Raw genomic sequence first — 72,089 nt, 5'->3', positions numbered from 1 at the left:
GAGGCAATGTGAATCTTAAACAGGACAAGAAACAAACAGGAAAGACACAAAATCTTCCTGCTAAAGTGTCCATGGGTGGAGGAAAGGCAAGGAGGTTCTTGTCCAAGCACAATGCTGATAAAGAAAAACATACATTGGCTCAAAACACCCTAGGTTGGGAGTACTGGAAAGATTTGTGTGAGTGCACCACAAATCAAGCTTCACATCCACGAATTGCTAACTTTGAGAGCAAAACTGTGGACAAAGCTTGATGCATTTATAAAGTTGCTTAGACAAGGTCAAACAGATGAGCTTTATTATGAGAGATTCAGGACAGCATTGGGAGAATTCATATCATTGATGGTAGAAGCATGGGGGGAGTCACATATTACACATTACATGGTAATCCTCCTTAGGTTAAAATTTTGTGCTTTAAACTTGAGTCAGTTTATGTTTCTAATATAATGTTTTTCTTTACAACATATTCTTTACACACATGCACCATGGTTTGTGGAGCAATGTAGCACTCTGTCCATTTGGAATACTCAAGGAATGGAGAAATCACACTACAGAGCAAAGGTAGCATACTTCAAGATTACAAAGGAATGGGGGTGGTATCGCAGGAAGCAATGCGCTACATGAAATGTTCGATTGGTTTTATATATGTCTAGAGGCCAGGACTCTCAAGCACGATAAGGTAGAGGTCTCAAGTCTCGCAAAAGTGGTTCAACATGTTAAGAAGACAAGGAAATGTGTTGCTTGGAAGTCCTCAACAGGGAGCCAAGGGGTTGCGCTTTGGTTGCAACGTAGAGTCAAACAGGGGAGGCGTTGGGTCCTAAGAGAGCCCCAAATGTAAAATGTTTGATGAATAAAGTTCACTATTTTGAGTCAATTATAGATTCCAAAGTTCACAAATTTGTTTGGAAATTGCAGAATTGCATGTGCGACATGGCAAGGCAGAGGGGTGAGTGGGTTGGGAGGGAGGGTGGTGAAGATTCAGTGTTACCGAACTGGCGACAAAAGATTTGGGGGGGAGGAGGTGCACTCAAAAAACCCTAATTTAAAAGAAAAACCCTAAAGTGCTTTAAAAAAGACTATATAAAGCACTTCAAAACCCTAAAATCCCTTATTTCTATGGCACGAGTTAAACAAACTACTAGATCCACTGAACATCGTTTAGACGCTACCCGTTGTCCTCCTCACAACGCCATGGCCTCCGAACACACTACAAGCACTAGTGGCCAAGAGGGAAATGGTCACCAAGGATCTGAAGGCGGTTCTCATCATTAAGATTTCAAGCATCGCGAGCCCAAAAATGGCAAAACCTACTATGGCGCATATGGGGCATGTTTGACCAGGGCGCGTATGGGGCCTGTTGACTTGGTCAAACAGGCCCCATACGCACCATAGCGGGTTTTACCATTTTTGGGCTCCTCGGGCGATGTCGAACACATTTGCCTTTTGCCGCGCGGTGAGATTCTTACTGGATTGCTCAGAAAATGACCATTATAGCGCAAATATTTATCTGATCGCATGCTTTTGAACAGAATAGTGAAAGAATTAATGCCAACAACAATTAAAGTTACAAAATACAATGACAGTATAAAATAAATTTTGTAAAAGAACACAAAATGGGGCACTATATAAAAAGTATATCTGTATTCATATAAAATAAATTTTCTATACAATAAGGCTTCAGAGCCTTTCTCTCTTCTCTAAAACACTAAGAACATTGGGCTTTGAATTCCCAAATACACTCCTAGCTCTAAACCTATTCGATAGACAGTCATTGCTATTGTCATTGTTGGCCAAGGATACGGCTGCTGCCATCAATGCCATACCTTGAAAATTGGTTCCAAAGGCATTGAGGGCAGCCATGCGGTTCACCAAAATGACCTTGTCAGCATTGCGATTGATGTCAGCATGACCAATCACTCTTGACAAGGCCTTGCACTTCAGGAGGTCATCAGTGCCATGTGGAGAAAACTTTTTGTGAATAACCACAAAGTGCCCTTTTGCTTGGCCAAGGTAATGTGCCAGTGAGTGATCTCGGCCGAAGCTACTACGAACAAGGCGTTGCCAAGATGAGAATAGGTCGACCTCAAATGCCTCCTACAACAGTCCAACATTACATTAGAATTCCATTAAAGCAAAAGTATACCAAGAGAGAAGAAATTCAAAGCTCATAGTTTCTTACCACTATGGAGTCATCATGCTCAATCCCTTCCTCTTTGTCAATGAGGATGGATCCAAAAGCCTCCTGCTGTCTGGAGTGAGATGTGGAGGCTTCTTCTGGAACATCAGGTAGGTCAGAGTAGATTGATGTCTCTGCATCTTTGATTTGGGCCAGTGTTAAAGCAAGAACCTCTTCTATTGAATCATCTGCTCCCAAAAACCCAGGTTCTTGCATAGTCATGTCCACCTCATATCCACATAGGATACCAAGAGCTTCATCCTCCCAGAGACCAAACATAACCTCTATGTCATGGAGAAAGAGGTATTGTTCTCCATCGACAAGAAGGGGAGCAAGAAACCATATCATTGTTGCGGGGTCAACAGAGGTGGTGCCTGAGGTGGATGGAATTTGAGAAGTAGAATGGGTTTCAGGAGGTCGCTGGAGCACTTCCAGGGCCAATGCAGCTTCCCGCTCCTCAGCTTCTTCATCTATGGGCTCTTCATTGTAGATGTTGGGCTCATCTATAGAAATAAGAGGATCGAAAAGGGCAAGGGCAGGGTCAGGGCTTGAGGTCGAGGCCTCCTCTTCCATTTGTCCCTACTGGAGAAGGAAAATAAAGGTCATTTCCCAGGATAGGAACCTATTTCCTGTGTTTTCGATGACTCCACATGCTAGGAGGTCATCAGTGTCCACCTACCTAAACCCTAGGGGTGTGGCTCAAAAGCGATCTAAATGCTTCACGAACCTGGGTTTTTGATTGAACAAGTACTTCAAATAATCAATTGGGACCCATCTTTTTGTAGACTCATCAAGTTGATATTCAAAACTCACGATGTAGTCTTGCATGTACTTGATGAGGTCTTCAAAATCATCTCGGACTCCCAAGTAGGTGCCTAGGACATCTATGCTCTTATCAAAGACTGGAAATAACTCCTCCTCTCTATCAATTAATGGAGTATGGGAGATGAAATTGTGGAAGGCAGACCTAGCAGAATCCATGGTAGTTTGGTAGCTAGGAGAACTATGGCTATGATAATGAAACTTTGAAACTAAAGTAACTTTATAACCTATATATACCCAAATGTTCTAAATATAAAAAATAAAAAGAATTATAAAATTTTTGGGAAAAACTTGACATTGACATGAAACAAAACCATTCAAAACATCAAAATTAATTGCACCACTATTAATTGGAAAATGTCAAAATCCACAATTATTCCACCACACATTTTCTAGACAATCTTCAATATTACAGGAGGGATGAAAGTGGCACTATGCATGAGCTTCTCTGCACACTTTCCTACCTTTTCATCATTTAAGGTAAAGTGAAAGGACTCAGACATGCCATCCTCCATGACCAATAGGTGTTCCCGCACATCCTTGAGAGTCCACTATGACGTGATAGTCACATTCTTAACATCTCCTAAATGAGAACCAATACATAAACTTACCCCTGTATTATCATCATCGTTAGAGTCAAGGGGGAGCCAATTGTCACCTATTTTCTTCCAGCACCTATATTGGAAAGCAAAATATAACATTTGGCGGGAGATGTGGTACTTGACAACCACATTGTCCTTACATGGCATTGAAACAGATCACCCTTTTGTTCTCCTGACCTGCTTCCCCAATTCACCCCAAGCAATTCCTCAAGGGCATTCTCATGTAGGCACTTGCATGACCACATGGTTTTTGTTCTGTGCAGCTGGATATTATGAAAACAAGAAGCAAAAATGTGCAGAGGCATAAACCAAGACAACCTTACCCATTTAGAGCCAAATGTAAACTTCATGGCCATGCCCACATCCTTTGCAATCTTTTCCTTGTATGATTGCATTGTTCTTGTGTCCACCATGCTGTAATCCATGTCTTCAAGTTGTGGTGTTGCAATGCATTGAAGATGGCCATAGCCTGATGCCATCCTTGGAGTAATGTACTTGGCATTATACCAATAGATATTTCTCTATTTCAAAGCAGAGGACTTCTCTCCAGCATGCATTTGCCTTCCTAAATCCTCATGAATGGTAGTAAACTTACCTAAAAAGCACTCGACTGGTTCCCACTCAAAGTCTGAAGGAAATACATCTGCTATGCACAAGTGCTATTTTAAAATACAATTTCAAACTGACTCATTACACTGGTTCTATTTCAAAATACAATTTCAAGCTGACTCATTACACTTCAAAATATTACACAAAATGCAGACTTACAATGCGATGGTATTGTCGATTGACTGCTTAACAGAGGAAGGCGCATGTCCTTCCCCATGTAGATGTGTTGCACCTTTGCAAGCAATCCTTTCTTCCCAAGCTTGAACTTCATGATGCAGCCCTTCCATTCATGCAAAAGATCACCTCTTTTGCTCTTGGGAAGCTTATGTGGACCCTTGGCAAATCCTCTCATGACTATCCAATCATTCAAGCTATAGGTGCAAGGCACCCATTCACCCAGTGCATTTTTGCTCCTGTGGGACATGTAGTACATGTATGGTCTCCTCACCATGCTTGTACAGAGGTCACAATAGTAATAGTGGACTAGAAAGTGTAGCTTGGAGGGAGAGAGCAGCTCCGATAGAGGGAGAGAGAGGGAGAAGGTATAGAGGGTGCAACTGAAGCTTGAGAGAAGCTCCAAGAGGTCATGTAGCTAGGAATGGAGGGAGAAAGAGTAGAGGGGGATGAGCAGTTGCTCCAGGAGGTGTTGTAGCTAGGAATGGAGGGAGAAAGAGTAGAGGGGGATGAGCAGCCACTACAAGAGGTACTGTAGCTAGGAATGGAGGAAGAAAGAGTAGAGGGGGATGAGCAGCTACTGCTATAGGAGGTGTTGTAGCTAGGAGTGGAGAGAGAATGAGCAACTGCTATAGGAGGTGCTGGAGAGGGAGAAACATAGTGGACTAGAGCAGGAGGGGGTAGAGAAGATGCCAAATGTGTTCCCACATTTAAAAAATGGAGGGAGAATGGAGCTGGACCAGAGAAGAGGAGGGGGAAGGCCTATAACAAGTTGAGAGGGGGGGAAAATTTGCCCAGAAGGGCCCACCGCCTCTTGAATGACTTGTAGGTTTGTTTGGGGGAGGTGCATATGGGAGAAGGGTCAAGCATGGGTTGAGGAGGGGGAGGGGGGATGGTTTGAGTGGTCCCTAGTGTAAGAGGAGTAGCCAATAGGGGCTATTTGTAGGTCTACCCACCCGCCACCTCAACATGGCATTGCCCCACAAAAAGGAGCACTCCCATTGGTACACCTCAAATACCTCACTAATCCCTTGAAATTAGGAAACACTAATTGGGGGCCCTTTGGAGACCCCAATTTTCCCCTAATGAACACAATATAATTTGAGATCGATACTTACAAAGTGGGCCTCCCATGATGCGATACTCTTGCTCCATTTGGATCCTCGGTGCCTCCACGTGCTGCACACTGGGGTCCGCCTTTGCGGCCTTCATCGCGTTCTTGCACTTGCACTTATGAGCGGTGTGGGGCTGGCCCCTTGGTGGTTGACCTCCCTCTCTCTTGGCAATCTTGGCTAGTACCTGCCTCTTAAGCAAAGATATTTTATTGGCAAGTATAATGGTAATCTTTAGCTTTGCCCATTTATCTGTGAACTCAACATTGGAGGGATTGGGATACCTAGAGCGTATAGCATTGATGGTATCATCAGCCAAACTTTTTTTTTGCTCTTTGAATGGAATAAACCAATCTGTATAGTTGTTAGCAACTACAGAGCGCACGAAGGTCATGATATCCTACCCCCGTGTGCATTCATCAAGATGCCACCTATCACAGTGATGTCATAGAAGATCGTACCATCACCCTTAGGGATGTCTACATCATCTGAATCCTCCCCACCCCCACCATTACCCCCAAAGCATTGTGCCATGCATACCCCAGAGCTCTCCCTACTACTATGCCTACTGCCTTGTCGTGATAAGCTAGGACGATGGGCACCTACCTCTGGAGAAGGGACTCTCGACTACACGGGAGTACACTCACGGCTCTACAGGACAAAAGGGCCTCCTAACTGGAGGGGAGAAGGGACTCCAGACTACCTCAGGGGAGAAGGGATTCTTGATGATTTCAGGGGAGAAGGGACTTCAAACTGCAGGGGAGAAGGGACTCCTAATAATTGGGGAGAAGGCTGGCGGCTTTGCTGCCTTCTAGGCTATCTCGACTCCACAGGAGTAATCTTAGCTGGTGTGGGTATGGGGTGGTTTGGAGTCTATATTGCCGACTCCTAGGGGGTGTTTTGATTACTTGTCATGTATGTGTATAACTCCTGTGGAGTGGGAGGGTGTCCCTAAATGTTATATAATTGCTGTAATACGGCATCCTAAAGATAAGGCAAGGCTCTTGAAGAGCTTCCTAATCACATGATGAACTGCAAAAAAGAAGAAAAGAAGATTTCCATCATGCATGCCCTCTTTCCATATGCATATGCAATCCCGTTATTTCCATCATGCATGCCCTCTTTCTTTATGATGCCCTCATGCTGCAGTCCAATTTCCCTCATGCAATCACGTATTTCCATCATTCATGCAATCCCTTATTTCATGAATTCTTAAGGCATTGAAAATTTGACTTAGACATACATGCAAGGGAAAGGAGAAAGGAAAGAGAAGGGAGGATGGGAGAATGGAAGGAGAAGGGGGAATGGATTAAGGAAAAGAGAGATGGAAGGAGAAGGGGGAATGGATTAAGGAGAAGGGAGATGGAAGGGGAAGGGGAAGGGGAAGGAGAAGGAGAAGCAGAAGCAGAAGCAGAAGGAGAAGGAGAAGCAGAAGCAGAAGCAAAGTTTGGGATTTTTCTGTCGGAGCATGTCTATAGACGTGTCTAACAGCACATCTATAGGCGCAGCTACACTGTTTATCCAATCAGTTGACGCGCTGTTAGACACGCTCCCACAAAAAAATCTCGACAACAACAGACACTCGACCCTAAAAAGAACAAAAGGATCCAAAAACATCTTTTCTTGTATGTGACAAAGGACGAATATGAAGAGAACAGCTTTCAAAGTGTACCAAAAGCATCATAGATTGAGAGATATCAAAGACCAACTGACAAAAGCCTTACCTTGGATAGAGGTATGAAAAGCTTCTTGTCTTTCTTCAAAGCTTTCTCTCCTTCTTCTCTTGTGGCATCCTTATTCACCCTCTTCTCTTGTATGCTTGGGGATGAGTGTGTATGCCTAGAGATGAGTGTGGGTGCTTGGAGATGAGTGTGTATGCTTGGAGACTTGTGTATTGAAAGGTTTGCAAGAGCAGAGGACTTTAAAAATGAGCGAAATGTAGGTTTAAAAACCACCCTGTGCATCTAAAAGTGCATCTAATAGCACGTCTACACTATGCTTTAGACATGCCTATAGATGCGGATCTTTTTATTGCAGCATTGACACCAGTGTTTGAGGGGTGCACATTCTCTGTTCTACATGCCTACTAAACTTGCATTCCATCTATGGATGGAGCACTGTAAGTTTGAATGCATTACTCAAGTAAGCTTTAATGTCTATTTTGCAAACATGGTGAATTATGCTAGTGGGTCAATTATTGGAATGCTTTTTCTCATTTATGGTCTTCACATGTAGGCTATTGTCTAAAATGCTTCCAAGGGAGATAAATTACTGACTTTAAGAGATATGGCAAGGCAACCTATGACCTCTCTTGGAGGGTTGGATTACAAGCACATCCACGCATGCGTCAATGATTGCATTTTGTTTTCGTGGACCACATAAGAAGGCAAGAGAGTATTCTACTTGTGGAGAGGCAAGATGTAGAGTAGATCTCAAAACTTTGGATGTGCCTCGTAATGTTCTCCAACATTTTCCCATAATCTCTCGCATCCAACATATGTTCAAGTGCAAATCCATTGCAAAGCTCATGTCATGGCATTCCTCCCATCGATCAACTGATGGCAAGTGGAGAACTCCCACAGACACTTCTATGTGGAAGCATATTGAAGACACATGGCCAAGCTTCAAGGAAGAACCTAGGAACTTGAGACTTGGATTGGGTATGAATGGTGTGAACCCATTTGGGCTCAAAAGCACCTCTAATAGTATATGGCCAGTGATATTGGTGAATTATAATCTTCCAACCTCTATGGCGGTTAAGAAAGGACATGTTATGTTGTCCCCTTGTTATCCCTTCTAATTTAAGGGAAACATAAAGTCAAAAACCTAAATGTTAATTGGGAGCCTTTGATTCATGAGTTGGAGGTACTTTGGAGAGGTATTAAGGTGCATGATGTGAGTAGGCCTCCCTCATCATGAGATTTCAACTGCAAAGCAATCTTGATGTGGACGATGCATGACTTCTAAAGCTATGGCGAGTGTTTAGATAAGCATTGAACTTTTAATAATGAGTGGGCAATCGATGTGGCACCCCAAACCCACCTTGCTTATGAAATTTCATCTATTGTTTAGGTCTCACTACATCGGGTTACCATGCATGTCTTGTTTGTGGTCCTTCGCTAGTTGCTTCACGGATAGACGCGTGGAATAAGGTCATCTATGAGAATTACCAGCATTGATTTCTCCCACCTGATCATCCTAGATATGTCAGCTCTTGGCATGAAGTCCCCCCACACTCACTCACTGCAGGAGATTGGATGAGAATTTGGGACTGTTCTAGGACTCCTCCTCCACTTGGCATGAGCATATAGATATTGTGTGCTATATTTAATGGAAATAAAGATTGTATCCTAACACCATCTTTTGTTTTGCTACTCCATCTTTTATCAGCTCCATATTGGTCCCACCTCAAGATCAATCACCTGCTTGATCCCATGCATATCTTCATGAATGTGGCGTCTACCATTTGGGAACATTTAAATGGGACACGAGATTCCGCAGGCATAAGGGAGGATCTACGTACCACAGGGAGGATGCATGAAGCTTGGCCACAAGAGAGGCCAAATGGGCATGTCTTTTTACCATGTGCACCATGGAAGTTATCAAAGCTAGAGATGGTGGCAGTGAAGTGGGCTATCACTACAGCATGAGGTGTTTAAAGGGGGCCTTCACAAAGAGCAAGAAAAGAGGTGTAGAGCAATTATACGGCTTCAAATCTCATGATTGGCACAAGATACTTCAAGTAAGTATGACTTGGCATAATCTCTTTTCCCTTCCAAATTGTGAGTGTAGAAGCAACTAATCAACCATCGCTCATGTGTTCAGTTCATACTACCTACTAGCATTTCTCGTAGTGCATCGAAGGTTGTGAAGGATTGTATTTACAAGATGGGAGAGCTTGTGAGGTACTTCACACTATACAAAATGTGAAGCGTATCAATGCTCCATGCAACGTTTTCATATTGCTAATATGGTGCACTTTTTTCTTTCTAGGTATGTGAGCTCAAAGGAAATAGATCCCACCATGCTTGAGGATGCTCGAGTTATGCTCGGGGGGTCCATCTGGGAAATGTAAGTATACTATGAGAGTTCAAAATGAGGGGTATTTTAATTCTCAAGACTTACAAAAATATATTTATAGCAAGGGTAATTTTATACACCATTTTTAAATTAACAGGTAGGGTGTGTTTATTCTCAGATCCAAATTAAAAGTTATTTTTTAAATATTGTCTCTTCTAGGATGATGTGTAAGAGCAGTCACAATTTGTTGATGGGTAGCTCAAAGTTTTAATGTGTTGACTAGCCCTCGCAGTCATGATAAGTAGATATTGGTGTTGGATTTAGCGACACACACACACACACACACACACACACATAGAGAGAGAGAGAGAGAGAGGACTCAAATTGTATCTTTTAAGCTATGCTTTGAGATAGTGGTAATTTAGTAACCTAATGTCAAGCTCTGCAAAGTGGATAAAATGTGTTTGAAAGAACATTTGAATGTGGAATGGGCTTAAGGACAATTCTACTACAGGATGTTATTGCAAGCTTCTACTACATTGCTCCTGAGCATGTACAGTTTGAATCTCCAAAATTTATAGTTCACTATTCATGTCCATGTCTATTGGTCTCACTAGCTTGTGCATGATTTGGAACTTTCTTAGACCTGGATATGGCAAGGGAGAGCACAATAGTGCAAGGGCCATTGTAAATAGAATGTTGACTCATAAAAATATAAAGCAAGGTGGTGCAAAGCTATAACGTGTTACTGATGTTGTGACATTCCTATAGGCTAGCATAAAATGGAGGCTCGTACTTTATATCTCCTAAAGGCAGAGATTTTGAATGCTTTTTCTAGGAAGTTAAAGAACAAAATGTGAATCGAGATGTCTTATGGAGCTATGATTCCATTCCTAACACTCTTTCCCTTCATTTTGTTAATGGGTACTCTTCAACACTTAGCACAACTTAGATCATGCTACTATAATGCATGCTTTCAAGGTATGCGGAAGATGTGTTCTAACAAAGCACCCTTCATGTTGGGAACATATCACACTAGTTCCATCAAGTGATTCTCAGTGTTTATGATCCTTCAATCAAAGATGCAACATATCAAGTTCACCATGATGTGTTTTGTGAAGCTCTTGAAATTTGTGATGTTGTGATCCTTCAAGCGATTGTGATGTTGGTGATCCTTCAAAGTTCAAGCAAAGATGTAGCATATGAAGTTCACCATAATACATTGAGCAATGCTCTTGATATAGGAGACAAGTTTTTGTGGTGAATGCTAAGGTTCAAAATATTGACGAGCATGCTAGTTCTACTCCATCTAAAGTGCACTACTATCAAGCATATGACTAATCATACTTTGAAGAATGGATGGAATAATGTTATTGAACAAAATTCACACTTTGAGGAAGGGTTATACTACCAAGAGCTAAGAGATTTTATGTTCAAATTGCTCGATCGAAATCCTAAAGGATCTAGATACTCATATCAATGGCATTTAATGCTATAAAGTTTCCAATGGAGGTTGTTGAACATGTGGGTGTAGTATTCAAGATTTTTGAAATTGGACGTGAGGCTATATGGATGAGATGGTTTGTGACAAATCTTGGAGTATGCAGATTCGATGCTAGATCTTAGAGTAGTCTAAGGATGATCCCATGATTATATTTTTTGATGATCAAATTTCCATTACATTGGAAAGAACCCAAGGATTCAACATCAAAACATTATGGAATTGGGATTGTTAACTATTTCTTGAAGAACACAATAGACATATCCTAAAAGCTTTGCCTTGTGAGAATATTGAAACTTTCTTTGTATGATGTACACCATTGAGTGATGAGGGAGTGTTGATGTTTAGTCTTTCATGTATGTGAACCAAGCCTCAAATTTGAAGCCTTCGGGACCCTTTTGAGCCCATTTTGCTCTTCAAAGAAGGAGTGTAAAAAAATGTAGCTATCAGAAGAAGAGGGATCTTCAATTTAACCCTTCATGGCGAGAAGAGTGACTAAATCATGAGATTATCAAAAGAAGGGCTGAGGTTCCAATGGGTCTTCTAATAAATTATATTATTATCCAGAGCTGAGGATCCAATGGAACTTCTAATAAATCGTATTATTATACTAATTTCTCATAACATTATCCCTTAGGACTTCCTCCCCGCCTTGAATCCTCCTGAGTCCTACCCTCTTCTCACTTTTCTTCCTCCTCCTTCTCACTTTTGTGAGTTCTCTACTCTCGACTCTCTCTTGAGGTCCTCTCTCCTTTCAACTCTCCTTGCATGTGTTTCCTTTCAACTATGAATTCTCTACTCTCGACTCTCCTTGCATGTTACTTGTGCTTTCGTCTTCCTTCCCGTCAGTGACAAAGGATGGCTAGCTCTATATAGTGTAAGCGAAGAGGCTTGCCCAATGCCTATATTCTATTCATGAATTACCACTACATAGTACGTAGTACAACCTATAATCTATTTACCGCTCTCACGGGTTACTAGTTTTTTTTGCAAGTCTTTGGGTCCTGGGAATCGGGATCTCATGGAGGTGTGAACTTTGAAGTGCTTGCTGATGCTGCTTGGGAATTGTGGACACTAGAAGGTGGAGCTTAGAGGCGTGAAGTGCTCGTGAGTCATTGCCAAGGAGCGTGAAGGTCTGCCATCGCTACCTAGCTAGCAGCTACAAGAACGACCAACTTCTTTCCATAACGTAATGCATTGTGATAAGCACACACTAGCAGGTCCTTGCACATATTTTCTCCTCTCTTTGCCTCTACGTTGTAGCTCCATCAAGGTGGGTTCAAAGGTACCAGGCCTGCAAACGAAGCTCTTGAGATGCAGAGATTGCTTGCTTCTACTGCAAAGAAGACGACCAAAATCCTTCACTTGAACTTCTCCTAGTCGTTGATTGGCAAGCCTGAGCCTTGAGGCTTGAATAGATCACTGATGCCTTCACTTCTGACATGAAGCATAATATGGCTACAATTTCCACAAGCAGTACAAATCAGCATATCAATCTTCAAGACATTGCACCATCGACTCAAGCATGCCGCATTGCAACACGCTTGGATCCAATCATCATTACCACCTCTTTCGATCAACAAATCATTCCTCAGTATAAGGATATTTATGCATCAGTGCAGTCTTGCCCCAGTGCAATGGATATCATCAAGTTCAACCATAACGCAACCTGAGGAACCTCTGTGCTTCAGCATGCACTTATGACTGTTGTATACAGTCCTTAATGCAAATTAGTAGTTGGATCCAAGACTTCAGATCAATCCCGATATCAATACTCGAGCCTAAGAGACATCTTATGATTTTTCAATTGTATTTCAACCTTCTAAACCTTTACACTGTCAGTTCTACCTTAAGCCTATAACAAATGTTGCATCCCATGCCAATGGATGTTTAGCCATACACACATCAGACGACCTTCAGCTCATGACAGTTGAGCATACAAGCTTGACAAGTGAACCTCTTCTTCAATAGAGCTAAGTATCCTACCAATATCTTAAGTCTAGAGACTGGAGCATGGAGACTGACGGTGACTCGTGAGGTAGCAGCCTTGCTTTAGAAGTTCAAGACTTGAGATTGGAGGTGCTACACTGCTATCCAGTCGACGATGCAGACCTGAGGTGAATCAAGCTCTTGGAAAGCAAGGTGCAATGGGTTACGGTAAGTGGCCCTTGTCTGAAATATTCAGTGATTGCAAGCGATACCATCCCTAGCATAGCAGCCCAGCCATTCCAAGCCTCTGCTTGAGCTGACATTATAGCCCCCGCCTTGCTTTCCTTGGTCACCCCCTTGAATATGGGTATCAGCGATGCTACAGAAATTAGCAACCCTGTGAGGATGAACCATTGTACACCACCATCATTGATTTGGGATAGAAACCCATGCCCAGTTGATGCTTCGATGCCCATGGCCATAGAAAACTCGAGCATGGCCAACCTTGCATTGAAATATTGCTTAGATACGTGAGTGGAGATCCAGCAAATTCATACATACTCCATGAGAAAAACAGTCCTCCGCTAATCCTACTATATATCGAGAGCTCAATGTTCCAGGAGGCAGCTGTGCAATCATCCTACTATGTGCAATCATTCATAGTAGGATAGAGGACTCTCAAATATAGGAAAAAGGTCCATTAAATTGATATTGTAGGGGACGTCTCAGATGTGCAACCCGGATCAGACTACAAAAGAAACAAAGTGAGTTAGAAGCGTGAACTCCGGATCGAATTCTACGGGTCGTCACGTTATTGATCTAAAGTTACACACGAGAAAGCATGCATGGCCATATCACACGGTGAGTGGGAGGCAGGTTGCCACCTAACCAAGGTGGGAGAGGGAAGCTTTGGGGTTGTGTAGCTCGGGGGGGGGGAAAGGAGGAAGGGAGGGGGGAGGTCGAAAGGAAGCGAGAGGTGGAGTTGGAGAAGAGAGAAGAGGGTCATCCCCAAATATCTGAGAAAATTTGAGAGATGAAGATGGATTAACAACAATGACTCCATAATTGGATAACAAACTCATAAGAAAATATGAGAAGCTAATCAAGTGAGGGAACATTTTTTCATTACCTCAAAGATGTCAAATTGGGATAAAGGGAACTCACCTTTGATATTAAAGGCTTAGGTAACACAACTATTAGATTATTACCACCAGCTACTTCAAGCTAAAGATCCAAACCAATAGGTACTATTGCAATTGCCATATACGAAGGATGCTTAAGTATTTACGGATGCGGTAAATGTCGCCGCACATTATTTGCTCATGCTATTGAAGTGCTTGGATCAATGTGCCTTGGATATTCCATGCCACTATCCTGATGCCAAGCCTACTGCTTGAAATGAGCAGGCTGAGATAAAACAGCATACACGAGCAATAATGGACAGCAGAAAGAAGGCCAACTTATGCTTTAAATGTGGCGAGAAATGGACTCCTGAGCACAAGAATTGTGCAAGATGCGCAACAGTGGTACTACCAAGCTCAGCATGATCATTGACCTCCCAAATGACGAAGAATTGTTTGATGCCCCAGGTTCTTTGGATATGTCTCAGGATGAGATGGCAAAAACACATGATGCAGATCAGGCTCCTGACAGTGGAGCCACGAAGGGCACAGACTTTCCTTTTGATCCTGGTGGTGCTACTACGCATGACACTCATGCTTCGCATTCGTATGAGATTCTGCCCATTGGTGTCATGAGAGGCCGTAGGTCCACACTCTTTTCCGTGGAGCATCACGATGCGATGCCTTTTTATGCACGTGAAGATGTAGGTGGTAATGCTCCTGTGAACGAGGAGAAGGTTTATTGGGATACACATCCAACACTTTATACTATTTTCATGCATGCCCTGATGGGTGCCAAAAGTGCTAATACTATTAGATTAACAGGGATGATTAATGGTAGGATTGTGCATGTGTTGGTGAACAGCGGTAGCACTCACAGTTTTGTTAACTGTAAGACCTTATAGAGGGTGGGACTGATTGCTACTGAGATAGACCATGGGCTGAGAGTAGAAGTGGCCAATGGACAGCATATGATCAGTAGATCTTGTTGCCAAGATGTAATAATTTCTACGCATGGCATATTGTTAAATTCATCTCAAAATCAAGATTTTGATAGATTTTCTTACTAAAGGGAGTTGGCACCCCTGGATTTTTCCATGCATCCTCATTAAATCATGAGGACCAAAGGTGGGCTGCCACATTGTGGATGATAGACAACACATGTGGGTGTTATCCTCATGATGGAACTCTACCTCGGTGTACTTTTCAGTACCATTAAGCAGGAATACCTACACCGCATGCACTTATTTTTGTGGAGGTCTATTTGGGGCTTTAGCTGCCATTGGTTTTTGCCCAAACATTTGAAGCAAAGATTTTCTTGCTTGGCCCTTTCATAATCCTCTTTCTTCAAGAGAGGATAATTTTGTGTTTGAGGTTCTTAGGTGGTGCCTAAGGAACCTCCTTCTAAAAGTGCTCCTTCCTTTCCAATTGGGAAATTTAGTTGAACTTTGGAACAAAACATGTTTGTTTTAAAGTTCCAACTTTGAATTTCCCCATCGTATCATTGTATATTTGGGCATACTTAATGGCTTCCTCAAAGGTTTTAGGAGAATTTCTTTTCACCGCAATGTTATGTCTTTGAGACCTCTCACGAATTCGGAATTCATTAATTCCCTTTAGCTTAAGGACTGCCTCCCTATAGTTCGCTATGTGCTGGACTAGAGTGTTTTTACCCATCGTGCAATTGTCCCAAGCCTCCCACACTCTTTCTAATTCATTTTTTGGTAAAAACTCTTTCAGGAAGGCTTGTTCAAACTTAGTCCAATACCTAGGAATTCTATCACTTTCCCTAAGGCTCATCCACCATTTATAGGCTTTATTTCCAAGGGAAAGACTTACTTCCATGACTTGATTTTCAGGAGGAGTTTTCCTGAGTCAATGGAAGTCTTGCCACTTTTGCAAGAACGTATTAATCACATCTTTATTAGGCTCTTTTTCTTCCCCATTGAAAATTGGCGATTTTAAGTCCTTAAGGATATTAGAAATTTCTCTAAGTCGAGAGGCGGACCTCTCAACTTAATTAGGAGGAATCGATGATTTTTCTGTAATAGATACCGATTGAGAATCAGCTATCTTAGTTATGGCTTCAGTTAGAGTTTTCAATGTATCACTGATAACTCCTAGATGTGTTTCTATATTTTGTGTTCGAGTTTCAAGTTTAGTGAATTCCATATACGGAATTCCATAATCACCATGGTCTATGTCCTCCATTTCCACGTCATCCTCTTGAGTCTCAATTTGTACCTCCTCATGTGTTTCTCTCCAACTATTGCTTTTCCTTTTCTAGCCCTTTCATCGGCCTCTCTAACCATATCATCCATTTCTGGAGTTGTCATTTAAAGATGTGTATTTTCCAAAATTTATAAAGCGAAGCGCTTTATGTCAGAGAGAAAAATTTGATGCCCACTTCCCTGATATTTGTTTGAAGTTTTGAATATGTCTTTTGAATTTGAATCCGCTCTCGTTGCGCCACGTAAGATATAATTCTCCAATCCCACTCTCAAACTTTTCCACTTGATCTTCAATCCTCGTCTTTAAATTTGGAGAGGCTAAAATGACTTGGAGTGCCTTGGAGAGCAAAGAGGCAAGCGGGGGGGGGGGGGGGGGGGAAGGAAAAAAGAAAAGGCTTTTAGACTTAGGATTTTAGAGGGGTAGAAATGTATGCGATGAAATGGCTTTTTTCCCAAAGGTTTTCAAACCTTGGGATGATGTGGCAGCGGCCTCCTTTTCTTCTCTATGTCTCTATGTACATAAATCAATGCACACGGGAGTCGAAAGTATTTAAGCCTCTATCAAGCCACTGCGCACATACAAAGTACTCCCAACTGTGGTACATTGGCTTTGTCAAAGCACCAAGCCCAAAGATACACTTCAATGCGACATCCAAAATCGTGCGATTCAAGGCAACATAAGCCCCTAAACTACCCTCACCTCTAACTAATCCTTTGAAGATCTGAGAGTTCGAGATTAAGCTAAGTAATCAAAGGTTGCAGCAACTAACACCTGCACTGGTCCCGCACTGTCCTGCACAACTTTTGCAATAAAGATGCCGCCCGCACGGCTCCTACATGTTCCCACAAGCTACTCCAATCTGCCTTGATTCTTGACTGTAGATTTATTAAAGGTGCCTAAGATATGCTTCTGGAGTCTGGCTGTCTGAGTAATAGGAGGCTACTAGGCTGGCCGTTGTGCCATTGCATCAGAATTGACACCCGCAATGCCGCATGACTCTGGAGTCCATAATATAAATGATGCCCACATGCTCAGACTCGCATTAAAGTCCTGTTGCCAGCCGAATTATAGTATGTGACTTGCTTTAATTTATGCTTCCAGTCGCTCGCACTGCCTCGCAATAGAACTCCCAATTTCCCACCTTGTTAGCTCTCTACGCGTGCAACCCCTTCTTCATCATGGCTCTCTATGCGTGCAACCCCTTCTTCATCATGGCTCTGATACTAGTGATACAAGACCTCCAACATAGAGGGGCTTCTCTTGCAATTTACCTCCCAACCATGGATTCCGTGAGCTCCTCTGATACCCCTCATCATCTTTGTTCGGTTCCTTTCCTCATCCACTTTATGATGTGGAGCTCTCCTTCCAAAAATCCTCCCCCTTGCTTAGCACTTACAACTTGGCCTCTAGCTTTGGTGCCACATGTCCCACAAGGGACTCCTCTCTTTATAGCCCTCTCTAGGACTCCACCTCATAAATGCCTAGGCCTAGGCGTGACCCTAGACCCAAGCCCTTTAGGCCCTATTAATGCAACTGCAAGCCCTCTGGCTTCCCACCTTATACTATGGTCACACAGTATTATAGTTGATGTGACAATAGATAGCCAAATAAATGCTAGATTAATCCATTTAGGGGTGATAATAACCTACTTTTGATATTAAGAAGTCCAAGTCTTACGTGATACTTAGCGTTTCTTAGTAGTGCACCCCTCGAGCTTGTTCTTTCACATTTGGTCCTTGTCATTTTAAATGTTTTTTTGGAAAATTTAGAGATATTATAGACGATGTACAATGTGTATAAAACTTATGTGACCAATAAAGTTAAATCATTGCCAGACAAATTAAATGAGTAATCAAAGAAATTGCATTAAGAGTACATTGATTCTTTCTCTTGAGTAAGCCTTAACTTATAGTGGTTTTAGTATCTTCTTGTTGAGATGAGATTGAGATTTATGTGGGTTGCTTGTATTGGTCCCATAGGAATGTTAAAACACTCGATTATTATCTCTCTCTCTCTCTCTCTCTCTCTCTCTCTCTCTCTCTCTCGTACCAAGGTAATGAGGAGAAAGTTCAGCATACCACTTTTTGATGGCTTCCAAGTTCCAACAACTGATCACACAAAGCCTAGGTTAATGTTAGCTGAATTTTTGGAAACTATCCTTCAAATGTAACAAGCCTGTGAATGACATTCATTAGGCATGCCCAGATCTAATTTAGCTCATATTTCCTTTAATATAGATAAGAATTGTCATTGGCAACCAAACGTCTAGTAGAGACGTCAAAGTACCACTAGTTAAAGGAGTTCTTTTTCCTCTCATTGAGGTCTTCTTCATCAAACTTAGCAAAGAACAACTAAGGCACGTACACGATAGAAACAAGCACGATTGTCCCTATTCGCATCAGCAAAGAATCCTCCAATAATCGTCCCACCAACTAATGTGATGCCCACCACAAAGTTGTTAACATCGCTATAGAAAAGAAACCAATTACAATTTGCTAGCTACTCAAATGCAACTCATATAATTAATACATGAACATTGAATAGGCTTAAGCATATTAAACACTAAAAATGAGTTAAAATTTGCTAGCTACTCAAGTCAACAGCTCTTTTGCAAAGAAGAAAAGGTGAATTCACCTTGACATGCAACTTATTGATTTCATACATAACCTCAGGAGCGAAAGTAAGGAGCTTCTCAAAGCTTCAAGGGATGCAGCCTCAATGAAGGAAAGAAGATGTACATTCCACCATTCAACTTCAGTCTTCCAACTTGCGCATAGCGCCCGTCCTTCGCTTATCTGCAAGTAGCAAGAAATAATTAAATCATTGTAATATATATTCTCCTCACTGTCAACATGGTAGAGCACCACATCAGTATCAATCCCAACTTCCTCATAGGGCTCCTCAACAACTACTCCCACCACCAGTATGGGGTGGGAAATCCCATACTTTATCAATTGTTGAGATTGATTACTTCTTTGATTGACAACAATTGTATAATAACTACAGACATGCGGAAAAAGTTTGGGACCTCCTCTCTTCTGCAGCCTCAACCAACACTACACCCCAGTGAAGTATACTCCCACCCCAATACAACAAGATGCAAGGGCCAAAGTAGCCTTAGAAGAAAAGTTGTAGGCAATCGCTCTTGCCAAAGCGAAGGCAAAGTAGGACCATAAATAATAGGTCTAAAGGGAAGAGGAGTTGAAGAAAAGAGCACAAGAAGAGAAGGAACGGCAATAGAGAGGGGACACAAAAGATTTATTAGCACCTCTAAGCCCACCTCCAAAATGTTCCTGTATCAACTCCCACTATACAAACATCCTCCGCCCCAGAACAAGCTAGCCCCCTAACTCAGTAACAATTGCATGCATTCTAGCATTGTACTTGTGAAGGCTACAGTTTGTTGTCCAAGTATATGCAACTTTGCAAGGACAGAGCCGATCTGACAATATGGAGTCACAATTTATCGATATCCTCCCTAACATGGCACAAAGTGCAATTACAAGAAAGTGGGCAGGTAATGACATTTACAGAAATACCTGTCATCGAAACTTGATTAGCTCCCTTAGCTTTGGAGCTTCGGTCCTAGTGCTTGCTTCTGGTTCTTGCACTTAGGACAATCATTCCTAGTGTGGCCTCGCTTCTCGCATATGAAACAACGTCCTTCTTTCTTTAGCTTCAAGGTACGAAGGAAATGGACACGGCCATTCTTCGCCTAAGTCGAATGTTTCTTGGAGGTGTTGTCTATAGACTTCGACTCCTCAATACCAGTACTTACCTATTGAAAAACTGCATGATCACCGGTGAACTCTTGTTGAGTATCTGCAATTGGTGTGATAGTAAATGGATTCGGATCCATGCATGAACGTGATGGTTGTATATCACTGAAAACATACTGTGCTGATGTAGATGGGACTGTTGCCTTGTGCTGAGGGCTTACCATCAAATGTGTCTCATACTGAGGGCTTACCGAGAAGTGTCTCATGTTGGGTGCTTACCATCAAATATGCCTCGTGTTGAGGGCTTACCAACAAATGTGCATGATCAGAAGGTGTGGGATGATGATTTATGCTAATATCTGAAACATCTGCATTTGATCTCTCAAGGTCAATGAGGTTTTAGTCATCGTTGTAAATTGGTACATACCATGTGGCAACAAATGGTTGAAGTAGATTCTCTTTCCTCGAAAGAACTGAGGGTTGGATGGAGGACGATGACGGTGTCCCTCTAAGACCTGCGTACGGTGTCCTCCCTTCATCATTCTTGTCCCACTCAACTCACACTTCACCAAATACGGCACTCATTGAGTTTTGCATGCAAGATGTGACAATGGCAGCGTCCCTCATTCCCCCTTTTGGAAGAGGCTACTTTGACCTTGACTTCACAGACCTTGGTGCATTCCCGCCGCTAGTAGACAACTCGACTGTGCTTTTCCAGATGAATGTCGGAGATGGATATAGAGATACCTGGACCTCTCCTGTTGGCTTCCAAGAAGGAATCCAAAGAGGAACCAGTGAACGAGGAAACTCCTATGCCATTTCCGATCGTGGAGGTAGCAGACTTGGAAGGGCCACAGGTCGTGGTTCTGTCAACATCGGAGCATCGTCTCCTAGCTGCCCTGGACAAGCTACAACACCTAGCGCCTCGTACACGGGCACTCTTTAGCAGGGCAAAGGGGGCTTCTTCTCTATCCCCTTTAGAGAAAGAAAAACCTTCTAAGCCATGGATATGGAAGTGGAGAATCTTGGCAATGGAGGAGAGGCAAAGCTAATGACTCCAGCTTCTTCATCTATCTAGTAAGCTAGATTTTGCATCGTCGGTCAATCGCCTCAGCCCTCTAGTCACCTAGTGTTTAATGTGTGGTGTATAATGTTTTGATCTTGCTTTCCTTTCTTCGTCTACATCTATGTTTTGCCTATGCTGCCAAAGGATGTTCGGGCTAAGTCCCCCCTCTAGAATGTCACCATTCACGCACTGTGCAACAAGGTTTCTTTAAAAACTAAAGTCCTCGGCAAGGTGACTTGCCCGCGCATCTCAAGGAGAATTTTAATCCAAGTAAGGGTGCTCGAGGACCTGTGATTCTTACAGCTCAGACACAGGTTTTAGCCTTTAGGAGTCATTATTACTTAGGCTTATCTTTATTTTGGTAAATAAAGATTAAGTATTAATGAGCATTAAGTATTTCTTTTTAATACTTTCTTATTTCTTTTATGAAGGAGTACTAACATGTCAGGTTTTGTGCAATCGACATTATTCAGTATGCGAGGATTTACGAAAAAGGATTCATGTCCAAAATCGAATAAAAAGAGAAAGACAAATAAACACTATGAACTCTAATTGAAAATGAAATAATCGAGCTAGAAAATTTAGAGAAGGCAGAGATAGATGAGAGCCTTGGACCTAATAAGGCTTTATGCTTTTATATTTCTATAGTCTTAGTATGTATTAAGCAATCAAGTCATGCAATGTATAGTATGTAAGCAATCTAGCCTCGGGAGCACTCTAGTCTCTTGACACATTCAGCAATTCCCCTGGCAGAATGCTTACAGAATCAAGTCGTGCAATGTATAGTATGTAAGCAATCTAGTCTCGGGAGCACTCTGGTCTCTTGACACGGTCTACAATTCCCCTGGAAGAATGTTTACAGAATCAAGTCATGCAATGTATAGTATGCTTAGGGAGGGATAGAGAGAGAGAGAGAGAGAGAGAGAGAGGAGAATCTTACAAAAGCAACTAATTTTGTTTTATGTGCAGAAGGTAACATGGACAAGATGAAGAGTCATAAAAAAACGCGTGTTATATGAATATAGATTCAAGGAAGGAATGCGAAAAATATTCTCGAAGTGTCTTTGCATGAGCTTGTTATCAAAAATGCAGGAAGATTTGGAAAAGTATTTTGACTTAGGGGAAAGAGGGATGGATAAGCTTTGTGTGGATCTTTCCTCTGATGTCATTACCATGATGAAGAATGAAGATCCACAATGGAATATGCAATATGAATTTCAAGATAATTTTTGTGTGAGTATTCGCATAGAACTAGGGAGAGTTAAAAGTGTTTATGAAAAGCAGACAAGCACATTCAATCCCAGAGATACAAATAATAAAGAAGAGTTGATTGATTGGTTTTCCTTAAAGTGGAAGGCAGTTATGAGTTCAAAGAGGGAAGCATTCAATGCCAGTTCTTCAAAAGAATGTGTTAATCCCACAGGATTGAAGATGCCATCTTTGTTTTTTCTTAAGAAGAAGCTCAAGATGATGTTGATGATGCAACAATAATTCTTGATGCTATTGAGGAAATGCACACTTTCAATAACTTTGAAAAGATAGCATGAAGGACGCTCAAGATGATGTTGATGATGCAACAATAATTCTTGATGCTATTGAGGAAATGCACACTTTCAATAATTCTCATGAAGGTAATCTCGACTAGAAGCATTTGGAGATGAGAAGAGTCTTTCTTTTGTTAGAATTTTCATAAATAGGGTTTTAAAAATATTCTTCTGAAAATTTTCATTGAGTATGTTGTAGGAGCAAAGTTTGAGATAGTTGAAGCAACTTTGAATGACTACAAGGATAAAAATGCTGTAAGAGTGGCATGTGGATATGATGGAAAATGGTTGTTTTTGTGCCCTCAAGGTTCAGATCTACAAATAATTTTATTAGAACATATCAAAGGAAAAGCTCACATGACTTCTTCCAGCAAGAAATCAATGGAGCCATGTCCAGTATTATCAAGGGTTGTTGGCCGACCTAGGAAGCATTTTGACAAAGATCCACGACAAACATCATTGGGAAGGTTCCTTGTACAAACAAGTGGCACAAAACATGTTACGATCAAAGCAAGGACACATGTTTAGTGAGTCTACAAAAGCCATATATGAAGTTATTAAGCTATGGGGTGGTCCACGTCTACATGACTTCTTGAGTATAAACCTTGGAGGTCCATCTTTGTCTACCACTAGAAGGCAAGGAAGAAAAGCAATTGAATTTATTTGTGGTGAGCACGAATACATATTTGATGCTATTGGGAAGATCTATATGGATGCAAAAAAAAGATATGGAGTCATTTCTATAGTTCCAGTTATCATAGTGGAAGATGAGACAACCATTAACCATCGAATAAGGTAATTTTAGCTCTCTATGCATTCTACTTTTATCTATATCATCAAGATATTTATAATTGCTATGTTTGGAAATCTCTCAAAAAGATGAGGAAGTTATTAAACTCTATAATCGTGTTGTATAGATGGAATGCAAAAGATGACACTCTGATTGGGTTTTGTGGAAAGAAAGGAGAGTATCATCAATGCTCATCGAATAACTCCATTGTTGTTGGTGAAGGCTCACAAGGATACTCAAATATTATAGATGTCTTTCAAAATCATATCATAGGTCATTATGCTAGACTTTTGATTGTTAATCCTCTTCATGATCTTCTTCCACGATTGGCTTTGATTGTGTATTGCACATGCAATCGTTTTGATAGTGATTTTGTAAGGAACCAATGGAATCTTTTGGAGACCATGTGGAATGCAAACTTGAAAGATAAAGTTGGACCCATAATTGGACATGCTTCAAATGGAGATAGTATAAGATGAAAGTTGATGCTTGAAGACTATTTGGAGAAAAGCGAACAACCTTTTGCTATAAATTGGTGTGATGGAATTTGAGAGCAAAAATTGTAGGAGGAAATGTGTATGGCCTTCATGATCAAGACTTTGTATAGTGTGGAAAGAAACTTACAAGCCCACTTGATAGTCCTACTCGACAACTAGCAATTGGATGTGTTTGGATCACACTAAATCATGTATCTATTATTTACAAATCTTTTTCAATTGAGGAGCACAAGCTATGAGATGGAGATATTCAAAGGAATGATCGACAAAATTGGGGAGCAACTGAAAGGATTGCAAGTAGACAAGTACGTCAATGTTTGAGAAAACTTCAAAAAAAAGAAAGAAGTATGAAGGGGACTGAGGCCTATTTGATGATTGTTGCTGATTATATTGATATTTTCTTGTCACCATATTTGATCTTGAAGGAGCGTCTGGTGCTTGCAACCAAGGTAGTTTTCTTTTTCAAAATTTGGCAGCTATGGATTCATCACCATCCAACATACACCTTGAAGAAAAATTTCATCAGTAAGGAGGCTTATAGGGACTGCATACTTTCTTGTCATTTTGTTGTATTGCTCATAAAGATGTTTCGAGATTTTTATCCTAATCTGAAGTGTCCACTACATCTTACCGGTTTTGATGCTACTAAAATCTATTTTAGTAAAGTTGGAGGCATGATTGGGCAAGAAAGAGCATTTGATCTTGGAGATCTTCTACATAGCATTGGTAGCTTGAATAAAATTGCCATGCATGAGTGTGCTCAAATGGTCTAGCTTTCTCTAAAGTTCATAAAAAGCAAGAGCATATATGGAAACATTTGAACAAACAAGAAGGGATGATTGAAGCAAATCTAGGTGACTATGAGAGTGTTTCTTCTGATGAAAAGATGATTGATGCATTGAAGGAGGGCTTACAACAAGCTCACATACTATGCGAGTCTTTGGATTTGAAACCTAGCAAGGCTGAAGACTTGAAATGGTGGTTGGCTGGATGCAGGGTCTACATGGTGTAAGCTAGATGCTGAAATGGGAGAAGCTGAAGAGAATGATGACTTTGTGGAGCCATGTGGTGAAGAAGAATCTATGGACAAGAATAGCAATGAAAGCAAAGAGGTTATTGCACTTAGTGAGATTAGACATGAAATTGATGACATTTTGAAGGAAACAAAAACACGCGCCCGAAGAAAAACATTAGCCCCATTGTAGAGGTGGACGGAAAGTTTATTTTCAAGTCAACATTGGTGAGCCAACTCAATGGATGTCCAACCTTGTCAAAAGATAGACTCACAAGGGTAAAGCAAGGTGTTTACTTCAACCATGAAGCAAAAGCACAATCATCAAATGGAAATTTATTTGGTATAGGTTGTGACTGTGCTGTATACTTTCATGATGACACAAAAGGACAAGGAAATCAACACATGAAAAGAAATGGCAAAGCTACAATCACGAGGAAGATAGATGCAACTCATGGTACATGGTACTTAGGAAGAGTTCAAAAGATGAGGAAGAAAGTCGGAGGGAGGTACTTTTTTTTGTAAGTCAAGTAATTTAGATAAACTTGAGTGCAAACGTTTTCTAGCTTTATCTACTTACATTAATCATGCAAAATTCTTGATTCTTGTTGGTGAATAAATAGGGTAATACTGGATGGAGGGTCAAATTTGGAAGCTAAGTGGCCTGTTTTAGGGCCCTCCCTTGGCTATAATATTTACACTATAAACAAGACAATTCCACATCCTCCATGTATCTAGTTGAGGTCATTCAAGGATCCATCAATGAGGAGGAGAAGTCTGTGTAACAACCTTTAGTCTAGCTATCTCTAGCTGATTTTTTGCCACGTCTAAGTCTAAGGTTTTAATTAAACTCTTGATTACAAGTCTTGGTTGTAACTTGTATCTATTTTTAGATATCAATATGCTTGTACTTTGGATGCAACTCTACCTTTTCATTTGGTACTTTTGATGAAATTTGGCTATAGGTTGTGACCCTTGGTTGTGTGCTAGAGTCTAAATATCAAATTGAGCATCTACAAAATAGAGTTTATCTACCAAATTGTGTAATCAATGCAAGTGTGATATGGATCTCATCGAAGCTTGAAACATCCCAAACCTCTAACTAAACCTTCGTGTGAAATTCCATATTGTGTAGCAAAAGATGGATTATAAAACTCTAAAGGACTACTAAAGGAAGAATAGACTATATCCAAGAAACTATGCATCCAATGTACAGGTGGTCTATGGCTTCCCTTAAAGATCCACACATTCCAATTCTATCTGCCAAAATAGCTCATTATTTTATTTACATATGGTCTCAAAATTGTGAGGGGAAGCATGGGTCCTTTAAAAGTTTGAATTGAAATATAGTAGAAATGGAATAAAGGGTGCTTTCCAAACTGAAAAATTGTCAGATGCATTAATAATTAAGATCTAAATTCAATAAAGAAGCTATAATATTTCATCATTCTACAAATTTTCCTTTTATATCATATGCATCTAGCATATGGTTTGGAAGTTAGGATATTCAAAAATTTAGAAAAAAGTGATGCAAATACATAAATATGAAAGCATGTAACTTAAAGAAAAGTAAAGCGACATAAATTGAGAAAAAGATATGGATTGAGTGATAATAAGCTTAATAACTTTGTGCACTTAACATGATTAAATTAGATGCCTTTATGATGAGATGATAAACACTATCTTTTCCTAATATAGAAAGTGGCATATAGGCAACATGATGCTAGTGCATGCATCATATCGAATATAAACACTTGCACTACATCAACATAATGCTACTACATGCATCATATTTAATATAAAAACTCCCATTAGATCAACACAAGGTTAACGTTTGGGCCATCTTCTTATAAGTTTGTGCCATTTTATTCATAGTTCAATTCAAGTTACTTCATGCAAATCTCTAGTAGGTAGTGACAGTTTGGGAGCATGCAAGGGAAACAAAATTGGATAAGGTGGAGTAAATATATGAGATTTTGGAAATTGAAAAGATTAAAAGTTGAAAATACGTTCTATTAGGTACTAGTATGGGTGTAAAGCATGCATCTCCGTGACATACAAATTAAATGGTTTTATTCAATTATACAATACAATTTCTCAAAAGTAGTGTCTGTTTCAACTTACACTAAAATGTACAAGAGGAGGGCAAAAAATATAGGCTTCTCAACTTTTAAATTTATTGAAGGGATATAATTATTGATCCAAAAATTCACAGTAGGGGTATATAAATAGATAACATGTGGTTATAGAGGGGTTTTTTAAATACCTTTCGAACGCACGTTGTATAGCTGGCTTATGTAAGGTGGACCCCCCGAGGAGTTATGTCAGTGGAGATGATTTGTTTAGTGGAGAAGACCTTTTCACGTTCTATTACGAGGATGCAAAGGAAAGAAGACAAGGAGAAAGGGCCCTCTTTCGTACATAGCACGGATCTCGCGTGCCATACCCTGAGCATCTAAGAGCACTTCGAAAGAATATTCATGTGGATTGGCTATTAGACGAAATGGAGAGAGTAGAGCAAGACGAAGGGATGCATATCACAATGGAAGAATGGGAGTATGCTAGAAGATGCATGAAAAAGGTCGGTCATAAGTTAGGAGCTTTCATAATTTAGATTGCTTATTTGATTGATTTTTCTTGGTGTAGTGTACTATGTTCAATGCTATTTGGTGTGAGGGCAAGCATTTTTGGACACAACTGATTAATGATAAGAGAAACACATAAGATTGTAGCATCATTGCTAGCTTTGAGGGAGCCAGTGGAGCTGTGGATGATATTTTGATATAATCCAAGATATTATTAAGCTTGACTTTCAATGCTTCTTTGTGTATGTTTTGGATTTAAAGTGATGTAAGGACTTGGTGGAAAGAGGCCCTAATGCAACAATCAAACGCCATGCAAGTGGCTTTGTAGCTATCAACTCCACAAAGTTTTGGCAAAGTAAAAAGGATACACAAATCCGATGGGATGCAGTGGTTAAAAGAGTGGACAGAACAGTGGACTGACATCATAAGGCCCTAAAAGTGAATGGGTATGTATTATTGTTTTGTGAGCTTGCAGTGTAAGTATCTCTGCCGAACTCACTGGCCTGTTGTCAGATGCTATCCGGTTGCTGTAGACTGCACTATTTCGACGAAGTACCACCCACCACAACTTCGCACATTCATTAAACCCCTCTGCAAGCTGCCAGGGCTGCAAAATCATCGCCCACAGTGTGAATTTGTAACGTAGATGACAGAATTTATACGTCTCAACGTGAGTTTTGCAACAAATTGGAAGCATTTGGGAAACTTGAGACGTAGTTTTGGGCTGCCAACTTTCGTCGGAAGTTGCATGATCGTGATCTCAGTCATCCTGATTAGCTTAGTTGATGTATCCGCCAGGAGCGGCATGCTTGAGAACGTGGGCAAGTTGGGATATTGCTTTCATGCATTTTTCAGTACTCCCTGGGCTTCTGATTTTGGCAACCACTCCACCGATATAAGGAAGTTGAAGGAACCCACCGCGACCGTAACGTGTCTGCAAGCATTGGACGGACGTCCTTGAAAAATTCAAATTGACGAACATATATTCCCATCTCTTCCACTACGCAGCAGTACAAGCCACGCTTAGTAGCTGTTTCAGCCTCCGATGGAAGTCCTACACATGCCTACACCAGCCCATATTTTGCTTTTCTACCTTTTTATCCATCTAGAGCTGCTGCTGATAGCGGTTCATGGAGCTCGTCCTGGATCATGGGAGCTCGAGGTTTCGAACGCTGGAGTTTCTGCCATGCATATGACGCTCATGCACACGAACAAGGTTTTGATCTTCGATCGCACTGATTATGGGACATCTCAGATAAAACTACCTGACGGTCGTTGTCGAAACGACAGCAACGACCGAGCCCTCAAAGTGGATTGTTGTTCTTACCGATACCTGGTGCTCGTCCGGCGCTTTTACTGCAGATGGATTACTGCTTCAGACCGGAGGTTTCAACGACAGAATTCCGGCAATCCGTCTATTCAGTCCCTGCTTTGATGACAGCTGCGATTGGGTGGAGGTAAATGATAGCCTTGCGACAAATAGGTGGTATGCTTCTGATCCGATTTTACCTGATAATTGTGTGTTAGTCGTAGGTGGATGAAGGGCGTTCAGCTACGAGTACGTGCCCACTGTTGGAGAAGCTCCGATTACATTCGATCTGCCCCTCCTCACTGAGACATACGTACCCAATGTGGAAAATAATCTCTATCCATTCTTGCATTTGTCGTCCGATGGAAATGTCTTCATCTTCCCTAATCAAGACTCGGTTTTGCTGGATTACAAGAACAATCGGATTATAAGAACCTTTCCGAGAATGCCCGGGGGCAGCCGCAACTATCCATCGTCTGGCTCTTCTGTAATGTTGCCTTTGTCCTCGGAGGACAATTTCCAAAGAGTGGAAGTGATGATATGCGGGGGAGGTCCAGAGGATTCGTTCCAGCAAGCCAATGCAGGGGTGTTTGTGGCCGGTGACAAAACTTGTGGGAGGATGGTGATCACAGATTTGGATCCTAGCTGGGAGATGGAGGATATGCCGACGGGAAGGGTGATGGGGGACATGATAACGCTACCCACAGGAGAAATTTTGATCATCAACGGAGCTGAGCAGGGCACCGCGGGATGGGGCGTGGCCAGGAAGCCTGCACTGGCGCCATTCCTCTACACTCCCACTGCAGCTGCTGGAGGAAGGTTTGAGGTCCTGAATGCAACCTCGATTCGACGATTGTATCACTCTACTGCAATCCTCTTGCCGGATGGGAGAGTTCTTGTAGCCGGAAGCAATCCGAACGTGGGTTACAGTTTCGGATCAGACGTTTTGTACCAGACGGAGCTCAGAATCGAAACTTACAGTCCATATTACCTCGACTCTGCATATGATGGAGTGCGTCCGACGATCACCTCATTGTCGAGCACTGCGATAGGGTATGGCTCAGAAGATTTGATGATGGAATTCGCCATGGGGGAAGCAGCAAACAGCAGCTGGATATTGGGAAATGTGCAGATCAATCTATACAGTCCACCATTCACAACGCACTCGTACTCGATGAATCAGAGGTTACTAAGGCTAAAGTTTTGGGAGGAGGGGGAGGAGGAAGGGAGGTACATGGTGAGGGTAGCAGCACCGACGGATACGATTGTAGCACCGTCGGGCTATTATCTCTTGTGGGTGGTGAACGGGAACGTGCCCAGCGAAGCCTGGTGTGGGTGCAGCTCGTCGTGGGTGATTAGCCCATGTTGAATCTTGGCAAATTGGAAATTCTAATAGGTAATATAACTATAAAGCCTAAGATTCTTTTTTCTTCTTTTTTTAAAGAGAGAAAAGAACTTCTATTGATGCTTGTAAAAAACGATCATACAACTAGTTGGCAAATACCATAAAGGTGCCAACCATGAAAATCAATGGAAAATTAAATGCTGGCAGCAAAGACACTCCTGCTGCCACAGATCGCAGCTCACTGCCTAGGGATTCTCTGTGACAGGGGCTAACAACCAGGGTCGCAGACTATTAAAGTCTAATTCTAATAAGTTGGTTTTCCATTGGCTCACAATACAACCAATGAATTTGAGCTAATTTTAAATTTCAGTAGGCTAAATGCTAAGGTGAGGCTCTCTTTTCCAGAACCTTATTTTAACATAAGCTTTAGTCCCTCATGTGGGCCCTTTTGTGATTAACTTAACTTTCTTTTGAGTGGTTGTTCATGTCCTAAAGAACATGTTGCTACACAAATCCATCCTTTCCCATTTGCTTGCCTTGTGGATACACAACATGAGTATGCAACTTGAAATCTTAAATCATAGAACAGAAAGGACTATCCTAGTCCCTCACAATCCAAAGAGAATGGTATTACTAATAGTGAAGAGAGTCTCAGTAGAGACAACTGAATGTATATTGAATGATTTTGATTTGGGATGGCAAAAAATACAACATGCCACTTTATGAATAACATGCTAGACTTCAACTATTTGAAGAAAGTATCACCATTTGACAAACAAAAGGAACGAATGGTCAAATTACTAATGGGTCAAATTCCTCTCTTTCTCTCTTTTTCTCTCTCTTTCTCTCCTCTCTTTCTCTCTTTCTCTCTCTCTCTCTCCTCTCTTTTCTCTCTTTCTCGCTCTCTCTTTCTTCTTCCTTGCTCTCTCTTCCATCGTCAACATCTTCTTCTACTTATTCCCATCTTATTCTCTTCTCCTTTCTCTCTCTCTTTCTCTCATTTTCTCTCTCTTTCTCTCCTCTCTTTTCCTCTATTTCTCTCTCTTTTTCTCTCTTCTCTCCTCTCTTTACCTCTCTTTCTCGCTCTCTCTTTCCTCTTCCTCGCTCTCTCTTTTCCCTCTTTCTCTTCTCTCTTATTTTCTTTCTCTCCTCTCCGTTCCTCTCTTTCTCTCCTCTCTTTTCCTCTCTTTCTTTCCTAGCTTATTTCGCTCCTCTCTGTTTCTCTCCTTCTCTCGTCCTTTCTCTCCTACTTTTCTTTCTCTCCTCTCTTCCTACTCTTATTCTCTCCTCTCTTTATCTTCTTCCTACTCTTTTTCTCTTCATATTCCTACTCTCCTCTCTTTTCCTCTCTTTCTCTCTCTCTCTCCTCTCTTTTCCTCTCTTGGTATCTTTTTTTCTCTCTCTCTCTCTCTCCTCTCTTTTCCTCTCTTGCTCTCTTTTTTTCATTCATGATGGGACAACCTTCATTCATTCATGATGGGATGACCTTCATCATCAACTCAGGGGCCACTGCCCCAATATGACTTCTTAGGCTTTGCTGAAGCCGTAGCCGTAGCAGAGATCATCTCAAGGCACTCAACTGATAGCCCATTTGATCTCATGGCAACTGTTGAAACACAGAATTCCTACTCAGTCTTGGAGATCATCTGCAGGCACTTGACAGATACCCCATTCGATCTCATGGCGACTGCTAAAATGCATAATTCCTACTCAGTCTTAGAGAACATGGTCCCCGCAGCTACACAAACACAATATAAGAAAAGAGACACGAAATGGTTTCAGTTTTCTTGAGAGATTCAGGTATGGTAGTTAAAAGGCCTTGAACATTCTACATAGATGGATGACAAGAACCTGGTACATCATGCCTTGATATCTCAATAGAGATCATGCTCTTTCCATTCATGTTCCCTTTTAGACATAGCACTTATGATGGGGATATATGGTTTGCAAATTACCTAAAAATGAGGATTGGGACACTCTTCTCATTCTACACTTTGTACAAGCCATATTTATTGCTCATGTACCAACTGAAACAAGTCGCAAACCGTATCCAGACAACTTGTTTGCAAAGAGAGATAGATAACTTTAAGAAGACCAACAAAAATGCAAGAAAACAAGAAGTCTACAAAAATATTCTCAAATACAAGCTACCCGCAACCCTAAAAAGATCACCATCATGGGACCATCGTAACTTGAAAGACATGATTGCAATGGTTGACGTGTGGGGATTACCAAACTTGTTTTTGACACTAACGCCTTATGAGGTCACATGAACACGTTGGTTTGAAATGGATGAAATAGAGAAAATCATCTCCCCCATCAACCCAAACTTCACTTGGAGGGATTGCCCAGTTGACTGCACAGTTCTCTTTTATTTCCAGTTCCAGATGTTCTTGTGGCATTTTATCTTTAATCCATCTTGTATACTCGGTTGAGTCGAACATCATCTCATCCGAGTTTTTAAGCATCCTATGAGATAGAAAACTGACAATAGAAGAGATACATCACTACCTCGGTGGCATGATGATCAATGATCGCCTTGATGCCATAGAATACGATCTAAAAATACTGCACAAGCTATTTTCTCCTGCTGAGATATATCATGTCTTGCCAACCAGAAATGCAACCGATGAGCCCTTGTTAAAAGAATGGCTAGATGATGAAAAATTCCATGAGATCAATAAAATTACAAATGGAGATAGAATTATCATCACCAAGAACATTGACCTGACAATTAGAGCAGCCAATAGTGCAACTGCAACTGTCAATAACATCAAGCTCTCCTCAACTAATGGAACTATTATAGCTATCCATGCTATCATCAACATGATATCACAACCAATTGTCTTATGCAGGACAAGATATCAAAGAAAACCAATGAATGGCAAGTGGTACCACAAGACAACTTTCCCAATCACACTAGCATACACTGTCACAGGACACAAAACACAAGGATGCACTATCTCAACCAAAGCAGTGGTGGTCATTCAGGAAGCATTCACGCCTGGGCTGGCACATCTCATGCTATCTTGAGTCACATCAAGGTGAAATCTTCGCATTTTGGGTCAATTAACACCTGATGACTTTCAACCTATCCAATTCTAAATGGTACTATTAGAACAATTCTAACTTACTTATAATAGTTACAAGAAATTTAGTGAAAGTCTAACTTTCATTCTCTACTTGCAGATCTACCATCCATTCAAGATTTATCAATCACATCATTGTACAGAAAACAAGAAGAAGGAGAAGAAGCTGAGGTCCAAGGAGCCTAAGAAACACTTGAAGACAATGGGACTGACGGAAGCAAGCTCAGCCCAAAAACTCAGTTGTGAGTACTGTTCTCGAAAAAATCAAGATAATGCTGGATGTTGGTATAATCCTAATCATAGGGGGAGACTCTCTCATCATTTGCAAAGCAATACAATAGCAGCACCACCACCTGTAGCAAATTAGGTAGGGGTGAATGCTCCACAACAACAAATGAGTCCACCCAATCCAAATTGGGGGAACCAATCTTGTCCATACAACAGAAACAATGCCACTCAAGATTGTACCTATTGTGGATAACCAGGACATAGACAAGGAGATCGGGATGTGAGCTTTGGTGCAAACATTGGAATGATAATGGGATATTGATTGTACCATACCAGAATCTTCCTCAACAACAACAACAATCAGCAAATCAAAATCAACAACCATCAGCATAGGCGAATGCTGTAATTATACAAATTGATGAAAATGTTTTAAGAAAGGAAGCTAAAGAAAGTACTAAACCTGCCAGAAGTGGGGCAGTAGATCTAAGTACTGTTTTGCAAGTGACATATGATTGACTGTGTAGGTTGTGAAAAGGAGACCGAGATGTCCAAAGAACAAGGCTGTCCTAAGGCACTCATGGTCACGAGATCCAAGGGGAAGATCCATGGGAATAAAAAGCTGCCTAAGGAAGACAAGTCAAAGCACTCAATTGATTGGGTTGAGCAAGATCATGTTTGGCAAAATCTAGTGAAGGTTATTGAGGAAGTTAATGTTGTTGAAGAAGGTAAACAGATGAAAAGATTACCTTCAAAGACCACAAGATAGTTTCAAAAATTCCTGTAGCAAGAACAAATGAGGAAAAAAGATAACCTGAAGAGGCAAAGCTAGTTCCAGAGAAGAAGGAGCAAGTGGGTGTTGTTCAAAGGAGTGCAACACAGCTAGTTAAGGGTATTGTTTCTGAGCAAAAGCATGAAGGTGATCACTCGGTTGTAGATGCAATGGCACAGCATATTAATACAGAAGGAGCTTTTCTAGAATTTGTTAAAGGAAAAAATTGATGTGACTTTGGATCAAATCTTGAATTTGGTCCTAGCTTTTAAAATCCAACTTTTGTCTATGTTGGGAGCCACAAGTACAAGCCCAATAGATAAGGCAATTGGAGCAGTTACGGAAGTAATGGAGGAAGAAGTCTTCAGAGTCCAACAAGAGGATCCCGAGGTAAAATCAACCCAAATAGAGGATGTAGATTATACTGTTCCTATGATTGTAGTGGAGTATAAATCCCAAATGGTACTAGAAGTTTTATTGGATGGTGTGAACATACTATCCGAAGAATGGTGTGAACATACTATCCGAAGAATTATATAAAAAGTTATGTGAATGCATTACAACCAGCCCCTTTTCAAGTGAAGATGGTGGATCACAGACGGATTCAGCCACTTGGAATAGTAAGGAACCAACAAATTAGTGTTTGTGGATCGACCTACATGGCAAGCTTTGTGGTACTTCATTTGGAAGGGAAGGACAAATCTTATTCAATGTTGTTGGGTAGACCTTGGTTTTGAACAACCAAGATAAAGCAGGATTGGGGAGTAGATAAGGTCACTATTCAAAAAGGAAAAAAGTTTCCTTCAAAGAAATCCATCATTAATCCCTATATTTGAGATTGATGTGCAAAGAATTATACAAAACTATGCTAAAAAGCAAGCAGTTGATCCTTGTTCAAGTCGGGTGGCTGCAGTTCCAAAAGATTCGAATTTAGTGACTGATATTCTGAAGTAGGAATAGAAACACAACAAAAAATAGAAAGCAGTCCAAAGAATGGGATGTTGATGGGGAGAAAGAAGAATAATATGTTACACCATATATTCAAGCATTTGTTCAAGCAAAACCAGCTTTTGAAGACCACCTCAAAATGTGTGTGAGAGTTCAAGAGGATGAACTTCAAGAAATGAACCTTGGGATAGAAAGTAGTCCGAAAATGGTGCGAGTGAGTTCTTTGTTGGAAAATCCTTTTAAGGAATCGTTAAAGGACTTACTACTTGAATTTGTAGATGTCTTTGCTTGGCAATATATAGATATAAAAGGAGTTGATCCATCCTATTATCAACATCAGATAAATTTGAAAAAAGATGCAATCCCAGTAGTCCAACAAAGCTACCGAATGAACTCGAATTATGCGGCAAAAGTAAAGGAGAAAATTGATAAACTACTAAGAGTAGGTTTTATCTACCCTGTGGACAAGGTAACATGGCTATCACTGATAGTCATCGTTCTAAAAAAGAATGGTAAGCTTTGAGTTTGCATTGATTACTACAAGCTAAATGCAACCACAATAACATATCCCTTTCTATTACCCCTTTGTGATACAATGCTAGACGCTATGCCCAGCCATGAAATGTATAGCTTTCTTGATGGCTTCAGTGGATACAATCAAATTAGAATGGCTCTAGAGCATAGAGAAAAAAGAACATTCATCATGGAGTGGGGGGTATTTGACCAAATATGAAGAGGGGAGAGGAGAAGAGTGGAGATGAGGAGAGAGGGCACAGCTAGAGAGCACACCACAAATGACTAACTATACACTAGATTTGGTTGAAGATGTAGAATATATACAAACACATTTAGGGTTAGGGTTAGGGCATCTAACCCTTTCCTTTATAGCACTATATATGTGTCAGTGCTATGCACATGTAATCACATGATGTTAATCATGGTCTCTCAACACCTTCCCTCAAGATCAATATCATGAAGTAGGCCTTCCCTCAAGATGATGATTTTGGGGATTCGAAGAAGGACTGAGCATTACATTCCATGACACCCCTTTGATGGGAATGTCCTTTCTCTAAGTCAAACCAAGAGCTTGTTGGTGAACAATTCTTTAAAAGCTCTTTACCGAGTGGTTTAGTAAAGATGGCTACAACATTCTCTTTGCTATCACAATGCTGCAGTGTGATGTCACCAAGTAACACTCTTTCTCTGATGAAGTGCTCTCTAACATCAATGTGCTTTGTCCTAGAGTGATATATTAGATTCTTGGACAAATCTTGAGCTGATTGATTATCACAGTATATTGTTGTTGGCTTTGATTCATCAAAGTAATATGTTTATGACAATAGTCTTCTGAGCCATATAGCCTCACATGCACCTGTAGTAGTGAGTGCCCATGCACCTGTAGTAGTGAGTGCCCTATATTCTGCTTCAATTGAAGACAAAGAAACAGTTGTTTGTTTGTTTGACAACCATGATACAGCACCTTGACCAAGGAAAAATGCACATCCCAGTCTGGATCTCCTAGTCTCATGATCTCCACATAGTCACTGTCACAGTATCCATGCAACCTTGGATGACTTCCTCTATATTCTATTCCAAACTTTCTTGTATACCTTTGATGTATGTCAAGAAACTTTTGGCTGCATTCCAATGAGACTATTTTGGATTTGCCATAAACTATGCAAGTGAATAACAAATATCAAGCCATGTGATAGTTAGATATAAGAGATCCAGTGAGCTACCTATAGTACCTGTAATTGATTGTAGGCTTCTTATGAAGCATTCACTGGACACAAGCCATGCATCGGGCATCTCTGCATATTTGGTTGCATAGCATATGCCCACATATATGACGATCATTGCAGAAAATTGGATGCAAAGTCACTTAAATGCATCATGGTTGGCTACAGTGAAGACAACACAAGTTGTATGATCCCATCAACCACAAGGTCATTAGCTCCAATCTTTGATGAGGAATCAGAATGCAAAACCTCGAATACACAGGAGATAGACACATCGATTACTCAATCATTTACAGAATCAACGAGGCTCAAAAGTGAGTGATACCTGCAACGAAATGTGCACATGATGTGACGAGTGCGTAGAGCACAAAAAATCGAGCGATTTTCCTTTTTGGAGCACCCTCAAATTCTTATTGCTTGATCTAGGTGGAGGGGAAAAAAGGGTGCAAAGTGCTCAATGATTATGTGGTAGTGTGAGTCACATGCGGTGATGATATGGCAGTTGTGCTTAGCAAGGGGTGTGCCTGGCAAGGGTCAGGTGGCAATTTGACTGACCTAACCCAACATTAGGTTGACCTAACTAGGGTCAAGTTGACTAACCCAAGGTTAGCTTGACCTAACCAGGGTCACAGTAACCATGATTACATGGCAACGACAGCTGGCAGGTGACATGAAATAGCCTATGTGGCTGTTGATTGGTCAATGCTGATGTGGCACTGTGGATAACCTTGATGATGTGGCACTCTCCCAATCGTGCTGATGTGGCAGGGGATAAGACGCTGATGACGTGTTAGTTGGTTGATGATGTGTAAAGGCGATAATGGAATATCTACAAGGGGGGCGGTGGTATGAAAGAGGGTGATTGCATTTTGTTCTTCGTCCTTGGTTATTTCTTCAGAGTATGCTACGTGAATTGTTTCAAAATTTCTCACCAAGGACTCAAGTGAGTCTTGGAGAGCTTGTAGCACCCAATTAAAGAGTATTATTATTCCGAGGGGACAGTAGGTGGTGGTCTAGTAGACCGCAAGGTGTCCTTGAGCTTGGACTGCAGAGACTCGGCCATAGGTCTGCATCCCATTTATGTCTGCGTGCAGAATTTCGGAGTACAGATCCATGGTGTGAGTTCATCGGGTTTTGCAAGTTGCATCACTTCATCATCTGCAGGATAATTAAGGGACTCAGTGAGTGATGACACGGCACCAGCCTTGAAAATTGAGAAGAATGGGATGGGAGGATAGGGTTTGAAGATCGGAGGGGCAAAGAAGAGATAGGGAGGTGGGCTAAAGGTCAAGAGAAAAATACGACATGGCTAAGATGGGGCGACAGTGGTCGGGATTATGACAGAGGATAGTTTGAAGGGCATTGGGCGGTAGTGGAGTAGTGAGGTCTAGGTGGAAGGTGAGGTTTTGTGCGCGGAGTGCATGAAGTGCATTTGGAGGGTTTGGGTGATGGTGCATGGTGCAAGTGTATATGTGGCTAACTGTGCGAACATCTCCCGGTACATTGTGAAATCCTGCTGCTCATGGTCTTCCAACCCTGACTCCTTCAAGTAGCTAGTGGCACATTGTCTTTCGATCTCTTCTTGGAGGGAGACCATGAGGCTACTCTCTTGTGCCAGTAGATCCTGTAGGGAGTGGATCTGTTCATTGTGGGTCTCCTGGGTGCGGGCGTACCACTACTCTGCTTCTGCTTGCTACTCCAGAGTTGTGCGCAGGGCTGATTCTTCCTTTTTTGCCTATTTCATAAATGTCTAGATCAGGGATTCGCTAGTGGCGAGGTCATCTTTGACTTTCGTCAGAGTGAGCTTGAGCTCTTCCACCTTGGCCCGGTACTCTTCGGCTCGGTGTAGTGCAGCCTGGTCCATTGCTTGAGCTGCGACCGTTGTCGACTGGCTTTCCTGTGCCGAGAGTTAGGCTTGGATGAGGTTGGAGGAGAGTTGTGAGGCTTGCTCTTGCCTCCTTTGTAAGATCGTGTGGGTGACTTGCGGTAGTTGTGCCATGGCTTCAAAGAGCTTCATCTCCATGATGTCAATGCATGACAACTATTCTGCCGTTATATGGCTATAGCCTCCCGGTGCCTTGTATTGGGGCATGCTGCAAAATTGTATGGCCTCTGCTAGGCCCTCCCATGGCATGGAAGAGGTGCCTATGGTAAAGGATGCTATCTCTTGAGGGTTGGTGGAGACTGAGAAGAAGGGTGTAGCTGGGGTTGTTGGCGTAGTTGCGGCTCCTGTATGGAGGCTGATTTCGATGGTGTCATCGCCTTGGAGGTATTCAATGAGAATAGGCCCTCCTTGCACCTATTTATCCTTATCCTGAGGACCTAGCCATTGCATGCATAGTTGTCGTTGCACAAATTCATGCAACTGGCTTTCCTCATATTGGTTGAGCGGCTGACTTGGTTCCGGTTGCACATGGGTGACCAGAGTGGCACTTGGCATTGTCCTCACTCTCTTGGGCCTGGTTTTTGTCTCTTCTTGTGTGGTCTGTATTGGACCAATGGCAGATTTCATGGTGAGGTCGAAGCTGATGGGCGGATGCTGACTTTTGAGGTAATAGAGGACCGGCATGTACATCATTGGATTGCCAATGATGTCCCCGTGGGTGCTGAGGTCATCTCTCATTTGGCTGTAGTAGTAATCAGCCCAGTTCATCTACTACATGTTCACCATTCGCAATAAGATATTGGGCACCACGGATTGATAATGATCCGTGTGCTTCACTTGGGTGAGCCATCGCAGGGCTCTTGTCAGGCGCTCTACCTCGGGCTTATAGATGGTGTTGAACTGGATGTGGCCTCTACACTTGTGGCAGTCGTAGTGGCAGACCATCTTTAGGGAGTTGAGGCTCTTCTTTTGCCTAGAATATTTCTCTGCCACCACTGGCAGGTTGAATACTGCCCATACCATGTTCTGATTGATTTGGTAGTGTTGTGGGTTGCCTATTGCATCTCTCAAGACACCGATGTTGGTGTTGCTATCATATGTCTTGAGGAATTCTACTAGTAGCATCATGTCTAGGTGGCATGGGAAGCAGTCTGCTACTCTCTACAAGCCTGAAAATTTAAGGGCTTCCACAATTGCCAGGTCCTGGAGGGCGGTGTATGCTGCTGCAGTGTGGTAATAGAGGGAGTATTCCCAACCCTCGAAGGCGAAGCGCGAGTGGATCACACAAGCATTTAGCACTTGGATCCATGCTTCTCCCAATGGCAAGTGCACTTGTGAATGCACGATCTTGTATTTGCCAACAGTGGCACCAGAGTGCGCTTTTGTGTTTTTGTGGGGGTTGTGCCTATCGTGGCTAGCTGAGTCACTTGTCTGGTGGAGGTCTCTTCGTGTTGTAAGTCCTTCGACGGTAATTCATCCAGCATTCAAATTGTGGCCAAAGGAGTGCTCTAGGAATCTGAGGGGCCCGTGGCCTCTGGAATAGGGCGAGGGTGGAGATCCAGGTGAGTCTTGAATTCAAAAAAGTCATGTTCAGACTCCATGGCAAACAGAAGTGGAAGTTGCATGACGAGGGAATTGGTGGATGAGGTCCTAGGAATAGGAGGACATCAATTTGCTGGTGGAGGTGGAGAAGAAGTGGGCAGGAAATTGTCAGATTTTTGGATAAATTTTAATAGAGTTTGGCTGCAACAGCTATGGTGACGACCCGATGCGGTAGGCCTACTTTTATAGATTTTATCCCCCCGACTGACAAGATACTGGTATGGCAATGGTCGATGCTAAATTTGATGCCAATGGTCAGTGATGAATTTGATGGCGATGGTCGGTGCGAAGTCTATTAGGCTGCGGCCATCACGGTACCCAATAAGGAAAGGGGCAATGCTGTGTTGGATGGCAACGACCCGGTGGGGATCGTGATCATGATGCAGTGGATTGGTCGAGGGGGGAGTCACAACCACTGGCCATCCTCCTCTTGGATTTTGAGAAGGCCTACGACAGGGTGGAGTGGTAGTTACATGCTTATCGGAGGACACACGGGTGAGGCCTTTCCTCTCTCACTCGGTCTGCCAGGGTTGCCCACTCGCTCCCATCCTCTTCTTGTTTGTGGCAGAGGCTTTGGGCTACTACTTGAGATCACAAGTGGTGGGCCTCCCAGGGTTGAGTCTCCCAATCAAACAGGAGGAGGAGCTGCTTGACTTGGAGTTTGTAGATGACACGACCTTGTATGTTGAGGGAACCACAGCGAGTCTAGAGAGAGTCAAGGGTGCCCTGGCTATCTACTGCAGGGCCTCGGGTGCACGGATCAACTAGACAAAATCCATAGGTTTCTTCACAGGCTCTTAGGAGACACAGGAGATCCGTGAGTGGGGGAGTCACTTGGCTTCAGATGGATACCACGAGCTTTTGTGCTCCTTTTGAGCTAGGCCCTAGGGCGGTGTGCTGGTGGAAGCTGGATCATCCGGTCATCTTTGCTGCGTTGCTTCATTGTCGTGAATCGGCGAGGTCGGGGCCAAAGCAAGGGGGCTTGGTCTACATAGTGGGACTATCGCCGTTTGACCACCATTGGTAAGCAAAGCAGTTCGGGCATGCCAGTCAACTTGGCAGTTGACGGTGTAGCACCAGGTTCTTCCTAGAATAATCTGTTCTTCAGTGGCTTCTGTAGGGAGAACATAAAATCATATATCCACAACTTGATGAACAACCATTAGACTTAGATTTACATAACCCAAGGTTTGCAGAAGTTGGCTATTTATAGCTCTTATTGAGGCAATAGTGAGGGTTAGGGATACCTGCAGCTTTTCCCATACCTCTCAGGAGATGAAATTGTTGCTCGCTCTTGGGTCCACAAGTGCTTTGATGCACATGCGCAGTACCTATAGTTGAACAAGCAACCTGGCTGGCTCTATTGTTAGCTCATCTATTAGTTGAATCTGTGCAGTCATTGCCTTATAGAGGGTCATTTGTCTATGCTGTCAAATCTTAGCATTACGGATTCTAGCTTCCTCGATATCCTAGCGCTTCATCCTAGCCACCTCTGCCTTGAGATTTTTTTCTCTATGCACAGCTTGAAGGGTAGGGATAGTGAGTGGTCCGTAGTATCTTTTCAATTTGCTTCCGTTTAGGTAGCCATCCATTTTCATTCCATCAAGGGTGGCTATTTGGCACGCCCCTTGGGGGGTGATCTCAACTATGTGGTGAGGACCCACACCTCGGTACTTAAGCTTACATTTGGTGTTGCGGACATTGTACAGGAGTGCCTGCCAGGTCCTTATTCTTGAGGTTGCGGTTGAACCATTTCTTATGTTGGCGCTTTTCTACTCGGAGAGCGTAGGCTGCTCTTCGCAACCTTGTCTCTTCTAACTTTTTGAGGTCAACTAGCCTCTCGGCTAGCACGTTTTTCCGTGAGTCTTTCCCTTATGGAAAGACAGAGACTAGGCACTACATACTCCATCGGCATTACTGCCTCTACCCCAAAGGCTAACTTGAAAGGGGTACAATGTGTTGCCACCTTGTAGGAGGTATTGTAGGCCCCTAATGCTGCTATGAGCTTATGCGCCTAGTTTGTATGACTGGCTTCTACTGTACATGTGATAATCTTACAACAAGTTTTGTTGGAGCTTTTAGCCAAGCCATTTTCTCTAGGGTAATATGGCGTTGACTTCCTATGAATGATCATAAAGTCGCTTGTCAGGATTGCTATGGTTTCATTGATGAAGTGGGTTCCTCGGTTGCTGACTAACTCGAACGAGCATCCAAACCGCATGATGACTTGTTCATATAAGAACTTGGTGGTGGATCTTCCATTTGCCTTTACCGTGGCCCTTCCTTCTACCCACTTGGTGAAGTAGTCGGTGGCTAGGATGATGTATCAAGCCCTGGCCCCCTTAGCAGTTGGGCTTATGGGACCAATGAAATCGATGCCCCACTTCTTGAAGGGTTGGTCAGCCAGGATCCCGGTTATCATGTCTAGCCTGTGTGGGATTTGTATGCGCTAGTAGGAGTCACATCGTTTGACGAATTCGGCCGCATCCCCGAAGAGCATTGGCCAACAAAGACCAACTTGTAGCACTTTACGTGCTGCAACCTCAAAGACAGCGACGAAATGGCCCTCTGTGATTCCTGAGTGGGCTTCTTCAAGCACCTCGATCTATTCGTGTTCGTATATGAACCTTCGCAGTATGCCATCCTTACCCAGGCGATAGAGTTGGCTTGCTATTAGCTGATATGGCGTTGCGTCCTTACTGAGTTTATGGGCTCTATCCTTCTTAGGTCTTGGCTTAGGGGTAGTCCGTTGGCTAAGTAGTGGCCAATTTTGGCGGCCCATCGTGGAATGAATTCAAGGAAGAAGAGGGAAGCGTCAAGGAGATCATCTTCTACTCTTGTTGGAGCTTTGCCATTAGTAGGGATCCTCGATAGGTGGTCGGCTAAAATGTGGGTATTGCCCTTGCGCATTGCGACTGTGAACTCGAATTCTAGCAAGATCAACATCCAACTAGTGAGAATAAATTATTCCATAAGTAAAAGTGTCCTTTTAAAAATATAAATGTCATTATAAATATAAATATTTCTTCAAAGGTGTATTTGAAAGCGGAGAATACCATAAAAGATATACTATTTTTTGTAAATGGTAGAGTTGTCACATTAGTAGTTGTTTTATAGTTTTACAAACTATCTTTCAACAAATAAAATTTAATGTTTCATTGAATTTGGAATACTAGCAAATATATGGATATCCTGTGATAGTTATAGTGGAACTGCGAAAAGAAACCTTGTTTTAGTGTAATAAATAAATTAAAACTAATAACAAGTACTAACAAATAAATAGCATTACCTGTAAAGTAGAAATAACAGTGTATTTGAAATACTATCTTGCAACTAAACTAAAGTAAGCGTTTGTTTGATTTGAGTGATTTATTATGGGAAATACATTTGGTTAGCTTCTACAAAGAGTTCATGTTAATCATCAGTAGACTTCTTATCAGTATATTCAAAATGGTATTTTCAATATATATGCGCTAAATTATGTGTGGATTAAAATTATATTTTGTTTGGATGATTACAAGTAGTAGCATTGCTTTAAATTCTCTAATAAAGAGAATAATATGTTTACCAATTTCCTAAGTATTAGAAACTCATAAGATGGATTCGTTGAGAAGCTGAAAATAAATTTTCATCTGAATAAGATCTTCCAAATGAACTAAAGTAAAGATAACTTTAACATTATAAATGCATTCCCTTTGTTTAAATAACAGAAGCAGAGTTGAATTATGTACACATCTACTTCTAAGTTTTCAAAGTATATTGTTTACTTAATGAAGTTTTCTTGAATTAAAAGAAAAAACGAGAGTAGACACAAGCTTTTTTTATGTACAATTTTTTTTGTTTAATAGGAAAAGTAAGAGTTTTTTACAAAGTAACATGTAGCACCAAATGCTACTATGTTATGAAACAACAAAGCTTACAAGCTTGCATTATATAGTAGGTAAAAAACACTCGATGAAAATCTTGAACTGTGTAACAAAAGAAACTGAAGGTGGAAAACATTAGACTATCACTTCACTATAAGAAAACTGGATTGATGAACTTATCAAACACCATTACGCCTTACAGGGATAAACCCTGCAACCAAACCTTCGATTCTTTGGTCGAATAACTCTGATTTTAGGATTTGTGTGTTGTCTTCCAGTAACTCTATGAAAGGTCGAGGCAAATCTAGAACTTTGTCAACCCATGTGCCCTTCAATGTAACCTCCACAGTTGCACCATCTAAGCTCGTAATGAGTGCCTTCACTTTGGGGATCTTTTCCAGAATTGTAATCCGGTCGCACGTTAAGCATCAAGGTACAGTATTCTCCTTCAAGATCTTTCCTTCTTTACAAAATGAGCACACAGGCTCATACAATGTTGAATTCAGACCCGTAACATTGAGGATGCCGCCTATCCATTCAAACATCATACCGAGTATTAAGTAACAACATATTATAATATGTTACAAAATATTATATACTAATGTATGTAAATCAAATATTACTTGATTGCTGTAACTGATCTATTAAATATGTCGGTGGAACACTCTAGCTAATTTAGCAAAGATTGAAGGAACTCTTGCGAGTGCCATGATAGTCAAATCAAGCACGTCATGATATTTATTATAACAAAATCTAAGAAAGAAATACAAAACTAATTTACCATTACAAAACAAATTAATACAATCATGCTTATACATTTTGGTTGCAGGTTTCATTTAAGCTCAAATATTAAATTACAAATACCAACACTCAAATATATTCATGCCAAGTACTTGTTCAGTAATGACCACAAAAATCTGGAATGGGATTACAAAACTTATTAATTGAAATACATCCAACCTAGTTATTCTTGTTGCGATAATTTGGTATTACATATCCTTTAACAATATTGTATTAATGAAATATTTCTTAACAAAATACATAAGTTTTTGCCCAGAGACAATCATTAGACAGAGTTCTCTCTGTAAACTAATTTTTTACTATCTACTAGCTACAACTGTAATACTCTGGAAAAGCAAAACTTCAAGCTCTATATACATCTTCTTTAAAAGTAAATATTTGGCATGAGCCAAAAGTGTCGATAAGTTGGAAAAGCAAAACTTCAAACTCTATATACATCTTCTTTAAAAGAAAATATCAGGCATGAGCCAAAAGTGTCGACCCTTCCATTAATAATGACTTCCAAACATGCTAGAAGACAATCACATTGATAGACAAACCACAACAATCAATATACACACCATCACTTAAAGTAACCACGATAAAGCTACAAAATATGACCAAACATTACTGCTACAAACACAAATATAAAACTCCAAAATAATGAACGGCTGGTAGCTTCATACTAGATACGGATGTCTAGAACATCATGTACACATAAAACCTAAATGAACAGAACAACAAAATAGAGCACACAAACCCTAAACAATTCAACACTCAACCCTAAGTATGTTGCTAACACAAACTCTTGCGAACATAATCTCGCTAAGATCTTTGTAGCGCTGAAAATCACAATATTCATTTTTTATGAACACAAACAGAAAAGCGTACAAAGAATCACGCCATCCTTCCATCACAACCAAGCGTTAAACTCATCATCAAAAGCACTGCATTCGCCGATACATCCCTCATTGCAATTCTGCGATTGTTTGGGGCTATGCCGCACAAGAAGAAGGGAAGGAGAAAAGGATCCGTCATTGCATTTGCCCATACATCCATTATTGCAAATCTGCGCCTGTCTCAACCGATGCGGTAGAAGGAGAAGGAAAGGAGAAAGAAGCAGAAGTCTTGTTGCTGATACCGATTGCCGAAAAGGAACGCAACACATGCAGCCTTTGCATGCTTTCGAATTCCCCTTTGACACAGACAAAACATAAACGTACGACCACATAGGAGACGCGTGGTTAAAAAACTAGCAACAATGACCTCCAAAGCAACGTGCAATAGCCGTGCATCACAGTCAAATGACAAGCTCGCACAACACAGTGCAAGGAACCATGTAGAAGCCATGGAGAAATGCTCTTGTGAGCAGGTTGTCAATATATATTCAATCAAAGTGACATGGCAAAGCCTCCCTCAGATCTATCAAAGAACACAAACGCTCTTATACTTAGCGATTATACACATACTATAACCACCTTCAAATAGCAACCACATAAAAAGAACTGAAACACTAAGACTCGACAACAGTCACAACCAAGCAAGAAATTAGATGGAAGAGGGCAGACCTTTGGCATCAGACATCTGGCTATCGAAATCACAAAGACACACATCGTACACAAGCATAGGGGAAGAAAATCGCAGCAGGAAAGAAACCAAAGTTTCTATTTAAAAGAACCTCGCAACACGAGACCTACACGCAACCACAAGAATCATGCACACCTAAGGTATATCAAAGTAGAGATGTCCGGCCGATGTCAAGAATGGCTCGACTATTGACAGAGGATTCATTTCTAAAACGTAAAATAGATCTAATAACTCAGAACATATAGGACCCTAAGGGCAATTTATGCAACCCTTACATACTTCTACATTCCTGTTTCAAGGTCCCGTATCAAGAAGATTTATATAACGATGATAAAACGGACGGAAGCAACGCATACGAAACTCATTGTAACGCTAAACTTTAGGAGATATATGTGCAAGATCGTCAAAGTACAATGACGATTTACCTTGTACGCATTCCGACATGTCCATTTTGCAACCACTCCCCATCACAGTCGAAATGTTTACTTTCAAACTCGAGATTCTTCAAATCCTCAGACACGAAAGCTTAACACTGAAGCCGCTTCTATATTTCGAATACAATGAGTATTGCAACTAGTAGATATCGAAAAGCAGATATCATTACAGTTCAACCCTCAAGCCTTTTATAGGCAAGCTCCCACGATCAAACAACAGAAATAACAACTTCTAAAATGGTTTGGACTCTTTTCTTCGCAGTTCGATGTCATTCGCTTAGGAGGAGCTAAGGGCAGAATTGTAGCTATTGGCCTCTCGGAGTATCTAATCTTACTACTCTCTTTTCTCGATTTGTTTGTGGCCAAATTCAGTTGTTGCTGGCCTCTTGTAGTATCAAATCTTCTTTCTTTCTTTTCTCGAGATTTTTCTCCCCTGCGCGCCTTTTCCTTTGTAGTTTGTTGTCGTTTGCTTTAGAAGGAGCTAAGGCAAAATTGTAGCTGCTGCCTTCTCACATTATCTGATCTTCTTACTTTCTTTTCTCAAAAAATTTATCCCCTTTCCTTCGCAATTCGTTATGCTTTGTCAAACTTCATTTCTTGCTCCTGTTTGCACATAGATTCAAACACGTCGTGATGCAATCTTCCTTTCGTATGTTCCTCGCGCATCATTATGCCTGTTGCTCTCGCACAGGGCTTCTTTGCTTACAGGAATGTGAGCTTTTTGCGCTATGGACCGAATTTGCTTTTGATCACTTAGAAGGAGCTAGGGTGGTATCACAGCTTCTGTCGACTTCTCGCAAAATCTGGTCTTCTTGCTCTGTTTGATCAAAATTTTTCTCGCCTATGTTCCCTTTCCTTTGAAGTTCATTATGCTTTATCGAACTTCTTTTCTCAGTCCTATTCGCACATAGATAAAAATTTGTTGTGTTGCGGCTCCCACGCAGGCTTTTTTGCGTATAGGAACATGAGCTTTCTGTGCTATGGACTGACGAAACCCCGTGTGCCCTTTCTTTTGCAGTTCATTGTTGTTTGCTTAGGAGAAGCTAACAGGCAATCGCAACTCTGATGGCTTCTCACCATATCTTATCTTCTTGCTTCAGCCACCACCACGACCTCCTTTTTTCTATAATTGCTCACACATCTTTTTGGCTGTTGCAAACGCATAGGGCTTCCTTGCCTGCAGCAAAGTGCTTTTCTCATGCTATGGACTCTGACAAAACCCCCGTGTGCCCTATCCTTCACAGCTCGAGGTTGTTAGCTTAGGAGGACGTAGGTTGGAGTGGCAACTATCGACTTCTTGCAGTATTTGATCTTGCTCACTCTCAAACTTTCTCCCCGCCTTGTGGTTTCCTTAGCACTTTGCTATTGTTTGCTTAGGAGGAACTAGGGCAAAATCCCAACTAGTGGCTTCTCATAGTCTTTTTGGCCCTGTAAGGGTCTTAAGGTCGTGTCGTTTTTGTGGATTGGGTTGGGGAAAGTGAGTTCCTGGTCAACTTGACCAGGTTATCGCAACCGGGTTAGTTAAGTTAGGGTTAGGTACGTGGTTAGTGGAGGGGTTAGGGATACGGGATAGTTTAAGTGCAGGGGTTAGTTTAGGGTTAGTGGCTCTATTTAGTACCACGTTTAGGGTTAGTGGTGGTCATTTCGCTGCGTCAGTCACCGAACTGTTTTTTGAGGCGCAGCAATTTACTCTGATGGAAGCAAAGTTAGGAGCCAAAAGAAACACTCATTTCATTGTCTATTTCTTTATGCGTTTTTGGCGAAGTTAGGAGCAAAGTCTCGAATTGTAGAGTGAATTCTTCTACTGTTCTCTCTCGACGTTTACAGCAAGTCGTCCGCCTTCAATGTTTCAGTACATGAGCTCAAATGCATGTTTGTTCGAGTCCAAAAGAATTAGACATGTAACATATGCTTGTTGCATGTCGATTACCAAGGGCAAATTTAAAGGGCCTTCTAGAAGTTGCGTTGTCGTGTAATCTATGGAGTGTAGGTGAAGTCGGTTTCAATAGAGTTGGTTTCAAATTTTGAGAGAACACGATTGGCATCACCATCACCAGCGAGAATCTAGCACGAAGGTACATACGAGAATGAGTGACGGAAGAAGATTGCAGATGAGAAGAACGGAGAGAATTTTTTTGAGAAAGAGAAGCAAGAAGATGAGATATTGGGAGAGGCTAGTAGCTGCGATTCCGCCCTAGCTCCTCTTAAGAAAATGACAATGAATTGCAAAGAAAAAGGCATGAACGGGAAAAAATTCGGAGAAAAGAAAGCCACTAGTAGCTGCAATTCCCCCCTAGCTCCTCCTAAGAAAACAACAACAAAGTGTGAAGAAAAAAGGGCATGGGGGAAGAGAAAAATATCGAGAAAGTAAGCAGTAAGATCGAATACTGAAAGAAGCCAGCACCTGCAATTGCGCCCTTGCTCCTCCTAAGCAGAATGATAGCAAACTACAAAGGAAAGGGCATGTAGGGGCAATAGATTTTCAGTAAAGAAAGCAAGAAGGTTAGATATTGTGAGAAGCCAACACTACTATGATTTTTTGCTAGCTCATCCTAAGCAAACCACAACGAATTACGAAAGAAAGTGCATGTGGTATAAATTTAGAGAAAAGAAAGTAGGAAGATCATATACTTTGAGAAGCAAGTGGCTGCAATTCTTCCCTAGCTCCTCCTAGGTGCACAACAGCAATCTACAAAGGTTTGGGCACGCAAGGTTTTGTGAGTACTCCATAGCATAGGAAGCTCACATTCTTGCAAGCAAAGAACCCCTATGCACAAGCAACAGCTAGAAAGACACACGAGCAATAGACAAAAAGAAGGTCGTAGCACGGCTCATTTCAATCTATGTGCAAACAGGAGCTTGAAAAGAAGTTCAACAAAGCATAATGAACTGCAAAGGAAAGGGCATGTAGGGGAGATATTTTTTAGAAGAAAATAGGAAGATCAGATACTGTGACAAGACAGCAATTGTGATTCGTCCCTAGCTCCTCCTAAGCCAACGGTAGCGAACTATGGCGGAAAGGGCACACGAGGAGAAAATTTACGGAAAAGAAAGTAGAGAGATCAGATACTACAAGAAGTGAGCAGCTACGATTCTGCTTGAAACTTTTTGAGAAAAGGAAGCAGGAATATCAGATACTGTAAGAAGCCAGTAGCTTTGATTCCAACCTAGTTCCTCCTAAGCGAACGACATTACATTACAAAGGAAAGGGCACGCAGGGTAGAAATTTTGAGAAAAGAAAGCAAGAAGATCAGATATTGTGAAAAACCAGTAGCAGCTGTGATTCTACCCTAGCTCCTCCTAAGCGAATGATAATGAACTGTGAACAAAAGGAAGATGGGGGAGAAAATGTTTTAGAAAAGAAAGCAGGAAGATCAAATACTACGAGAAGCCAGCAGCTGTGATTTCTCCCTAGTTCTTCTTAGGGAACGACACCAGATTGAGAAGAAAAGGGCATGTAGGGGAGAGAAATTTTGAGAAAAGAAAGCAAGAGGATCGGAGACTTCGAGAAGCCAGCTCCTTCTAAGAGAATGACACGGAACTACAAGAAGGAAATAATTTTGAGAAAAAAAAGCAAAAATATCAAAAACTACAAGAAGGCAGGAAATGTGATTCAGCCCTAGCTCCTCCAAAGCCAACGACAACGAATTACAAAGGTGTAGGGAATTGTCGGCAGGAGGCGATTCTCGGGAGGAAATCGGCATCGTCGACGACCGACCGTTAGGCCAAGAGCCAGTTGTGCTGGTTTTCGACCAAAATCATCAACCATCGGCGATTCATGGCCATCAACGGATGGGGGAGGAGGTGACACATGTTGCATATTGATTTGCAACGCGAGCAGCTCGTTGGACACGTGGACCGATGAGGTGGGATCACAAACATGTGTCGCAGTATGATTGGCATATTTGGCGGCGCGGCGGGCACGGGTGTTGATGTGTAAGTGGAATCAATCTAACGGCTGCAAGAAGGCGTTCATCGCGAGCCGTTAGATCAACCTTAGGGCTTTAAATAGCCGGTGGACTACATAATGGAGCCTGTCAAACTGTCAAGTGCATATTATGACTGTGAAGATTAATTGATCCAACGGCTGGGATCTTGTTTCCACCGACCCCAGCCGTTGACGAAAAGGGCATGAAGGGGAGAATTTTTTTGAAAAAAAGAAATCAAGAGGAAGTTAAGATACTACGAGAAGCCATAGCAGCTCTATGGTTTCCCCCTAACTCCTCCTAAGTGAACAGCAGTGACCTAGAAAGGAAAGGACATGCGAGGGAGAAACTTTTTTAGAAAAGTAAGCAAGGAGATCAAATACTACAAGAAGATAGTAGCTACGATTCTGGTCAAGCTCCTCCTAAGTGAACGACAGCAAACTCTGAAGGGAAGGACACATGAGGGAGAAGGATTTTGAGAAAAAAAAGCAACAAGATCAAATATTGCAAGAAGCTAGCTGTAGCTGTAATTCTGCCATATCTTCTCCTAAGAAGCGAACAACAAGGAACTGCAAAGGAAAGGGAATACGTGACAGAAAATTTTTGAGAAACGAAAGCTAGAAGATCAGATTCCACTAGAAACTAGCAGCCTGTGATTCTGACCTAGCTCCTCCTAAGCAAATGAAAACAAACTGTGAAGGGAAGGGCACACGAGGGAGAAAAAATGTGAGAAAAGAAATCAAGAAGATCAGATACTCTAAGAAGTCAAGAGCTATAATTCTTCCCTAGCTCCTCCTAAGCCAATGACTGTGAACTGCAAAGGAAAGGGCACGTGGGGTTTTGCCCATCCATAGCACAAGAAGATCATGTTTCTGCAGGCAAAGAAGTCCTATTGATGAGCAATAGCTAGAAACAAACATGAGCAATAAACAAAAACAAGGCCATTGTAGAGTTTCAAACTATGTGCAAATAGGAGCAAGAAAAGAAGTTCGATAAAGCATAACAAACTGCAAAGAAAAGGGCACACGAGGCAAAAACATTTTGAGAAAAGAAATCAAGAAGATCAAATACTATGAGAAGATAGCAGTTGTGATTCCGCCTTAGCTCATCCTAAGCAAACGATAACGAGCTGTCACGAGGAAAGGGCACAAAGTAGGAAAATCTAATCTGTGACAAGCCAACAGTAACTACGATTTCACTTGAAAATTTTTTTAGAAAAGAAAGCAAGAAGATTAGGTATTGCGAGAAGCTAGTAGCTTTGATTCCGCCCTAGCTCCTCCTAAGCAAATGACATTGAATTATGAAGGAAAGGGCACGTGGGGGAGAAAAGTTTTGAGAAAAGAAATTAGGAAGATCAAATACTATGAGAAGCAAGTAGCTGACTACTATTTTGACCTAGCTCCTTTGAAGCAAACAACAACAAAATACGAAGGAAAGGACACGTGTGGAAGAAAATTTTTGAGAAAAGAAATAAGGAAGATTAGATACTACAAGAAGCCATCAGCTACAAGTCCTCCCTAGCTAAGTAGAAAAATTCAAATTTGTGATTCAAGAAATTCACAAAATTTGGACGAATAATTCATTTGGGGAAAAGAAACATGCAAAAATTCACTGCCACGTCACGTTCTTTTCACGATTTACCATGTCATCAGTCAATATTTGTACGAATAAAAAGTATTCATATGAATAGGTATTAGTATGAATAACTTATTCGTATGAATAACTTATTCGTATGAATAAAGTTAATAGTACAAATAATTTCTCCTATATAGGTAACAGTTGTTTGCACTTTGCAGATCTCGCGCTTGGTTCTCTAGCTGAGCAATACATGGGCACGGGTGTCTTGGAAACCCAACTGCCATGGGGGAGTGACAAAGGGGGGGGCAAGGGGATTGAGAGAGAGGGGGGAGTCTGGCGGGTGTGGCTATCAAGGGGGGAGTGAGAAAAGGGCGGTGGTTGGTAGCTATAGATGGGACAGGTAATATTGAGAGAGAGAAGAGAAAGAGGAGAGAAAGAGGGGAGGGGAGGGCAAAGTGAGAGAGGGGGAGGGACTGGGTGATGAGGAGGGATTGTAAGGTTGGAGGAGAGGGGAGGAGGAGTTGCAAGGTTAGGACATGCTTTTGGTGGATGTGGAGTGCAACGAAGCATTGACACTTAGAGACAATTACTTGGAATACTAAAGTAGAACTCAACACAATGCCCCAAAGAGTGTGGGCTTCATTCCATTATGGGGTATTTATACAAGTTGGAGAGCTTCTCTCTTTGCATGTAGGAATTGTAAGACATTCTTTCTCTACATGTAGAACTTGCATCTAGCAGTTGCAAGTTGCATGTAGGAGTTGCATGTTGCATGTAGGACTTGCATATACAAACTGTGTATAGGAATCGTATGTAGAACTTGCATGTAGAACATGCATGTAGGAGTTGCATGTTGAAAATGCAAGTTGAGAATTCCTAAGAGAGATTACTCCTAGCCTTATGCAAGTACAAGCGGAGCTTTGCCGCTACTCTACACACACATTATGTGCTACCTAAGTCCATTTTGGCACAGAGACAACATACCCTCGGATCCATTTTATTACCCGTCCTCGCATTATGTCTTATTGTGATCATGGAGTTGGGATGCTATGCACGTAACCCAGTGGCTATGGAACTTGTGGCATGCCAGTCAATCCTGCTATAAAGCCTTGGCACCATACAATTTTACTCTGTTTCCAAGAAGCCTGTATCCACCATTTGTTCAAATAGAGATATGTGGCGTGCTTCTAAGAAGATGACTCTTTGATAGAGTCGGCTTGTAGTTTGAGCATTGATCCGTTCATTGGATTAAAATTGAGTGTAGAAAAATGGTAGTTGATGTGGATGGGGACCTCTAGAATGTATTCCAATGTTTTGCAGAAGATAACACTTTGGCGAAGGATGCAGTCAATGTTGCCGCGCATTGTTTTCTCATGTTGTTGAAGTGCTCGGCCTTGGATGTTGCATTATGCATGGCTCGATCATTGGCCAATTAATGGTGCAATCCTCACCCAAAGTGTGTGTGTTGGCCTCCCATCTATGACGTCATGAAACTGCATAGAACTTGGGATGGGTTCCGAGACATGGATGTGCACGCAAGTACTCTTTCAAGAAGATTAAATCAAAGAGCTTGGGGCACTATAAATTAGGTTGGGGATCCAACTTGCTGACCCAAGCTTCACTGATTTGGTGCTGAGGACGAAGGTTGATAGGGAAGTTTTCTAGGTCCATCCACCTCGAGTTTGCATATTAGGATATGTGCTCCAAAAATCCTTGATGGGGTTACTGGAAAGTGGTATTACATCAAAATCATACCCATCATTGGAATTTGGCATGGGAGTGCGAATTGGATTATCTGGATCTTGATATTCAAAATCAAATATTGGGTCATTTTCTGCTAATGATAGCACAAGTAGTGTCGAAGGTGATGGTGGCAGAACAGGGAGAGAATCTAGGGACATGGGGGAGAAATATGCAAGAGTGTTACTAAATTAGGAAAAAAGGGAGCTCATTTTGGAGCCTTTTAGGGTTTGGGAAAAATGTCTCTCAACCAATGAGAAGGCCAATGTAGAGTTAGAAATTTCATTAAAAAAGATAAAAATATTTAACAAAATAGTACTTTATGTTGCTACGAGCGTGTGGCATTAACGAGAAGATTTTATTTTTTATTCTTTTATGGTTCGACTGTCCCTATTAAGAGATGTGGACCCAAAATCGAAACAAAGGTCCATTTTGAAACCTTCTTGCGTGGTGACCCAAAACAACCATCCACTTTCTCTTGTTCTTAGGCGCCATTCTCTCTTCAACAAGCATTCCTCTACTTTCGCCACCAAGAGCCATCCCATTCTCTCCTCGACAAGCATTTACTATTGTTGTGATGCTCTTAAACTTTCAAGATAATAAGCTCCTTTCACCTTTTATTCGCTTGTTCTAAGTTTCATTCACTTTTGTTAATGTCTTACTATTTTGTTATGTGTTTCTTTGACTTCGAATGTATTAGAGTGAGGATTTCACATGGCAACCAAAAACTTTGGTCGTGCCACTAGGAAACAGTCTGTTGCTCTACTTGGCGAGGATGTGGATGTACAAAGTATCTCTTTGCCACGAAGACCTACCTCACTAATCTCATGTGTAGAAGTTTCCAATATTGTGACCGTGGATGGTAGCTGGAAAAGGATAGCATTGGCCAAAGGAGACTGGGTGCTAATGCAATGCAACAAGTGGAGAAAGCAACAATCAACTAACACTTTTTTGGCTTCTTGGAAGGGTAGAGTGAAAGATTTTAGAGTTCAAAAGGAAGGCACAAGATGCGTCATAGAAGTTCGGATACAACATGTCTACATACAGGAGGCTCGTTTGAAGCATAGCCCTAGTTGTCTAACATAGTATGGTGGAGATTATGCTTGGGTTAAGGATTTTGCCTCAACACATAACCAAGAATATTGCATAGAAACCCAAAAATCTTTGGTGGTGCCATGAATGGTTTTTCCAAGAAAATATGGAGGAGCAAAAAATCAAGACTTGGAGAGGAGGAGATTATTAAAGTTGCAAGGTGCAATGATTTAGAGCAAGGACTATTATAAAGAGCAAGTGAATACAATATAGAACGCAAGTTAATCAAATTTGAGACTAAGGAAGTGAGAAGTAGTAGATAGCCTATCTGAATATTATGCTAAAGGAGAGAGCGACAAAGCCCAGAGGATAAGGTATCTTTACCAGGCGGTAATTACTCTCATCGCCGAAGTGCTGGCTTTTCGATACGTTAGTGTGACCGACTGCCATGTATGTAGCACCCTTTTGGGGATGCGATCTACCTATAGCAATGTGGAAGAGATTTGAGCGGCTACTACAGGTGACCCTGGGATCTAGGATGATTGGGAGCAAGCCCTCACTCCCGCATGAGATAGTACAGCAGAGTTCGACATGACACCACTACACATTGATGCCGTCTTTCAGACAATGACTTTCATCCATAGTCTCGGACTTACCTCATTGGAGACTACTGAGGCTGGCTGATCCAAACAACTAGCTAAGCGTGGGGCAAACACATGGTATGCACGTATATCCACATGGTTTGCTAGACAAAATTCAGATGGACAAGCTCCCCCCCTTTCAGTATATTTTGGATGCACCCCCTGAGTCGATCCCGCGTGATGAGATTAATCGTATCAGCGGTTAGATCTCCTCTAGCTCCACATATCTCGGGCTTGGGGGGGGAGATCAAGAGCTCCTCCCCACCAAGACACAGTTCTACCGTGACAATTTCCTAAATGTCTCAGAGGAGGGATTCATCATCAAACCCCTATATCTCGAGGACAGAAGAGTCTCACATGCACTGAGGATTGTCGCCTTTGGGCAAATGTGGGTTTCATCCCATCATCTAAGGATTGAGACAGGGAGAGCAATCCATTTCCATGACCAGGTCTGCATTGGGCTCTATGTGCTTGAGATGCACCGACACAGGAAACCCTGCTACTACAAATCAGAGAGCAAGAGGAGGTGATCACATCACAGGATGCAGAGGTTGACCACACACAGCAGCACCTCACATATTTTTATGCATTCGAGTCAGCTCCAGGACACAGTGGGGTGGAAGAGGAGCTAACTGCTATGCGGGCAGTCTTGATTACCGAGAGAGGACTATAGGGGCTACCCACAACATAGAGAGCACCCAGAGCACACTCGATTGAGGTTCGCCCTATCACAGGAGACTACACCCCACCCCCCTCTGACACCGCAATCTGAGACAGCTAGACAGACTCAGATTCGAGATATTTTCACAACTCATAGACGAGCCACCACAGTGCCGAGTTTCAATTTCTGAGTTTCCAGTTCTCAGCTTGCTGTAGATAGCAGATAGCACATGATATGATATTATTGTACTTGATTTTGCTTGGACCATTGAGCTTTCTTTATTTCAGCATAGTACGCAAAAAAGGGTCTTAGCGCACCCTTTGCCTCATCCCCTTGTGACTTGTATGAGTTTTTTCTCTTTGGTGTCACTTTGTCCAATAGGCCCGCGAGGCGTCCCGTGGAGGTTAAGATATCTTCTTTCTCCCTCTCTTCTATAAAAACTAATAAAACGCACAAAAGACCTCAACTGGGTTAAAGTCTTAGGCTCATGCATCTTTTCTATAACTTGAATTTTACCTAGCTCAATTCAAATCCGTCTTGAGAGATGACATGACCAAGCAAAACACCAACTTGGACAAAGAAAACACCTAGTTGTTAAGGCTTACATATTTCTAGATGCCCCCCCCCCAGTCATGCAAAAATGCCATTTCTTGTTCCATTAAGAGGATTGAGTAGATCTTTTGAGAGGAAAGATGAACTTTGTAAAAGAAAGAAAAGGAAAATAGCATGAAAGAAAGAAGGGTTATGTCCCCCCACAAAACAAAAAGTAAAAATGAACCCAAAAGGTAAAAAATGAACTAAGAGTCCCCCAACTTTTACCTTTTGGGTTCATTTTTACTTTTTGGTAGGGGGACATAACCCTTCTTTCTTTCATGCTATTTTCCTTTTCTTTCTTTTACAAAGTTCATCTTTCCTCTCACAAGATCTACTCAATCCTCTTAATGGAACAAGAAATGGCATTACAAGGCATTTTTGCATGGGGGGAGGGCATCTAGAAATATGTAAGTATACCAACTAGGTGTTTTCTTTGTCCAAGTTGGTGTTTTGCTTGCTCATGTCATCTCTCAAGAAGGATCTGAACTGAGATAGGTAAATTTCAAGTTATAGAAAAGATGCATGAGCCAGACTTTAACCTAGTTGAGGTCTTATTAGAGGTCTTATTAGTTTTCATAGAGAGAGAGAGAGAGGCTATGTTTTTGAATTGTTTGAAAGGGATACGAGGAGAGAGAGAGAGAGAGAGAGAGAGAGAGAGAGAGAGGGGGGGGGGGGGGGGCGGGAGGGAGGGAGGGAGGGAGGTTTATCAAAAAATTTGCTAAAATTGTAGCTTCATTATATGAGCTCACTACAAGGATACCAAGTGAGTTATCTATTGAATTCCATACAGTGAAGGAGCCTGCGTCAGAAGCACACATTCTTAGACACTTGAGTGGGATTTTCATGTAGATGCCTCTAGATATGATATTGGTATTATATTGGCTCAATCAGATGAGAAGTTGGATTACCTACTGTGTTCTTCAAGCTCATTGATGACAACCCGAGTGCAACTATAGCATAATTGAGTCCCAAGCGAAGGCATTCCAAGGCACTATGGCGAAGGGAGTGAAAGGCAAGGGTTGGAAGGAAAAGCATGGTAATCAGTAGAGCCACTCTAGATGAACATTCTTTTCGATTAGTTTCGTGAACATATCATGGCATTGATTTCTTATCAATTAGAAGGGTTCCTTTGACCAACATCCACCATTCTGTACCCGCTCTATTTCTTATGAAAACACTCATAAATTATCTTTCCACTGATCATATAGTTTTGCGAGCAGTTGGGACCGTGGAACTATTTGGAGATCTTGGATTCATACCCCATGCTCCTGGAATTGACCATTCTGATCCTGCAACCCCATAGAGGGGGCATCCGCGCAGTAGGATCCCGCACCCACCTAGTTCGGATCCTCCATTTAGCCTCCACAAGGGTGGACAAGTGGACCCCAGAGCTCTTCGACATCATGATGGAGGACCAGGTATGCCAAATGATGGAAGAGTGGATGGGACCTCAAGGCATGGATCTTTGGCTTGCTCATGGTGGTTCCACATACTTTCAGCTTGGCTTCTCCCCAACGAAGCCATGGCAGTAGCAATGATCTGCTTGCCACCAAAGACGGTCTTCTCACAGCTCCACTACTAGACGCTTCAGCAGTGCGTCGACCTTTTTGGAGTAGATGTCTCTTTCATGCAGTATTGGGCACGGAGGGTAGAATTGATCTAATGACGACACTAGTCTGTCGGTGCACAAACACAGATTACTCTCCCTCTAAACCACACAGTATTGGGCGAAGCCGTTGATGTCAAATTACTTATAGCAGACTCCCACATATAGGCAAGCCTTGTTCACTGCCATCCCTTGTCCATGAGCTTGACGATGGTTTGGAATGCGCACTGGCTTCATGACCGTGCACACATCCAGCCGCAATACCTAATTCCCCGTCAAGAATTGCAATGGGCTTTGGTAGGTAGGTTGACTCTCTTGATCCAAGAGCACATGTTCTCTGCACAGCAGAGTCACATGCCGACACCTCCCCCCCCCCCCCCCTCTCTCTCTCTCTCTCTCCCCCCCCCTATCCCTCTCTCGAGCACCGCAGCACCACATGTCATCTCGAGTATCATGCCATGTGGCATCTCGGGCATTGCGCCACATATTTTAGGGAACCACCTTCTTGGACGCATGCACCATGTGACACGCACCAAGTGGTTGTCAACAGTCCCCAATATTTACTCCCCAGTGCACCTTGTGGCAAGGTCGTGCCATGTGGTACGTGCCATATGGTTGTATATTGCCAACTCTATTAATTGCACTAACCCGCTCAATCTACTCCAAAACCCGCCTCGTCATGTCAACTCCGAGACTCGAGCAATCTACTCTACTGTCTACCAATCAACGACCCTACCAATCTACCACCACTGAGCCAACTCTACCATCTAGCACATCAACAAGTCGCGCTGCCACAAGTCGTCACAAGCACTCTCCACCCTCGGATCCTGCTGCTCTCCCCGAACCTCCTATGAAGCCCCCTCTTTACTCTTTTTGAACCTCAAAATTCCTCCACATGGCAAGTTCAAGAGTAGCCTTCTTTATATGTAGTAAAGAGATAAGATGGGAGTTGGAAAGATTACGTATCAAATCAAAGATGGCAAAGGTGGAGGTGAGGAGGATTGAGATAAATGTTTATACCACAACCAAGAGCTTAGAAAGAACATGGTCCCAAAAAAAACTTTCGTTGGCAAAAGGGATGTCAAACATGTATCAAGATGGCCCGACCCAATGGTTCAAAAAGACTTCAAGAAATGTTACAAAAATAATCTTTCGTTTGATTTTGGGAGACTTTCAGTTACTCTCACAAAACCACCATAAGTAGAAGCAATTTTCCACAAATTAGCATTTCTATTTATACACAAGGCATTTTGAGTGATTGTTTTCGTAGTCTAGCCATTTACATAGGTCAAAATTATGAAGGCACTTACTGTCGAATTTAGTCTCACATATGTTGAATTTATTACAAAAAGTTTTGTTTTTCAATATAATACCTCGCATTACTCCAACTTGACAGAACTCTCATTATTGAGGAAGGTTTCAAATCTCTACAAATAATCAAAGGGCATCGTATTACTCATATGTGATGATCTATTCTACAACATGGATAGTTTCTAAAATGATAAGTGAGAAAAGATACAAAACGATGGCATATCTCTAGAGTTGTCAAATTAACAATAACTAGAACCTTGCAGTTGGAATAGCAGACATACAAGCACAAATCCCATTTCTAGACATCCATTATCTCGTAACTACTCACAAATTAACTGGCATGCATTATCTCCTAACTACTCAGAAATTAACTGGCTGAAAATAGGATGAAATGCATATAATTTGCTGAGGGGAATTTGCATTTAAGTGTAACGTGATAATGCAAAGAGTATTGAAAAAGAAGATGACAAAGATTATATCAACACTCAGCTAGTTTGCCTAGTCTCCAAAAATGTGATCAGAGAATATCTGAAGTCATGAGTGTATAACAGGGTAAACCCCTGTTAAGGTATTCTGCAAATCCTGTAATGAACGAGGTATGCAGACTGTCACAGCATGCCAGATAAGTTTGCACCTTAGCAGACGAAGCCCGTTAGTTCAAATATTACAAATATATCTAATAACATCTGAGTAGCCCCTCAAGGCCATTGTTGAACTAAACAAGCCCCTAAACTCAGCACACAAGTAGGCTCAGAGAAGTGCTCTCTCTCTCTCTCTCTCTCTCTCTCTCTCTCTCTAAATTATAACATTTCACACTTCATCGTGCAGATATACTTCTACACTACCTACAATTTTGCTTAACTACAAAGTTAAAAAAAAGCTTTTCTACAACATTAGACCTCCAGTGGGCCTATATTATTCATTAATAATATACAACATTAGACCTCCAGTGGAAATTCTATTATTCATGAATGGTCCACACCACAACCACTTAAAGGACCTCACTATATCATTACTGAGCTTATAGATATTGAGAATGCGTCCTAGCATAGCACTAGAAAAGCTTTCTTAAAGCATAGTAAAAAGATTAAAAAATGGCAAGACTACATAAAGAAGACTACAACAGAAACATACAAAAACCGTAATTAACTTGTCTGTCACGAAGCAACCACAAAATCAAGGATACTATAACACTTCCCTTGCAGACAATAGACCATTCCATCTTGAAGATCAAACACAGATTTCAATAGGGTAGTTCTGCTCAGGGTTTCAATACAACCTGATTATTCATTTAAGGGTTAGAAAATCATTTTTTTTGTGTTTTACAAACAGCACACTATTGCCCCATGCTCATTGCGGAGAAAGAGGTACACAACATTGATACCTATAGCTATCAGCACCAAGCATGACTCACTAGTGCACAGCGGAGGCAGAGAAGCTGCTTCGCCCAACAAAACAGTAGGGGCACCAGTAGCATATGCATCTCCGATGTCCTCCCTAGCTTCAAATACATGCTGATTATTCATACATGTTACCCGTGCAGTTCTCAAGCTTTCAGAGTCTTTAATGATTGCACTGAGCCTGCTACTATGGGCAACTTTTTGTAGAGTAGCACATTTTAAGAAAAACAACAAACCAACCAGATCCATGTCCAATCTCATGTATTAGCTCAGCAACTGAATCAACTGTATCCCAAAAACTACTCTAAATGCAGGACAGCCATGACTGCAGTATTAACACTGTTGATCAGTCACGCCTTTGTGCCTTTCAGCCTTTTCAACACTGAAGACGCTCATGCATATCCCTCTTGCACAGTTATATCTCCCAAATCACCTGAACCAATGACCGTTTATTCATGGTACAGCTTCATTGGGAGGTAGCTTAGATTGATGCCTTGCTCTTGACAAAGCAAATCAGCATGGTCTTTATTCACAAAGAGCCACCCTCGCTGAACAAATCTAGCAAGGCCAGCGTCTGGTCAAACCAGTTAAAATAATCAATCTAATAGTCAATAAACCACAGTGGAAAGACTTAAAAACATGTTTGGGCATAATTTGTGAATATCCACACAAAGAATGGCCATCTCACCTCAGGAACAGACAGCTGCAGTCGAAACTTGGGGCCATCATAGTGATGGAGGACAGGCCTAAACGAGTCTTCTTCCAATGGTTTACACAACTTTCGAACCCGAATTCGGACCTGATTTCAAACGATAAGCACCATTAAAGGGAAACGCTAGAAACAGGCAAAGATGCATATGCCCTCGAGAGAAATAAGGGCACAAATTACATCCGCTAGACTTTACCTGAGCTGGAAACCTTGATTCTCCTTTACATTTCTTATCCTCCCATGCAGTAGGATCAATATTTGAGCCTCCAAAACTTGCAGCCTACAACATGTTAAATTTTAAAATACACATTTTCTCTAAACAGAACAAAAATTTAAAAACAATCAAGATAGCCCACACTTCATCCCTTCAAAATAACTTGCATGAAATATATTCTAACACCACATAAAACTTGCACGCATGCGCAGGAAAATCGAACCTAAATCATCAAGTGCCAGCAGAATATTACACCAACCTCAAAAATTCCATGAAGCTGATGAGTCGTATAGTTATACAAAAACAAAGGAAGGCCAGGTTGTATAGCACGAACAGAGTCACGATATCTCTGAGGCAACCCTAACAAACACAGAAAATAGGATTAACTTGGAGCAAAAAGAGCCTGTGCCAGTCGCCAGGAATCACTCGCAGAAATGAGAGATCTTTACCCTAAATTTTGAAATGGGAAATCGAGAAAAAACCCTCTTTTGACAATTTAACGCAAGCGAGCACCTACCAAAGAGCTGACGTTTGAGGTCTTCTTGCATGGTATCATTATTGCAGACAAAAATGTAGCCACCCAGAGTTTCACTTCGAGGCAGAGTCTCGGCCGGGGGCAAAGATTTGAACCGCTTGTCAGCGCCGTTTCCCAGTGGTGACTGAGAATTCCCATTGTAAACTCCAGTCATTAAAATGACTTTCTGCCCAGCATCATCCGATTTCCAATCTGCGTTCAAAAGCTTATTGACGGCCTCGTTCTTGGGTTCTTCTGCTCTCTGTTTGTTCTTTCCTTTGACAGGCTTGTTGTTCGTATCGTTAGAATACCGCTTCGTCTCGGCTTTACTGCTCCTGTCAGATTTAGTTCGCATTTGTTCCGCGAAAGCTAATTTGGAAGTAACAAGGTTCCACCTTTGGTCTTCGATGGCGAGATTCCAATTTTGGTCTTCCGAAGTCTTCAGCTGACCTCGCACATCATCCCCAAATTGGAAGAAAGAGTAGAGATTCGCCATGGATACCTGCGACGAAGCGTGAAGCAGGCGCGGATCTGCGCAAGGGAAGAGATCTCGTCAGAAAGCAACCAAAAAAGAGAGGAAGGAGCAAAAGCAAAAGTGAAGGTGCGAGAGCCAAAATTGAGCTGAGGGAGGGCAAGAATGCGGGGCGGGGGAAGCGAAAGGGATGGAGGAGAAGGTGAAGGGAGGAGGAAGGGGAGACTTACGAGGGAAAGGGGAGGAGGCGAAGAAGGGGGGAAGAAGACCGGCCGAGGATATCGGAGGGAACGAAGCTAAAACTGATGAGCAACTGTGTGTGTGTGTGTGTGTGTGTGAGCGTGTGTGTGTCTCTGTGGGAGACCTCACAAATCTCCTCACAAGAAGCTCCACACACTATAAAAGGCCTTTTCTCCCAACCCTAATATCTGCCTTCCCAACCCTCTCCTTTCCTTCACCTTGCATCACATTCACAGACCTTCACAGCCCATTAACCACACCACCTATTGTTGTCTTATGTCCGCCCTTGCTCCCCCATGGTTCATCGACACCCTCATAGCTCACCCAGAAGCATTCTGTGCCCCATGGCCAAACACAATCTATAAAAAGGAATGTACAACCACTACCACCCATAGTGAGGTCACGTAAAAATTTTGGGAAAACACATGTCTTCTACACACACACACACCCCCCCCGCTAAGTACACCTCGCACCAGTACCCCGCCATGGGAGAGACTGTGTGTGGTTACACACTACTTCGACAGGTTATCTTTCAAAATGAAGCATTGATAGCAAACAAGTGTGGATGGCCCACATGGTATATCATCAAAGGTTGGTTTTCAACTGATGTCAAACCCTCTTATCAGTGCATGTTATGGACATGCTACCCCTGCTCATGAGTGCCCGCCTGTTTATAGATCAAATCGTTTAAACACCCATGGCAAGGTGCACCCCTCCTACCCATGCGTGCACGATATGGTGTGTACAAAGCCTAAACAAGGCTAAGCCATTGTAGTTGTTTCATAGAGACCTTGTCCATTGCTGTCTCCTAGTATCAAATTTAACAATAGAAGGAACAAGCCTCTCTACATAATGTGCTTGCGCCCAACAACTTCTAACACTATCCCCTCTACAACACCTCCATTATGTCTAACACTATCCCCTCCACAACACCTCCATTATGTGCCAATAGGTTGCCATGCCCACAAAGGTTTGATGTGTGTACCTTCGCACGGGGCTAAAAGGTGAAGGGGAATCTTGATATCATCAATTGACCGATGGAAGTCGACTTGTACAAGATGAAATTTTGTGCCACCATCCCATTCTACATTGCGATCAATTTTCATCCGACCTCCCCTCACCAATTCATCCATGTGGCTTTGGTTCTTAGCTTCAAGAGTAGGTAGGGCGCAAGTGAGTGACTGTGTGTGTGGGGGTGGGTGCGTGTGCGTGCACATGTAGGCACATGCTATACCACAAAATAATGGGTACTATGTGTCTCTCTATATGTACGTGCTTGTTAGGGCGCTAAATGTTTATGGACATGTGCACATTAGCTTCTATGACAAGAATTATGAAGCCTTCATATGGTATGTTGCAACTATACTTGCATTTTGAAAACATGTTCCCCCAAAACAAGGCTAAAGCTGCACAATGGAAGCTACTCCATGGTCCCAACCAAAAGCGACATTAACACGTGAAGCCTTCACATGGTAGCTATGGTAGCACATGCATCTTGTGTAGCATGGGGTAGCCCCCAAAAGTTAAAGTTGCATGATACTACTTACACCACAACCCAAGTAGGAGAAAAATCTCACCACTTTGTCACAAGCCACCCATTGAGAAAGCTTTGTAGGCCCCATGATCATCATGCTTACCAACCAAAGGATTTGCATCTACATCCCTTCATCTATGGAATGAGGCCCACCATGACACCTACACAACCATTGCATTGGGTCCATTTTTCAAAAGCTAAAGGTTTTTATGTAGTGAGAGTCAAGGTTTGAATGCCTTAAAGTCTATACAACATTGTTAAGAAGCTATTCTAAATAAGGAGTTAACTTCCTCTTGGGACCACTTGTCATTATATCTAGGTTGTAAAGTTGTAGCTCTCCCACGCTTCCAAGTGTCATGCCAAAGGAGATATTTTGTAAAATCCACGTTTTTGAGGAATGAAGGGTTTGAATGATGACCTTATGAACAAACACTTGCTTGCCAATAGTTATATGTGTTACATCATGCACTTAGATTTTTCAACTCCATAGACCACTCAAGTTCCTTTCATTTAAAGTAAGTCACAATGCGTTGTCCCAAAAAAAGACATGGAAAGTTTCATCTTTTAAGCTTACTCTCAAAAAAAAACAAAAAGTGGCCTACTATAGAGGCAAGCCAGCTTATTCTTTTTTATTTATTTTATTTTTTAAAAAAAACTTACTGTCAACATCACACCTTAACTTGGTACGCATCTCTCTCTCTCTCTCTCTCTCTCTCTCTCTCTCTCTCTCTCTCTCTGTGGATTTAAAACTTGCATTTCTTCCTCTGACTCTTCCATTCTTCCTCTTACTCTTCCAAAATGGCATCCATTTTAGATACCTGGTCAGCAACAATACTTGTTTGGAAATCTACTTTAAAATCCTCTAAACAAGTCTCATCCTTTTGACTAATTGCTTGATTTCTCGAAAACTTCAGCAAAATAGTTGCATCTCCATGCGTAATTCTTCTCGAATCACATCACGATTTTGTTCACTCCCATAGCACAAGGCCAATAAGGTACCAACCAACACTAGTGTCAATGTGGATCACTAAAGAAAGCAAAGGGAAGGTCACAAATCTTATGCAAAATAGTTGGACTTTTGCAAAGGGAAGGTCACAAATCTTACGCAAAGGGAAGGCCACAAATCTTATGCCAAATGGTTGGGCACAAATCTTATGCAAAGTGGTTGGACTTTTGCCCCATCGAGGAACTGCTTGGTTGCATGGATGCAGTAACACAAAATATCATAGTAGCAATAATAGTAACAAAGATGCACTTACATTCAAGGGATATATTAAAAATACTTTAGCACCCCAACAATGGCCCAAACCATCTACTCTCAACTTTAAAATTTATGACCCCATATTCTACTACAAAATTTTTATTATAATAGTCCAAGTAGATTCGCCATTTAGTGAGAGAATATGAGAAAAGAGAAATGTGTTTGTATTATTGCCAAATTTGTATTATTACCAAATTTGTATTATTACCAAATTGAATTATTACCAAATTTTGTATTATTACCAAATTTGTATTATTGAACTTGGTAAGAGTGGAAAAATAGGAATCTACATGGAGATGGGGGTGCTCTTTTATGCCTATTGTTGTGGGTCTCAGCGCTGACTCACGTGTCATGGAGATGTTGAAGATATATTGATGGAGCCTCCACTTCGAGCTACTCCTTGTGGGACCAATGCATAGCACGAGTTGATCACAAGTGTCACTCGAGCGGCCTCTAGATTGTTGCAATGTGTCTCCATGTGAGAAAGAGGGAAGGGGAAGAGGGGAGAGGAGAGGGGAGAAGGGAAGGAGAGGGAGAAGAGAAGAGAAAGGAGAAGGGAAGAGGGGAGTGAAGGGGGATGGAGTGGCAGACACAAGGGCACTACAATGGAAAACAAGGGAACACCCAAAACACTCTCTTGAAGAGAAGACGAAGCTTGTATTCAAACTTGTGCAAACAACAATGAAGACCAAAGTCAACACTTTGGCCTTTTATACAAGTCACCTTTTGAAGGGAGCGCCAACCCTTTTCCTTTTTAGCACTCTCCTTCTCTTTTACAAGCATAGGCTCTTGGGCCCGTAGGGTGCCGAGGCATATTGCTATTCTTTCCATCTCTCCCTACTAGCGGAAATAGCACTTGTGTTAACCATATTAAAGCACTTGGGACAAACTTGGTATTAGGAGGTGGTCCTAACCGGTTCCCAAATAGTGCTTGTGTTAGCCTCGCGTCTCCTAGGCTTAGGTGATTTGGGGCTCAAACTCCCTGAGCACCCTCACGCCTTAAACCATTTGGGGCTCGAACCCCATGAATGTGGCTCAAAACTTGGAGTGGCAAGGCTTAACTTCCGCGAGGCACTCAACAGTAACCCTGCACATTGGCTGCAATCTTTTGCCTTGGGATATTTGGGGATCAAACTCCCTGAGTTTGAGTTCTAGGCAACATGCACATTTTAGGTCCATGTCCATGGAAATAGCTATGCCAACAAAAATAGCCATGAAAGGAGTACAATCTTTGGTCTTGGTGTTAGCTGGAACATACAACCTGTGCCTGGAATCCTTGGAATTTGGGTGGACTTTGGGTATTTGGGGATCAAACTCTCTCTGCTTGTCCGTTGAAGTAGATCATGCGGCCTGATCACCTCTATCATTGATTACCCTGCATTCGGCGGCTCTACTCTATGGATGTTAACATGCCCCCTTTCCTATTGCTAATCCATCCTCGGGTCAGCCGCACTAGAGGAGGTTGTGAGGACTGTCTGTAGAACTGTGTAGCGGTCCAGCTGTCATGCAATGAGGCGAGCGAGGTACTGTCAAAGTGAGGGATCAAGGGGGATCAAAACACCACAAGAGAGACAAAGGATAGCAAACACTCAATCTATTGCAAAACGTGTACTCAACAATACATGATAGGCTTCTTATATAGAGAGAGCCTTTAGAATAGTCAAACCATGTGGGATCCTCTCATCCACATCTCTCCTTGTGGATATCCTCAATCCACATCTCCACATCTTGTAGTCCACATCCTAGGGTGGCTACTTTAATTCTTTCCTATACCATACCTTAGCCCTTAATTATGTGCTCATGGCACCATATCTCAACACCTCCCCTTGGTGCCATGATCCTTTGGCTACTACAAGGTGGTCAGATGTGAGTTACATTCCATCACCTCCCCTTAGTGCATGCATTGCTACTTAAGGTGGTAAGGTGTGGTTTACATGTCAATACCTCCCCTGGGTGCTTTCATAGCTACTCTCAGGTGGTCAGGTTTGATTACAAACATATAGGCAAGGTTGGTAAGGGTTTTGGTTTCTCAATACATTCCATTGATGTCACCTTTTGGCTCATGGCTTGATGATGACTCCACGTAGTTGACTTGTTGGTGCTTCAATCTGCAATCTTCTTCCTTGTGTCCCAGCTTCTTGCAATGGTGACACTTTGGTTTGTTCTTCAATCTGCAGTCACTTTGATAGTGACCCATCCTTCCGCAATGGTAGCATTTCACTGATGTTTTACTAAATAGTGCTTGTTCTTCATTATAGCTATTGAGTGTTGATGTCGATGTCGATGTCGATGCCTTCAACTCTCTTTCTTTTTCGAGAAGAGATGATACACATTCTTCAAACTTTGGATCTGGCAAATTCTTCAAAGTGGTTGTCAATGCACTATACTCTGCAGGCATGCTTTTAAGGAGAATTGCAAGTGCATCTTTCTCTCCTACTTTTGCATTTATGCCCTCTAGTTGAGTCATAATGCTTTTGATTTTGTTGACAAATTGTGCCATGGATTCATTGAAGCCCATGTGCATACCATAGAATTCAATCTTAAGATGGATTTCTTGGTTTTTGGCTTTTGCACCAAACACTGTGTTCAACTCATCCCATGCATCCTTGGCATGATCTTTAGAGTCTATATGATGAATTATGTTTGGACCCAAGTGCAATCCAATGAGTGATAGTGCAGCTTCATCTTTTTCCTTCCAAGCATCATTTTGTGCAGTGGGTTTGTCTTCTTTTACAATCTTCCAAAGCTTTTGGTGCATCAGGAGATATCTCATTTGTGTAGACCATGTGTGAAATCCTTCCCCGGTGAACTTCTCAACAGTTGGGGTGCGAATTGCCATTGCAAAGGTCTTACCAGTTGATGATACTTTCAAATCTGGCAGTGTCTAATTGCATACAGAAAGTCTGAGTTGACAGGCGCGTAGAGCTCAAAAAACCGGTTATTTTTCCTTTTTGGAGCATGTGCAAATTCCTCCTGGATTGGAAGTTACGGCTTGTCGAAGTTTTGTGAAGAAGAAGGCCTTTGATGATGTGGCACAGGGATTCACATGCAGAATTCAAACTGTGCTTACAAAGGGACTGTGCTTGGGTAGCACTATGCCATGTGGCAATCTTCTAACCAGACTGAGTTAACCCAAGTTAAAGAAAACTTAACCATGGCTAAATCTTATCCTGCCACGTGGTAAACTTTTAACCAAATGAGATAACCCAAAGTTTAAACAAACCTAATCATTGTCACATCCAATCTTGACATGTGTCAATCAATGGTGAACCTTGGACTTTGAAGAAAACACTCTGTGATGGCGTTGAAGCAGCGACGATGATGGCGGCGATGCAGTATGGCATTGCAGGAGGTCAATTTTGGAGCATGCACAGAGATGGTGTCGCGGGCTGGTCTGCTAGTCCCGAGAGGTCGCAAAGGCTGTCTGAGTCGACCGTGGAAATGGGAGCCCGTTGGCTCTGAGTCGCCTGTTCGTGAGTGCTGGAGGAAAGTCCGTCGTGAGCGGCTATGGCTGGAGACTGCTGCAGTTTGTTGCGCAACCGCTACAGATCAAACGGTGTTGAAGGAGGCTGTGACTTGGAGCTATGATGAAGCCTAGTCCTCTTCTTTCATATCTCTCGGAGAATCCATCACACTGAACCTCTCCATCTCATAGAAGGAGCCTCAACACGAAAATGACCATATCTCTCTCTCCATAGCTTAAAATGACGAGCTTTTTGAACTGAATTGGAGAGGAAGACTAGCTCTACAAGACTAAACTCTCAAGGTGAAGAAGATGCCTCAAATGGACAGCTTATCACTCATGAAGGGAGTGGGAGCACCATCGGCTCTGATACCATGTCAAAGTGAGGGATCAAGGGGGATCAAAACACCACAAGAGAGACATAGGATAGCAAACACTCAATCTATTGCAAAACGTGTACTCAACAATACATGATAGGCTTCTTATATAGAGAGAGCCTTTAGAATAGTCAAACCATGTGGGATCCTCTCATCCACATCTCTCCTTGTGGATATCCTCAATCCACATCTCCACATCTTGTAGTCCACATCCTAGGGTGGCTACTTTAATTCTTTCCTATACCATACCTTAGCCCTTAATTATGTGCTCATGGCACCATATCTCAACAGGTACGAGTGGTACTTCCAAAAATGGGTGGCGTGCAGGTCCCGATACATGCAGATGTGATGTCCGTGAAGATTGCGGACGCCGAGGTAGAGGCAGAGGTTCTGGAATTGCATCGGACCGATGTCGGGATTGAAGACAATCTAGTTGTTCAGATTGTGGAGGCGGTCATCAATGGGGCGACTGTGGGCGGGGAGATCATGGAGGACTAAGAGTAGGAGGCAATTGAAATGTACCGCTGCGACGACGGTAGGATTTGGAATTGAGCCATACGTGTCGTTGAATGACTGGAGGTGAAAGCAAAATCCCTCCTGAGTCATCTCTTTGGGAAAGTTGTACTTTGGAAAGTTGTACAACACATTTGGGTCCTTTTGCTGGAGGTCTCTGAATGCGGCCCAAGTCCATTGTCGTTCCATGGGCATATAGAGTGGGTGGACTTGATGATTGATGGGTTCACTCCGGTAGTAGCGCCGAAATTTCTCCAGCTTCAAGAAGGGGAGCCGCCATTGTGGCTATAGACCGACATATGCATCGGTCGTGGGGACTCGAGCGTTGGGGGCGAGGCTATATCCTCTTCTCGTGCACTTTAGATGCTTGCATCACCAGTCATCGAAAGACTGTGATGAACTATGTGTGGGGGCGCACCTCAAGGATTTCGTAGAGGTGAAGGTGGGAGCCCTCAAGCTGGCGCTTCCAATGGTGCATTAGCACGCTATCTGGCAAATCTTGAAAGGACTGTAAGTCCGGACGCCAGTGGACATCTTCAGGGGGGAAACCAGCGGGGATGGTGAAGCGTCATCATCCTGCAATTGGCATGGGCTTCGTCTCCGCTATGCCTGTTGGTGTTGATGCGTCGACTTCTTGTACAAAATTGGCTGCTTTGAGCAGCGCGCGTTGAAAGTTGCTTCAGGAAGATCGATTGGAGCATTAGAGGAGATGGACTAGGAGGTCCCGTGCTATGCGGTGGTGGTGTTAGAGGCATTGGAGGAGTACTCGGGTAGTGTTGTCTGGGGAAGGGGAGGGTGGGTGGCTTATTGGATGGGTAGGGCGGGATCTAGGGGAGGGGGTAGTGGAATTTTGGCAGGGGATAATACTATTAAAGAGGGCGATTTCTTTATTTCCCTCTTCCTCGGTGACTTCCTCGGGGTAGGCTACGTGAATTGTTTCAAAATTGCTCACCAAGGACTCAAGTGAGTCTTATTGAAGAGGATTATTATGCCGAGGGGGTGGTAGGTTGTGGACTGGTAGGCCGCAAGGTGCCCTTGAGATTGGATGGCATAGGCTCGGCCATAGGTTTGCATCCAATTGATGTCTACATGCAGACTTTCGGGTGTGCAGACCCATGGCATGAGTTCCTTGGGTTTTGCGACTTGCATCAATTCATCGTCCGTTGGGATAATTAAGGGACTCAGTGATGATGCGGCACCATTTTTAGAAATTG

General features: G+C 42.1%; 1 protein-coding gene and 1 pseudogene across 1 annotated transcript; one reads left to right on the top strand and one right to left on the bottom strand.

Moving 5' to 3' along the window:
• The first annotated feature begins 22,623 nt into the window (after positions 1-22,623).
• On the top strand, positions 22,624-30,186 carry LOC147891017 (aldehyde oxidase GLOX pseudogene; annotated as a pseudogene).
• A 31,420-nt stretch (positions 30,187-61,606) lies between these two features.
• LOC147891016 (B2 protein-like) lies at positions 61,607-63,969 on the bottom strand. The gene is made up of 6 exons (XM_087389571.1): positions 63,718-63,969; positions 63,019-63,546; positions 62,761-62,861; positions 62,484-62,567; positions 62,267-62,377; positions 61,607-62,152 (listed from the first exon to the last, which is right to left on the bottom strand). Exons 2-6 carry the CDS (start codon positions 63,509-63,511, stop codon positions 62,108-62,110), a joined length of 834 nt encoding a protein of 277 aa, XP_087245697.1. The 5' UTR covers positions 63,512-63,546; positions 63,718-63,969; the 3' UTR covers positions 61,607-62,107.
• Positions 63,970-72,089: the final 8,120 nt, after the last annotated feature.

The sequence above is a fragment of the Dipteris shenzhenensis genome, chromosome 18 (assembly GCF_047967505.1).
Source record: "Dipteris shenzhenensis isolate YYH24624 ecotype China chromosome 18, Dip_SZ_1.0, whole genome shotgun sequence".
NCBI lineage: Eukaryota > Viridiplantae > Streptophyta > Polypodiopsida > Gleicheniales > Dipteridaceae > Dipteris > Dipteris shenzhenensis.
Note: the sequence above shows the minus strand (reverse complement) of the source record. Positions and strands in the feature narration are given on the sequence as shown.

Coding starts and splice junctions, on each gene's coding strand:
- LOC147891016 (XM_087389571.1), bottom strand. CDS start 63,511: ATGGCGAATCTCTACTCTTTCTTCCAATTTGGGGATGATGTGCGAGGT. Junction 62,862..63,018: donor CCTCAAACGTCAGCTCTTTG/GTAGGTGCTCGC, acceptor TGTGTTTGTTAG/GGTTGCCTCAGAGATATCGT. Junction 62,153..62,266: donor TGCAGCTGTCTGTTCCTGAG/GTGAGATGGCCA, acceptor TGGTTTGACCAG/ACGCTGGCCTTGCTAGATTT.